This window comes from Marmota monax, unplaced genomic scaffold (genome assembly GCF_021218885.2).
Source record: "Marmota monax isolate L192 unplaced genomic scaffold, Marmota_monax_Labrador192_F-V1.1 WCK01_AAM20220418_F8-fsc00049, whole genome shotgun sequence".
NCBI lineage: Eukaryota > Metazoa > Chordata > Mammalia > Rodentia > Sciuridae > Marmota > Marmota monax.
The window spans coordinates 11,434,540-11,506,628 of record NW_026694221.1 but is presented as its reverse complement, the minus strand read 5'-3'; the positions used below and the strand labels follow the sequence as shown (position 1 = coordinate 11,506,628).

General features: G+C 37.3%; 1 protein-coding gene across 1 annotated transcript; it reads right to left on the bottom strand.

Annotated features, from left to right (window-relative positions):
• Nucleotides 1-19,159: 19,159 nt before the first annotated feature.
• LOC124108131 (katanin p80 WD40 repeat-containing subunit B1-like) lies at nucleotides 19,160-71,438 on the bottom strand. The gene is given in 4 exon segments (XM_046466472.1): nucleotides 19,160-19,523; nucleotides 19,525-19,622; nucleotides 70,219-70,418; nucleotides 71,306-71,438. Coding segments are annotated over 4 exon segments (795 nt in total).
• Nucleotides 71,439-72,089: the final 651 nt, after the last annotated feature.

Below are 72,089 nucleotides of genomic sequence, written 5' to 3'. Positions count from 1 at the left end.
TCTTAACCAAATATTTTACAAAGAAGAAATCAAAAATAAAAATGAAATCCAGCAAAGGAAGGAACTACACTGGGGGTATAGTCAATAAAAAAAAAAGAAAGTAGGGAATAAAAATAATTTCTCAATAATAACTTTGAATGTAAATGGCCTAAATTCATCAATCAAAAGACACAGAGGGGCAGACTTGATTAAAAAACAAGACCCCATAATATGGTATCTCCAAGAGACTCACCTCATAGGCAAAGTCATCCACAGACTGAAGGTAAAAGGATGGCAAAAAACATACCATTCATGTGGAACTCCCAAACAAGCAGGGGTCTCTATCCTCATATCTCATAAAGTGTACTTCAAATCAAAATTGATCAGAAGGGACAAAGAAGGCCATTTTATACTACTCAAGGGAACTATGCATCAACAAGACATAACAATCTTAAATATTCATAACCCAAACCATGGAGCATCTACATACAGAAAACAAACTCTTAATAATCTTAAGAATCAAATAGTTAACAACACAATAATACTGGGTGACTTCAACACACCTCTCTCACCAATCAATAGATCTTCAAATAAATAAAGAAGCCACAGAACTAATAATACCATTAATAATTTAGACTTAACAGACATATGTAGAATATTTCATACATCAATGAATGACTACACTTTCTTTTCAGAAGCACATGGAACATTCTCTAAATGGACCACATCTTTGTCCACAAAGCAAATCTTCACAAATACAAAAAAATGCAAAAGACAATAATTTACATTCTATCAGATCATAATGGAATGAAATTAGAAATTAACTATAATATAAAAAATAGAAGCTACTCCAACACCTGGAGACTAAACAACATGGTATTGAATGACCAATGGATAATTGAAGAAATGAAGGATGAAATAAAACTACTTAGAGGTAAATGAGAATAGTGGAACAATATATCAAAATCTCTGGGATACTGAAGGCAGTTCTAAGAGGAAAGTTTATTGCATTGGGCTCATTTATTAAAAGAAGAGGAAAATCACCAAAGAAATAACCTATTTACATAAATGTACTACATTTGCTTAAGTATAGTATAGCACTTTTAAAATTATTCATTTCTAACATTTGAAAATCAAATTCAGTGTATAAAAGCTAATCCTAATGGAATATTATGAAAATTTTGAGATTTAGTTTTGCACTGGCAATACTATTAAATGGAGACATTTTCTTTCATTATTTAAATTACTGAGAATAATATGCTATTTTAAGAATGTATGAAAGTTTATTTAGATCAAAATATATCATAATATATTGTGATCATTTCAAACTGCATGTAAAAACATCTTTAAATAGTTTCTGGGTAATATGATTTTTCTTTTTTGGTCAATTAAAGTACAGATTATATATATTTTTAGTTTGTTAAATATGTTTAATGTTAGTATTTAATGTTAGACTTTTTATATTAAATCATAGTTACTTGCTACCACCTTTTTAAAAAATGATTTCTGTAAAACAAAACACATCATAGGAAAACACACTAAACAAAGGTAGATCTTAATAACAAAGTAGTCGCCTTAGTGATTCTCATCACCATCATGCCCTCCCTCCTGCCCCCTCATTTTCTTATTTATTTATTTATGGGTTCTTTTTAGTTACACATGACAGTAGAATCTATTTTGATATAATTATACAAGCATGAAATATATCTTATTCTACTTAGGACCCCATTCTTGTGGATGTACATGATAGTGGGCTTCACTATGATGTTTTCATATATTTCTGAAAGTGAAATAACTCTCAAAAATAACACAGCAAGGTATTACCTAAGACATGATTATTTTAATGATATTCTTTATATTTCTTTCTAAATTTAGAGTTCATAAAATTATTTAAATGTTATTAATGTTCTCTATCAGGTTAACATAACAATTTGAAAAATCTACAGCATTTTTTGTTGCAGAATAATACTATGATATTTTACATTTTTTTTTATCACCTAAGTCTTTTTATTAGTGGCATGGACTTATTAATATATTGTATTAATTAATTAGGAACTAAATTCATGATGCTTTACCTTTATACTGAATATTATATAATTTTAATTTTTTCTTTGAAATAATCCTAGTAGGGTTTCATGGGTGAGAGCAACAGCTCAAGGGGAATGGAATTGTTAGGTGCTGTTTTTTTTTCCTTAAATATTTTTGATTCAGTAGACCTAGGGTTGTTTGCTTCCAAATATAAATTTTGTCTTAATTTAACTTAAAGGGACTTTTAAAGCTATACTTTTCAAGTGTGTTGAATTTTACTCTTCCTTTGCAAATTTATGGTGGTCTTGCTAATATGCTTATTGCACAGGGAAAAAGTAGTAAAATAAATGAATCTGAAGGATATTGTTTTATTTCTGTAATCCCAAAGATGTCAATATTGGGCAAATGCCTTGAAAAGATAAATGTCAGTATATTTTAAAGATTTTTATAAATCTCAAGAAGCATCCTTCTTGAATGAAAAAAATCCAATTCAGTTTTAGTATTTGGTGAATTTCTGAGCATTTTTAAAATCTGCATCTAAAATAACAGTAATGTTTAATCCTGTTCAATTGGATCTCCCTCAGTGTGGTTCTCTCTGTACTCTGGATGGTGCACCTTGATGATGATGTCTAAAAGTGGACTTATGATGCCTATTTGATTGCATAACATAATGAGTTATTAGTTACCCATTCTCTTTTTAATCTTATGAAGTCATCTGTGTATCTCTACTTAATGCTTTTTCTCTGTATGCTCAACTTTTTCCATCTTGTGTATTGGTCATTTCTCTCTATATTCACTCTGTTTCATAAATATTACATCTTTTTGACTTTTTTTAAATTTTATTTTTTTAAACCTCTGTAGGTGGTATCGTTTTGTACAAATGGACTACTCTTCCTGCTGATCCTAAGTTTCTAACCTTTACTGGATCTATGCTGTTTATTCTAGAATCATGTATTATTCTCACCTCTGCTACAAACAAACAAACAAACAAATGTGGAGTTTATCCATCTCCTTATGAGAAATACTTTGGTGTTATAGAGCTTCCAGTTCCATTAAACTTGAGAACTACTGGCAAGAGTTTCATACCTAGGCTTGAAATAACTTCCTTAATGACCTGTCATTGGCTGAGAGCTCCATTCAGAAGGGAAAGGATGTCCTACAACTGTGATAACATTTTATTTGCCTTAAAAAATCTCTCATAATTTATTAAGAGTCAACAAAATAAAGAGGTTCTAGTTAAGCAGCTTCAAAATCATAAGAATACTAGTCTTTTTTTTTTTTTTGGTGGGGGATATATTCCTTCACACTTCATCCCTCTAGTTTTTTAAAGTATGTTCTAAGAGCATGAGTTATATTTTATAGTTTAACAAATTTGGAAAATGACTGTTAAACAATTCTATTTTTTGATTACAGGACTTCTTTGGGTCACTAACAAGTTAATAAACATCTTAAATCTCCAGAGACAGGTAGTATATTGTGCTTCATAAACTTATTTTTCACCCTTTGCATAGAAAGTCTAAATGAAGTAGTTGGAAAACATATTAACTATTTTCTTAGCTTGTTAGTTTTCAAATTTCTCATCTGAAGAATGGAGTAAAAATTTATCTCTAAAATATATTCTTACAGATTTTCCAAACCTCTACTAATGTGGTATTTTTATTATAAATGAAGACTATATGTGAATCAATTTCTGCTCAAACAACATTTCAAGACTTATCTTATGTGAATAGAGGACAAAATATATTTTTGAAATTTTATGCCCCTTTTAAATCTTTATGATATTAGTAATAGGATTTTATTGTATAAAATAAAGATTTTGTTTTACATGTAATTATACACGACTCACTGGCATTTTAAATTTATTTTAATCTCATTCTGGAGTGTTAGATATTGCCATTTATGAAGACTCCAGTTGCTGCCTTTTTCTGTAATGCTCACCTAATAATACATGTAATGTTTATGATCAGTAAGGATTTTCATTATTTTTTTGGATTTTTGTATTTGTTATTCTCCAGTCCCCTAGTCTAAGGTAAAATCTAAAGCCCCCTCTTCCAACCTCCTGCATTTTGTTAAGCTGGCATTAGATACTAAGTCAAAAGAAGTGTCAAAGAGGTAATTCCATTGGGTGTGTGGACATTATTAAATGGAGAAGATTCCTAACAGACTGAAACTTCTGCTTTGTTTCCACATTTGTATTATTCTTTTAATAGTGTTCAATGTGTGGGTCTGAGGCCTTGGGATAGGATTGTTTTACATGGCCAAAAGCTTGTTATTCAAAGCCTCCTGGAAAAAAAATACGTCTAACTGCTCTAGACCTCCTGTTGTTCCCCCCTCCTTCCCCAATATGATTTGTTAAATCAGACAAACTGATAATCTTGGATCTAATGGCAGAGTTCACTTGAGAGATCTGGAGGAAAAAATATTCTTATTTCAATAATAAGAATTTATAATTTTCAAGCATTTATAAATCAAGGCATAATTTACTGTCAGATATTAACTTAGATATTCTAAGGAATTATATGCATGATAAGTAGAATACTTACTACTGATACTTAAGAGCATGTATTCTTAAGTACCTTCTATTATAGAGGATGATGGCATAAGAATTTTAAGTTAGTCCATGAATTGGGTTGGTAGCTAAAACAGTGGAAGGAATGCAATAATTATTTGTTGAACAATTGATGGAGTTCTGGTGATCACTTGTATTATTGGAGGGTCTTCCCTAGACTTGAAGCCTGAGCATGACAGGTGAATATGTTTTTTCACCAAATATTCTTTGACTTCTTTTTGTACCAAAACTTCTTGGAAAATTGATCAGCCTGTGTCTGTAAAAGATTAAAAGGAAATAATAGAAGTGGATGATGTGTTTCCTTCCCTTCAGAAACCACCTAAGTAGAATTGAAATAAGGCTACCATCAGACTGAAATGATACTATCTGGGAAACATTGCTGGCATGGTTCCTAATTACAGTTTTGTTAAGCATGTTAAGTGAGAGGGAAATCGTGAAGTAATTTGGGAACCACAGCATTGACTTCTAAAACTCTTATTGACTTCAACAGCACCTTTATTGGCATTTTTATCATGTATAAATATACTTGCTTTCCCCAGATAGTGTAATTAGGAAATTAGGGTCAACACTTTGTCAAGATTAACAAAGAGCTTATTATACAAATCAAGATATTAGAAGTCAATTTGATTCTACTTCAAATTTTAAAATATATGGACATACAATTTGTTAACGTGTTGGTGATTATTTTTCATAACATTTAATTGCTAACTCAGGACGGCACCATGAGATTTTATCTTGAAAAGACATAATAAGGCTAACAATAACTTGAGAAAGTATACTAATGTACTTTTTTTCTCATAAGCTGATCAGATGATTTGACTCTTCTTGTTATAAAAAAAATCCTGAAATTTGTTATCTGTACCCAAAAGAATGTTAGACTTTATCAGATACTTAAAATGTGAAACAAGTCTGAAAGGGAGAAGGAGATATACAAAGAGCTTGAGAGTATTCTTACTTTAAATATCTTATGTCTTCTAGGTGAACATTTTTCCTTTCTAAGAAATTCCCCTCTACCACTCCTCTCACTCCTTATCCAGTTCTTCCTCATCATCTTCTTCCTTTATTTTGTTTTGTTTGTGAATGTTTGCTACTTTATTCATCCTAAAAGTGTCAAATGATTTTTAACTATTAGGTTGGATGTTTTGGAACCCAAATAGGACTGGTGCTCAGGTGAAGAATGGTTAATTAGAATATCCTTTAAAGCTCACAGATAGCTTGATATACCTGGTTGATCTATGTTTGCCCTGACTTGTATAAATGTTTACTTTGCACTTGACCCTACTGATAGTTGTTCTCAGAATGGAAAGACTTTTAGAGGCTGATATGTATTGGGGCTTAGAATAAAAGATCTACAATTGATAAGTAGGTCGTAGTTGTTCACATAATTGCAGCCATCTTCCTTTTCCCACCCCCACTTTATGAATACTGTGCTTATTCCCAAGAAATAGGAACTAGCCCAAGAGAAAACCTACTGGCCTGGAGATGTGCCAGTGTCTGCCTCTTCTCTCATTGAGAAGATAAAAGAACATGCTTGTTTCCCTGTTCCCCCTCTGAGAGATAGGAAAACTGCCTGTCTCTTTTCCCAAGGAACAAACTTGCCTTCTACAAGATCAGGGAATGCTTACTATGTCAGTCAAGACTAAACCCACCCCTAATGCACAACCATGATTCTAGCCTATAAAAGGTAACATTCAAGTGGGAGTAGCTGCTGCTCTCCCTCTCTCTGTGCAGAGTAACCTTGTCAGGCTCCTGACAATTTTTAAACCTGCTTCTTATCCCAGGAATCTGTGTGGTTAGTGCTATACCACTTTTCTTTCAGTAGTCTATTCAAATTGCATTCTTGTATTCTTAGATAATTAGTAAAGGAAATAAATTCTCTCATTGAATGTGTTTAAACTTGTTAAAAATGTAAATGGTTAGGATGAGAAATTAAAATATATAATTCCTTTAAGAAAAATTAAAGAATTAATCTCTAGACTAAAGGCAGGAAAGTCTACATTGTTATAAAAATTAAGAAAGTCTATATTAAAAGCATTTTAGGCATAATTTAGAAAAGAATATAAGATTTATATCTCAAGAAGATGATGCATATACTTTCCTACTTGTTGAAAATACTTATAGTTGATTATGAACAGACCGAAAATGTGTTTTTTTTTCCATTTAAGGATTATAAATGCTTTAGTGATAATAATCATTGAGGGGGAATGATTAAGATAGGTAAGAAGTGGCCACAGAGTAGAATATAAATAGATTGGTGTCCTGGTTCTTCAGCAGTTTTCAAAATAATTTTTATAGTGGTATAGTTAAAACATTCAACTGAAACTGCTAAGCAAAAAAATCTTAAGCAAACTGCTTTAAATAACTTTTAATTATTTAAAAATGTTACTTTCTGACATGAGAATTACTTTGCTTTGATGTTCCAATGAACTGCACATAAATAGCACAGCGTAGCCAAAAATAACTTCTGACATTGATTACCACTTATTGCCATTCTTGGACCCAAGGCTGAAAAACATTTTCAGATTCAGTGTGCTTTATCCTGAAAGGATTTTGTAAAATGAAAAGTCACCGAGAGAGTTAAATGTTTGCTCTGCTTGGCCTTTGAAAGAAAGGGAGAGGACAAGTCTGGTCATGGGCAAATTATTTCCATCTCCCTTTTTGCCTGCTTCAGCTTCAGAGGAGCTAGAAATGCACAGGAGGAATCAGAAGACCTGGGTTCAAGTCCCTGCTCAAACCTATGTGACTTTGAATAAGTTACATAACACGTCCTGATCTCAGTTTCAGTACAGCTGTTGTGAGGATTGAGTAATACTATGTGGGTAAATGTGATTTGTAACCTGTCAACATCTGTAGAAACATAAGTTTTTATTACAGGCTTGGCCTCCTCCCTTTTTCTTCTGTAGTCTAGTGTTCTCAGCTTTGTATTTGTAAAGCACTCCAGGCTGATTTAACTCTTTTTGCTTCCCCCTATACCATCTCCATTTGAGAACTATTATTCCTATCCTCTGCATGCTTCAGAGTTAAGTACTGTAAGAATTTAAAAGCAGGTTGATTAAATTAATCTTCACTATAGAGTGTGGATTACTATTACCCCTTCCCATTCAGCCCCCCTTCTTTAATCTTCCCACTCTGTTACCCTTCTTTAATCTTCCCAGAATTATGTACGTAGAAACATCAAAGAGAGCATTTCTAGTGCATGAGAATTCAGTCAATGTTGGGAAGAAAGATTTTGGCAGAGGGATGTTCTTAAAGTCCTGTTTCCTAACTCACTTTTCTATTTGTTAGTAAGGTTGGCTGGGAAACTAGAATATAAATGTACCTCTAATTCTTTCATTTTTTTTCTGTGAGAAAGGAGAAAGAAATCATTCAGAGTTTAAAGTTCTTCAGAGGTTTCACTGGAAATCTAGATCCTTACTTGAGGAGTAATTGTAGAAGAGATAAGGGGCTTGATGGAGATTTCTTTGTTCAGTTCTTTGAGTAACATCTGACACACCTTCATCTCAGTAAAGTAAGTGCTGACCCACCTTCAGCCAAACTTAATCTACAAAGCTGTCTTTACAAAGTGCTCAGTTTACTGAGGGTGCATGGAGCTGGGGTAGAAGAACTTGCCCCCTGGATCCCATACATCTGGCTTCAGATCAGGGAATCCTTGAGGGTTTAAGAGCCTGTACCTCTCCTTGGTTCGTCCCTTTTCCCTCCCATCTAAGAAAGGCATTGTATTAATCACTGTCAGTGTGTGGGCAAATAATAGTGATAAAAGCCACTTACAAGAACTGCTTGCCATTAATGCCTAATTACTGTGCTGCACAATAACAATTACTCATTAATTTTAATAAAGATTTTATTTTTTTAGATTAAAACCATTGACTTATGCTTAATATGGTTTCTTGCTGAAGTAGCAGTGTTATCTTTAATAACTAAAAGTGAAATACAGAACTCTAGTAATAAAATACATATTAAAATAATTAGTACAGTTTTAAATTTATCCATTAATGGGGAAAAGTTAAATGATGATGCTCATGCTGGCAAGGATGCAGCTAGATTTCCTTTAGATTTCTTTCTTCATAAATGCTTCTTTTTTATGATTAGAAATTATGCTTTATTCACTAAACATCATATCACTAAAAGTTTCTTGTGGGAAGCCAAACTAGCACATGACCAGCGTTTGTCTCCCCTTTTGATCTCTGTGGCATTGGCGGTCACCCTGTGATCTGGTAGCCTAGATAACCCAGACAGTAGCCCCGGTCTTTAGGGTTGAGCAAATATGTCTTCCTGCATGGGTGTGCCTTCCCACATCCCCAGGGATCCAGTTGTGTGTGCCTTCCCACATCCTCATCTGTCCTTGTAACCCTTCCCCACTTGAACTTCATTGGATGGAAATTCCTAAGAATTTAGAGTCCCCCTAATAAAAGTCCACTCCGAAACGTTCTCGCTCTCTCTTGCCAGCTTCTCATGTGATTCCTCGCTCTCCCATTTGGGGAGCTTGAGGCCAAGGGCAGAGGAGCCATCCTGGGGCTTGATTTAAAGGTAAATTGTGTGTCTGTGTTTTATTCTGATGCCATGGGAATTTCCCTCAAGTGACTCTTAGTTCAGTGGTCAGCACGGGTTGTAGACAGCAGTTTCTGTTATCATAAGTGATCTTTGAAAACAGTTTCAGGTTTTATAATATAAGTTCTAGACATATATAAATGTATTCATGGCTTAATTAATCACTTCCCTATTATTATAAATTTAGTTTCTATTCTTTAATTATCATACATTAGAAACAAAGTTTATTTATACTCCAGTTACTTCATGAATACAGAAAATAAACATCATGGGAACAAAAAGCAGTAAAAGTAATAAATGCTCTCATTTTTTATACTATTAATTGAAAGTAGATTATTGCATTTGATTCCATTTGCCATTAAACCTAAAATTAAAGGAAAAATACGCATCTCATTCTTTTATTGGTTCTTCTTTTCATACCTGACAGCAGAATTCATTTTGATAAAATTATACAAGCATGGGATACATCTTATTCTAATTATCATTCCATTCTTGTGGGTGGGTATGATGGTGGGATTCACTTAGGTATTTTCATATGTGGAATATTATAATAGATGTATTCTACTATCTTTCCTATTGCTCTTCTCCCTCCCTTCCTTTGTCTAATCTACTGAACTTCGCTTCTTCCCCTCTCCCCATTTATTGTAATTTAGCTTCCACATATCAACAAAAACATTAGATTTTTGGTTTTGGGGGATTGGCTTATTTCACTTAGCATGAGTCTGCAGATCCATCCATTAACTGGCAAATGTCATAAAGTCATTCTTCTTTAAGGCTGAGTTAAATACCACAATTTCTTTACCCATTCATCCATTGATGGGCATCTAGTATGGTTTCATAGCTTAGCTACTATGAATTGTGCTGCTATAACATTGATGTGGCTGTGTCACTGTAATTTACTATTAAATTCTTTGGATATATGCCAAGGAGTGGGATACCTGGGTCAAATAGTGGTTCCATTCCTAGTTTTTTTTTGTACTGGGGATTGAACCCAGGGGCACTTAACCACTGAGCCACATCCCCAGCCCTTTTAAATATTTTATGTAGAGATAGTGTTTTCTGAGATTTCTAGGGCCTTGCTAAGTTGATGAGTTGGCTTTGAACTTGGGATCCTCTTGCCTCAGTCTCCAAAGCTTCTGGGCTTAAAGATGTGTGTCACTATGCCTGGCTCATTCCTAGGTTTTTGAGGAATCTTCATACTGCTTTCCAGAGGGTTGCACCAATTTGCAATCCCACCAACAGTGTATGAGCATTCACTTTTCCCCACATCCTTGCCAACATTTGTTGTTACTTATATTCTTAATTATTGCCATTATGACTGGAGTGATATGGAATGGGAGAAAATCTTTGCCACCTGCAATTTTTCAGTCAATACTATTAGCACTTGGGTGTTAATTTCCAGATATACAAAGAATTAAATTAAATTAACACTTGGGTGTTAATTTCCAGATATACAAAGAATTCAAAAAATCTTAACACCAAAACAACAAACACCCAAGCAATAAATGGGCAAAGGAACTGAACAGACCCTTCTCAAAAGAAGAAATAAAATTATCAACAAATATATAAAAAAAGGGTTCAACATCACTAGCAATTAGAGAAATGCAAATTAAAACTACACTGAGATTTCATCTCAGCCTTTTATGATTATTAAGTTCAAGCTAACAGGTAACCAATTGGCCAATTTTCAGTGAGGATCTCATTAGGAACATGATGTTTGAGAGTCTATCTAGTAATAATATCATTTCCCTAAAACATCAGCAAAATTCAGTATTGAAAAATGCTCTCTGAACTTCTCAGATCTTACAACTTCTGGTGAGAAATTATTGGCTTTTATCATCTTCATGATATTCATTGACATGTTCCAGATTCTGTAACATTTATTTTGTATTAATCTCATTTCAGTACTCAAGTTTTTTTTTTTGTTTCTCTCTCATAGAAATACCCATCCCCAGATGACATTACAACCTGTTCTTCCCAATCAGACTTGATCTGATCCAGCTTCTAAAATGGAATTCCAATTTTTTTGCCCCATCTCATATTGTCCTCCTCTCAACTTGATGCAGCCAGAGTGGTCATCATTAGAGGGGGGAATAAAGCCAGAATTAGGCAGGCAGGCAGTATAGATAGGTATATTGAGTCAGGTTAGATTAAGAAGGCCAATTTGAGTGAGTCCAAAAAGTTGGAGAGGGATTGAAATGTTAATGCCTTCAGAGTCTTGGTATACCAGAATACCAGGTAGGGCCCCCTTCTCTTTCCCAGGAAAAGTCTATGTTACCCCTTTTTAAATAAACCATGCTTTATATGTTTAAAAACAAAGAAAGAAAGAAAATAGAAAAATGCCCTCTGAAAGAGGTTTAGGTTTTTCCTAGTAATATTAATATAATACCAGGAATGTTAAAGTTTCAGCCCATGTTGAGCTCATCTTTATGCCAGATATGAATACATTCAATAGATGAAATTTTTATTCAGCTACCTAAGCAATGAAAGACACAGTGTGTGTGTGCATGTCATGCACTTAAGATGACGTATGTGAAAGATACTGGGTGTTTAAAAATTGTGAAATTAACTAAATTTATTGGAGGGTTTATCTCAGTAAAGAGAGCAAGAATATAAGGTAGGAAATAGTTTTTTTTTTTTTTTTTAAGTTGCTGTTTAGTCTCATGAGGTTTAACCTAATCCACTGACCTGTCCATCTATTATCAATGCTCATGGAGAGAGATTGTCCTATCATAGAGCACTTTTAAATGAGAAAAATTTTGTAGTGTTCATCATAATTTTTCTATAATAATTATAAGGTTTTGTCCACTATTAGTGATGAAATTATAAAATAGAATCCAAATTAGAAGCTATGTAATCCTATTAAGAACAGGTGATCAAAAAGTAAATTTGTAAACTACCACGGAGTAAACTTGTATCATTGTATGGCACAGCCCCATCATATGAAGACACTTAATTTCTTTCTAATTGCTACCATCCCAAAATGTTGGTAAAATTTCTCAAAAGAATCAAAAACAACTTATGATCTCTGTAACTAGAGAAAGTTTAGAAAAATAAACTGTCTCACAGTTCATGCTATAAATGTTCTCTTTAAACAGAGAAACATATTATTAGGGGGTTTACCAAATTATGAAACTGATGAACACCCCTTATTTTAAGAGTATATTAGTGACAAATTCTTAAGTAAATGTAGCAACTTGCTAATTAAGTATACTAAACAAAATCTATTTGCATTTGTCTAAGCTGCTGAGGATAAATGTCTTGGAATAAACAATAGTTAATGTCAAGAATCTGTTTTGAAAATATTTGGTGAATTTGTTTTTTTGTGGTGCTGAGTATTGAACCCAGTGCCTCACACATGCTAGGTAAGTGCTCTGCCCCCGAACTATATCCCCAGCCCATATTTGGTGAATTTTAATGCTTTATTATACTTTTTTTTTCTTGAGTAGTCATATTTTTGGAAGTGATACTGCTCGACGTTTGTAGATACCAAGGGAGGGAAAAATTTTAACTTGGATGAATTTTATAAAGATGATTACTATATTTTTAAGCTGGTAGGATTTGTCTCATTAAAACGAGAAGACTGCCTCTAGCTTCCTTTCTTCATTGGAAGAAAAATGATCATGTTGCTAATTGACCACATTTTTAGTCTCTCTTTGGTATTACACTGGTTATTAATGCCAATTGTTTTAGTCAACTTTTTTCTGCTGCTGTGACCAAATGACCTGACAGGAACAACCAACCGAGAAGGAAAAGTTTATTTTGGGGCTATGGTTTTAGAGGTCTCAGTCCATAGACGGCCTACTCTGTTGTTCTGGTTCTGAGGTGAGGCAGAACATCATGACAGAAGGGTGTGGTGGAGAAAAGTGGTGGCTCAGGACATGGCACCAGGAAGGAGGGGGGGAGAGAGAGAGAGAGAGCGCGCTTCCCTCACCCACCTCTTTCATCCACATCCTACCTACTACTCAGTTTTCCCATCAGTGAATTAATGCAGTGATTAGGTTGAGGTTCTCATAACACAATCATTTCACCTCTAAACTTTCTTGTATTATCTCACAATGAGCTTTTGGGGGACCCCTCACATGTATACCATAGCACCAATAAATTGTAAAATCATTTTGTAAGTCTAAAGTAGCACATAAGAACTAATTTGGCTTTGTGCACCAGGTTCTTTGCCACTATAACTCACTAGGATAAAATGGTCAAATAGCTCAAATCAAATCAATAAAATAAAACTGTTTATGCTGTTGTCTGGCATTATAAAGAATAGAACTTTACATTTGAGAACTAATTTAAAAGCTCACTTTATTGAACACTGAATTAGCTCTAAGCTCTGTATTTACATCAATTCACTAATTTCATTATGTATTTAAAATGTGAGATAGAAAGCTCTTGGTATTTATTTATATAAACCTTGTAAGAGTTTTAAATGGTCAGTCTATTTTTCTCCTTTAACCTCTGCATCTCCTGTGATATGTGGAGAGAGCATAACCTAGGCATATGTAACGTTTTTTAACCTCAGTTACATTTTCTCCTCTGGAAAATGGTAGTAGAAACATATAACCTCACAGGGTGGTTGTGAGGAATACAAAAACTGCTCAATAAATTGTTAGGTCACTGGATGATTGAAATAGGCACATGGGTTCTGAATCAATGTTGGTTCCATTTCTTTAGTTTTCCTTTAAGGCTCTGGAAGGAGCAGTCTATCTTATTGTTCACCTCACCAAGGTGATGGTTGTTACCCTGAATCGAAGCAGCAGTTACTAATTGAAATTAGGAGTTGGATATCCACCCTCAATTACTTCTCTTGGAAGGGAACTCCAACTGCTTCTTCACACCAACCTTTCTTTCAACTGAATTTTTTCCCTCTATTTTTTTCTGTTGAAATTTTCTTTTTTTTTCCTTTCCTTGCTAGAATGTTACTAGTAAAATGAAGCCTTATATTAAAGGTCTTAAAATGCAGCTCTAATCCACAAATCTTTAAGTAAATTGATTTTTTTTTTCACAAAATAATAGAACGAATCATGCTCCTTTAAGCTAATAGTATTGACTGAAAAATTATAAAGATTTCCATTTTTACTTTATGGAAACCATTTTCTTCTACACCTTTGAAAACCTATGGGCTGTTACAAATAGCCTTCATAAATCAGCAACTTCAGTTTTAGCTCTGACACAAGGTTTTTCAGCCAGTCCTGCAGTCCCTGCACCTACTGCTTGACATTGACAGGATTCTTGTCAAAACCTGGGTTTTGCATAAATTAGTGTTTAACCCTAGACAAACTTCTTCTCCCTTACTTCAGTGCAGTTTGTAAGACTGTCATGTCCTTCAGAAACAACGAAAGTGAAATCTGACTATAGTATCAGACATTTTATACTCTAAAGAAAGAAGTCTATAAACTGTTAGAAAACCATGAACTGTCTTTTTGATTTATCATTGAGTCTTAATAAGCCTCACCTTACAAATTGCTATGCAATATCGGCATTATCACTTATAGTGCACTTTCCCTTTCTTCTAGTTCAGGGGACCTGTTTTGTTTATTTTTAAATACACAACTAACATTTATGAGGTAGTTAAACTGCACAAAGGGGAACAACCTCAATCTTATGGATGAACTTAGAATTTTAAAAATTAATTACTTTACTTAGTATATATATATATATATATATATATATATATACATATTTGAAAAACTCAAGAAAATATTTGGCTCTGTAACACAGAATTTACATGCTTTCCTATCTTGTTCATCTGTCATTGTTCCAACCATGACTGAATGGCACAGGTGAACTAGCTTCATTTTTGGACAAGAAGAACATGGCATTTAATATGATCATACATTTATTATATTGTTCCTTTGTGTAAGATGATGAACAAATTATTCTCCAAAAAGTATATAATCTGTTCCCCCAACCTTCGATGAGCATCTTAAATGTTTCAGGTGTGAAATTACAGGTGATTAAAGCATGATTCCTAGATTTCAGCAAACCTAAAAATAGAATCATGTAGCAAAATATTTAGTTGTCTTAATTGTATCAGGTGATACATACTGTATAATTTTCCTTTACCTAAGTTGATGGAAATAAGTTTATATCTCTTATATTTTTGGAGAAAACCTTTTTGATACCTTTTTCTTTCTTTAGTCATCTAAAGTGATTGTGAAGGATTCCTAAGCTGGGAAAAATATTTTTTGTTTTTTAAAAAAGGAAGTTAAGTAAATCTTCACATACTGAACACTTTTAAATAGAGTGGGAATCCATAAATTTAAGCCGACTTAGTGAAGGCTATATAGATAGTAATGAGATGATATTACTTCTCTGTGAACTTATTGAAGTAAAGCTATAACAATGGTTGAGAATGTGAGGACTGGCGTTCCTTCTGTTCAACAGGGTTACAGTTTGGAACACTTATTGTGTGCCAGGCACCAGGTATATTTCCTGTTATACATTAATATCTACAGGATCCCTATGGAATAAATGCTAGTACCCTCATTTTACATACCAGGAAAACCACAAATGCAGATTCAGAGCTGATAAGTAATTTGCCTAAAATCTTTGAGCTAGGAGGTTCAGAGCTTATGTTTAGGCTTTGTACTTGCTGACACTGTAGATCCTACACTTAACATATAAATAGAAATAAATGAAACAACCTACCTGAGAATTTTTTTGTGTGAGTTTGATGAAATGATATACCTAAGAATGTTCAGCATAGCAGTATGTTTTTTCTTAATATGTGATAGATTGTTCTGATAAAGTGTCTTTCAGCCATTTAGTTTAATCAATCTTAGTTCTCACAATTGAAGATATATATGAATAGAGATCAGCTGATATTTCTCAAGGGGCTAGAAACTATTTTACAAAGGGTAGAAAATAAACCAATCTATGCCTTTACATCTACTATTCCAATATTATTATAGTTTAATCTTAGACTCTTATTACCTTCTAAATTTCACTTGGAAATAGTTCCATGATTAAGGTACTTTTATACTACCCATCTAGATGGTAGCCTTTCAGATGACTGTCCTCTAACTTCTACTCACTCTGCTAAAATAAAGAATAATAAATTATCAAAATAACTTGTGAGAAATATATAATGTTACAAGTTATTCAGGCCTAGTCACGTATGGGGTAGTGCACTTGCCTAGCATGCGTGAGGCACTAGGTTTGATTCTCAGCACCACATACAAATAAGTGAAAATAAAAACTCCATCAACAACTAAAAAATATTTTTAAAAGTTATTCAGATATGCATAAGATGATACTGTGCCAAAGTAATATCTTTCATTAGTGCACAGACTTCAATGGCACTTAAATTTAGAACTTTGTATTTAGGCTGAGAAAATAGTTCTCTACAAATATATAATGAAATAGACCTGGGAATAAGTTGTAGGAATTTTACTTAATGGCAAGCACAATATGAATGAATACTAATTAAAGAACTGATAAAAACATTAAAGCAATTGCCTAATAGATTTGTATATTGCCTAGGGAAGAACCATCCCCGTGAGAAATACATGTTAGTATTATGTTCTAGGCAGGCCATATTTAGAATATTATTCTGAGTTCTAAATTTTGTGGAATAGTAAATACTAAACTGTATAAGAGATGATCAAAATGATATAGGTATTGGGAATAAAGATATTTGATAAATATTCTTATTAATAGAATAAGGAGAGGTATTATATTTGCCTTTAAATAATTTAAATACTTTTATAAAATAGAGGAAATAGACTCAACTGGAAATGTAGGAAGAATTTCTAGAAATGCAGATATATTGTAGTGAAGGATGCAGAGCAGTGGAACTGGCTACCAAGGAAGTTTAAGCTCACTTCAGCACAGTTATTTGAAAAAGGCAGAACTAGCATTTGTATGATACAGTAGAGGAGTCTTGTACTGAAGAGATCAGATCAGATTAGTGACTCCTGGGAGTATCTAAAATGATAATTTTATTAGCTGGCCTAATAATTGATAAAAGTATTTTAACATTTTTAGTGTATCAATAAAGAAAAATAATTAGTTTGTTATACAAGCATTATTAGTATGGGTAGTTGGACATAAATTGGCAATTAAATGTGATAGTGATGTTTCTTATATTGGAGCTTTACCTGCTTTCAAGTTTGAATTTTTCGTTCTTTTTCTGTCAGACTTATATTCTGAATTCTTAATAAAGAAGCAAAACTACCACAAATTATTTTACTTCTGTATAATTTGGTATTTCAATTTTTTTATAAGCATATCAAGCATTTTATCTCAGTTTTCTCCTCTGCATTCCAACCCTCAGTATGTTTTAAAACCAAAGAGCTGGCTTGTATTTTATCAATTTGACATGAATATTTTTCTTCTAATTCAGTTTTTAAAATATGAATTACAGATCACTGTAGCATACCATATCTATCTGTCTCAGTTGGTCAGTGAGATAAAATGCATGGGGCTGACTCTTTTAGAATCAAAGACAGTCTGGCATTATGATATAGTAATTATTACTTTTAGAGAAAGAATTTAGTTAACCCATCTTAAGTTATGTTAGCCAATTTAAGATGTTAAAAATGATAAAGTTAACCACTTGTAATTAGTGCTCATCTATCTTAATCATAAAATATCCTAATGCATATTTACTCAACTAGCATATCGAGGATGCCACTGCTTTTGCAAAGATAAATTATGGACACTGACTTGAAAACATATCAACAGACATAGATAGGTATATATATTTTCCACTATTAATCATTATTGCTATACTTGCACTTTTTTTTAATATTGTTTTTAACCTGTTCCTTTTCACAGCATTTACTAAAATTTTAAGTGTATGGACTGAAGATGTTTAAAGAGATTAATCTTGTTAATTTATTTTAACTTCGCCTTTAAATATTCATCTTTATGTGAATAGTGTCTATAACTTTTTCTGATCATTTTCAGTCATGTTCCTCTGTTAGTTTCCTTATTCCTTTTGTTTTCTTTGTCCTTTTTGCTCTATAATTAAAAAGAAAAAAAGGTTGCCTTACCCCAAAACCAAAAAGAGTGGTAACAGAAGATTGAATTATAATGTGAAATTATTAGCTTTTGTGTGCAATTTTTGGACCTCTAAAGAAATAAAAGACAGGTGGCTAGAACCTTTTCCTTTGCATTGGCTCTTCCATTTTCTCCAAAGACTTTTTCACTTTCTTTTTCTGCACAAAGCAACTGGGGAATGATGTTAACAGGGAGCTAAGTACCTGATATTCAGCAGAATCTTTGAATCTAGATAGTTTAAGTGTAGGAGGCATGTATATTTTATTAACCTTAGGTTATTTAATTTAGAATAATAGCCAACATAGATCGCTTATTTGCTGAACTCTTTATTATCTCATATAATTTTCCTAGTGAATCTCTGAAGTCATGACTGTTTTCTATGTAGAAAAAAATAAGACAGGGAAGAGTAGATAAATACTTAAGTTGTGGTAGACTCTAAACTCAAACATGAATCTGATTTAAGAGACAGAGCTCTTAAATGCCAGTGCCATAATATAGTATCTCTCCAGAAATCTCCCAGCAGATTAATGTCTCTTAGGGGAGGAATATGCTTCCTACTCTGACTTCTGGAATGCTGGTAATCTATTTAACCTTTAGCTAAAACAAGCAGTGTATTTTAGAGAGGTACATATTTTTACAAGTGATATATTGATTCTTTGGTCTGCACTATAGGATTTTTAAAATAGTTGCAAATTTAATAAAATTTGCTTCATAAATCACAGCATCAGTCCCAGGGCTCTGTTTTCTGCCCCAAGAAGCAAGAGTTGGCCAAAGCTGGGCAGCTGTCACTGGAGAGGAATTTGGCTCAGAATTCGGGGCTGTGGAGGTGGCCAGTATGCCTTCAGGATAGCTGTAGCAGCAGGGCCAGGACAGTGGCTCATAGGCCAGAGGGAACACAGGGAATAAGGAGGCGATGCTGAGGCCAGGCCCCAAGGGCTGCATGATGCCCCAACCAATGGGTTCCTCAGTCCAGACTGGCCATGAGCAAATGCAGCTCTCACAAGGCATGGCTGGGAAGGTGCCCAGGCCCTATTTGCATCTAATCGGGTCGCTGAAGCTCGTGAGCTGATTGTAGGAGAGCCTGCACTTGTGTAGTCTCTCCTTATGACTCTTGTCTACACCCATGGAGAGTGGAGCTTCCAGAATGTCAGTGATCAGGGGCAGAAACCTCTGCAAGATCAGCTGGAGGGAGATGCAGCCTGTCTGGACATGGCGTTCATACTTGCTCTGCAGAAGCTTCTCAATTTGCTGCAGCACCGTGTTGCCCCAGTCCAGCTTCCAAAGGGAGGCTTTCTGGTTGAGGATGTTTAGGAGGTCCACTACCACTGACAGGTCACTGATGGCCACTGCAGAGTGTACTGATGTCTTGATATCTCCTGTGGCCCATATGACCTACAGTGTCTAGTTTCTTCTGGCAGCTAGTGAGTACCATACACATGGTCTCATGAGCTTTGTGGATATGGGACATGCCATTCTCATCCACCAGCTCTACCTGCTTGGGGAATCATGGTAAGCAGGAGGTCAGAGGTCTTCAATCCAAAGGGCTTCTTTATTTATTTAAAAAATTTTGTTTGTTTTCTTTTTTCATGACACCACTGTCATGATATGTATGTATTTTGACATATCATACATACAAAGAGTATACCTTCTCATTCTTGTCATTGTTCATGATGTGGAGTTACACTGGTAGAATATTCATATATGAACATAGGAAAGTTATGTCCAATTCATTCTACTGTCTTTCCCATTCCCATTCTCCCTACCTTCCCCCCATTATCCCTGTCCAATTCCATGAATCTCCACCCCCCCACCCACAAACTTATTGTGAGTTAGCATCCAATATCAGAGAAGAGAAAATATTTGGCCTTTGTTGTTTTGGGATTGGCTTATTAAATGCCATAATTTCATTCTTCTTGATGGCTGAGTAATATTGCATTGTGTATATGTATTACATTTTCTTTATCCACTCATCTATTAGAGGGCACCTAGGTTGGTTCCATAGCTTAACTATTGTGACTTGAGCTTCTATGAACATTGATATGGCCATATCCCTATGCTATGCTGATTTAAAGTCCTTTGGGTATATGCTGAGGAGTGGGATAACTGAGTCAAATGGTTGTTCCATTCCAAGTTTTCTAAGGAATCTCCATACTGCTTTCCAGAGAGGATGCACCAATTTGCAGTCCCACCAGAAATGTATGAGTATACCTTTTCCCCCACATCCTTGCCAACATTTATTGTTACTTGTATAATTGATAATTGCCATTCTGATTGGAGTGAGATGAAATATCAGTGTAGTTTTGATTTGCATTTCTCTAATTGCTAATGATGTTGACTATTCATATTTCTTCTTCTGTACAGTGTTCAGTTCAATTGCCCATTTATTGATTGGTATTATTTGATGTTTTTTGAGTTCTTTATATATACATATCCTCAAAATTAATGCTTTATCTGAGATGCAGGTGGCAAAGATTTTTTCCCATTCTGTAGGCTCTCTCTTTATGTTCTTGTTTCCTTTGCTATAAAGTCTTTATAATTTTGATGAAATCTCATTTATTTATTCATGATTTTACTTCTATTGATTTAGGAGTCTTATTGAGGAATTTGATTTCTAAGTTGACATGATAGAATTTTGGGCCTACTTTTTCTTCTAGTAGGTGCAGACTCTCAGGTCTAATGCTAGGTCCTCGATGCACTTAGGGTTGACTTTGTGCAGGGTGAGAGATAGGGGTCTAATTTAATTTTATTACATGTGGATGTCCAGGTTTCCTAGCACCATTTGTTGATGAGGCTGTCTTTTCTCCAATGTACCTTTATGGCACCTTTGTCTAGTATGAGATAACTGTTTATGTGGGTTCATTTCTGGGTCTTCAATTCTGTACCACTTGTTTTCATGTCTGTTTTGGTGCCAATACTATCCTGATTTTGTTATTATAGCTCTGTAGTATAATTTAAAGTCTGGTATTGTGATGCCTGCTGTGTCACTTTTGTCACTAAGGATTTCTTTGGCTATCCTGGGCCTGTTATTTTTCAAAATGAATTTCATGACTGCTTTCTGCTTTTTCTATTTCAATGCAGAATACTGTTGGAATTTTTTTTTTTTTTTGTGTGTGTGTGTGTGTACTGTGTACTAGGGATTGAACTCAGGGGCACTCAGCCACTGAGTTCATTCCCAGCCCTATTTTGAATTTTATTTGGAGACAGGGTCTCCCTAAGTTGCTTTGTGCCTTGCTCTTGCTGTTGCTGAGGCTGACTTTGAACTTATGATCCTCCTGTTTCAGCCTCCTGAGTTGCTGGGATTATAGGCATGTACCACGGCACCTGGATATTGATGGAATTTTAATAGGAATTGCATTAAATCTGTAAAGTATTTTTGGTAGTATGGCCATCAGGACAATATAATTCTGCCTATAAAAGGACATGTGAGATCTTCCATCTTCTAAGGTCTTCTTCAATTTCTTTCTTTAGTATTCTGTAGTTTTCATTGTAGAGTTCTTTCACTTCTTTAGTTAGATTGATTCCCAAATATTTTCTTTGCAGGTATTGTGAATGGGATAGTTTCCTTAATTTTTCTTTCAGTTGATTCACCACTGCTGTATAGCAATGCAATTGATTTATGGATGTTAATTTTGTATCCTGCTACTTTGCTGAATTAATTTATGAATTTTAGAAGTTTTCTAGTGGAGTTTCTTTGGGCTTATAAATATAGAATCATGTTGTCAACAAGTAGGAATAGTTTGAGTTTTTCTTTTCCTATTTGCATCCCTTTAATGTATTCTGTCTAACTGCTCTGGCTGGAGTTTCCATGACTATGTTGAATACAAGGGCTGAAAGAGGGCAGCCCTGTCTTGTTTCAGTTTTTGGAGGGAATGTTTTTATTTTTTCTCCATTTAGAATGATGTTGGCCTTGGATTTAGCATATATAGCTTTTACAATGTTGAGGTGTATTCCTACTATCTCTAGTTTTTCTAGTGTTTTGAACATGAATGGATGCTGTATTTTGTCAAATGCTTTTTCTGCATCTATTGAGGTAATCATGGGATTCTTATCCTTAAGTCTATTGACATTATGAATTACGTTTATTGGTTTCTGTATGTTGAAACAACCTTGCATCACTGGGATAAACCTCACTTGATCATGGTGCACTATCTTTTAAACATGTTTTTGTATGCAATTTTGCAGGATTTTATTAAGAATTTTTGCATCTATGTTCATCAGAGATATTGGTCTGAAATCTTCTTTCCTTAATGTGTCTTTGTCTGGATTTTGTATCATTTTGTAATTTTTTTATATTAGCCTCATATAATGAGTTTGTAAGGGTTCTGACCTTTTCCATTTCATGGAATAATTTGAAGGTCTGGTAGAACTCAATTGAAGTCCTGGGCTTTTCTTTGTTGGTATGCTTTTGATGGTATCTTAAATATCATTACTTGAAAGTGATCTGTAAATTGTGTATGTCTTCCTGATAAATTTGGGTAGGTCATATTTCTCTAGAAGTTTGTCTTCAAGATTTTCTATTTTATTAGAGTATAAATTTTCAAACTAGGTTCTGATCATTATCTGTATTTCAGTAGTGTCTGTTGTGATAGTTGCCTTTTAACTGTAAATTTTAGTAGTTAGGGTTTTTTATATCTCTTCATTAACTTGGTTAAGGGATTATCAATTTTATTTATTTTTTCAAAGAACCAACTTTTTGTTTTGTTGATTTTTTTTGTATTATTTTTGTTTTCATTTCATTGATTTCAGCTCTGATTTTAATTATTTCCTGTCTTCTATTGCTTTTGGAGTTCATTTGTTCTTTTTTTAGGGCTTTGAGATGTAATGTTAGGTTTTGTGTTGTTGACTTTGTATTCTTTTAATGAATAAGCTAAATGCAATGAATGTTCTTCCTGACACAGCCTTCGTACTGTGATTTTGATATGTTGCATTACTATTCTCATTTACTTTTAAGTATTTTTTTAATTTAATTTCTGATTTCTTCTGCTATATATTTGTCAGACATATATACAATAGTGTATTATTTAGTTTCTAGGTGTTAGAGTAGCTTCTGTTTTATTTTATCATTGATTTCAAATTTCATTCCATTATGATCTGATGGGATGGAAGGTATTATCTTTCTTGTTTTGTATTTGCTAGGAGTTGCTTTGTGGCCTAAGATATGGTCTGTTTTAGAGAGGGATCCATGTGCTGCTGAGAAGAAAGTGTATTCAGTCATTGATGAATAAAATATTCTATATTTCTCTGTTAAATCTAAATTATCATTTTTTTTTAGTTCTATAGCTTCTTTAGTTTTTGCTTGGAGGATCTATACAGTAGTGATAAAGGTGTGTTAAAGTCTCTCAGTATTATTCTGTGTGGTCTATTTGCTTTTTGAAATTGAGAAGTTTCTTTTTTTGATATATGTAGATGCTCCATTTTTTAGGGCATAGATATTTAGGATTATTATGTCTTATTAATGTATATTTCCCTTAAGCAATATGAAATTTCCTTCTTTTTCCCTTATTATTAACTTTGGTTTGAAGTCCACTTTATCTGATATGAGGATAGAAACCCCTGCTTGTTTACAAGATCCATGTGAATGACATGTTTTTCCATCCTTTTTTTTCAGTCTATGGATGTCTGCCTATGAGATGAATCTCTTGGAGAAAGCATTGTTTTTTAATTGAATCTGCCAGTCTATGTCTTTTGATTGATGAGTTTAGTCCATTTACATTCAATGTTATTATTGAGATATGATTTTTATTCCCTGTCATTTTGATATGTTACTGGTTTTTAATTTGAATTTATTTCTTCATTGATTCACTCTTCTTTTAGTGTAGTTCCTGATCAAACATTCTAGTCTTCAAAAAAAGAAAGAAAAAGATCCATGAAAAACAACTGTCTTAAAAAATGCTAGAAATGAGAAAAAAACAAATATGAATATGTATAAATGTCCATGTACCATTAAGGTCAGAATTAAACAGAGAAAAGAAAAAGAATCTTGATGAAAAGTTAAAGAATTCTTTCCTTTGGAATTCAAAAATTCTCAGCTTCTCTTCTTAGCAGTTTCAGGTGGGGTCATCTGGAGCATGATGCTCCATTCTCTGGATTACTGGAGTGGGAGAGGTAATCCCATAGATGGAATTCCTGGAGGCAGGGTTTAGGCTTAGGTGGGCTGTAGGCTCTTTGATGAATGCCAATTAGTCTGGAGATTTTAAATCTGGACACCTCCAGGGCCCAGTAATTGCTGGTCCACACTGGAAGACCATAACCTAGGGATCTCCCCTGAGTTCTACTTGTGTGGTGGGGGACCCATTTCTTAGTCCCCTACATCTTCTGTGAACCCCACATTTCCTGGTCTTGGATTCAGTCTCCAACTCAATCTCTCCGGCCTCCACACTTCTGAATTCCTGGCCAGACAAGCCTCTCCCAGCTGTCTTATAAGCAGCTGAATTGGAGGAGGAGGGGTATAGGTGGGTGGGATTCCATGATCATTTGTTCCCCATTAAACCTCTCTTCATGTTTGATTTTCTCCTGGTCACTTAAGCACACTCTATGTCATGCAGTGTGTGCTTACTGGGCCTGTATTTTGGGCTAAACTTGGTTTGCCAGGAATTGGCTCCCTCAAGTGCCAGCCCCTTTGCCAGGGCTGCAAAATGTTTTCTTCCTTTGTCTTCCACAGGCCAACTGGAGAGATGGTGGCTTTTTTCCCACACAAGGATATTATGCAGCTATCCTTTCAGGTTTGTCTGGCAGTGTCCTTGATCTCTAAATGCACTATACTAAGACACACCTCAGGCCACCTAAAGATGCAGGTTCCTTTAATTCCTGTATCCCTCCACTTTGTTCAAGGAAGGACAGCTCTCGGAGTGATTCTAGCCTTGCCCCAACAGCAGCTATGTTGCTATGGATTTTTTTCTTACTTTATTATATCCAACCTCCTGATTCCCTGATCTGTTTTGAATGTCCAGTTTTAAATACCAGTAAAGCCCCCCCCCCCCATTTTTTTTTGTTCACCCACCTTGATAAGAAGCTGCCTTTTTACTTTCGTGGCTTCATACTATGGAGCAGCCAGAAAAGTGACCTCTATTCCACCATCTTGAAAACCCAATTCCAAAGGGCTCCTTCTGTGTGGCAGGGATGAATGGGTGACTCACACTTGGGCATAGGTGGGGAAGTGATGATGAATGGGGAGGGGCCTCAAGATTTAGCTTTGGTAACTGCATGTCCATGGCTGGGTTGGGCTTTGCAGCCTCCTTGGCTGTGGTAGTGTAGTTCTTTGGGGGTGCTGTGAAGGGCTCACTTCAGGATTGTATCCTGCTGATACTGTTCTTGGGCTTGGAGATCTCAGTGTAGTCCTTGGCATTCTGGATCTCTGCCCAGGATTTCACTTGTCCTGGTGGCCCTCATTGCTGGGGCTGTGACAATCACTTGGCCTGCTTCAGTTGTGCTGGGCCATTCTGAAATTAGAGATGTCTGTGCCCCTCACTTTGACTCTTTAGAAAAAGAGTGACAGGCAGTGAGGGCTATGAATTAGACCTGTGTTCTAGCTCAGGTTGGGACACTAGTTACTTGAACAAATAATTTCTTAGTTGAACTAAGTGTTCCTTACAAAAACTTTTGTCTTATAATCTGTGATTCTAGGCTACTATTGGCATGACTCGTTTTGTGGTAGAACTATAAATAATGAAGTGGAACATACTTCTTAAATAAAGATAATTGGAAAATTAAGGTTTATTGTTGATAATACACAACTCTCACAGGCACAGGTGTTGTCCATGATTTTCACAGAAATAAAGAGCAGATCCAAGTAGTTATAGTACCATAAATTCAAGCTAATCAGGCAGGCAAATATGGTATGGAAAATCACAGAGTAAGTGGTTTGTATGTGAATAGCTAAAGGAGACATGTACTCATTAACATTTTAATTGTTCAAAATATCCTAAATTTCAAGGATTATTATAGGAGAGTAATGGAATTTCATCCAATGGCTTATGTTTGTCATTACTATACAATTTGTTAAAAAGAATAAACTTGAAGATATTTTGTTAAGTTATATATAAAATAGCTATTAAAGGACAGGTATTTCCAGGCACAATGTTGTATGCCTGTAATCTCCATAGCTGGGGGTGGTGGTGGAATAAGGCAGATCACAAGTTCAAGGCCAGCCTTGACAACTTGACTAGACCCTGTCTCAAAATAAAAAAAATCAGGGTTGGGGATGTAGCTCAGTGTTAGAGTGCTTGCCCAGCATATACAAGGCCTTGGGTTCAATGCATAGTACTGCAAAATAAGTAAATAAATAAAGACAAATATTAATTTTCTATTTTTTTAATAAGGAGAATTGCTATCCCCACTCCCTTTTCTTATCAAATAATCTTTCATTGTCTCCTCTCAGTTATGACTCTCTAATGTTGAAGGAATAGCAATTTAAGATAAGTTGATTATTAGGTTAAGTAAATAAGAACATGTAGCTGGAGCAGAAGAAAACAGTATGATCAGAAAATAGGTCCCTCCACACACAAAATTTTCCATAGAGAATTAAGAAAGCATTTAGGACTTAGGGGCAGAGGCAGAAAAACCAGTGTTCAAAAAGAAAATGTCAAAAACAGATAAATTGTTAAATAACAGTGTATGTGATTGAAGGAGGTGTACAAACCTAAACTTCCTGAATTTTAGAATTCCTTTTTAAGCTACCCTGGCAAGGGCCTAGGAGTAGGAAGCTTTATTTGTCTAGCTCAGGGTTTATTAGCCTCAGCACTGTTGATATTAGGACTGGATAATTCTTTGTGATGTAGGATGTCCTGTGTATTCTAGATGTTTAGCAGTATCCTTGTCTTCTGTTCATTAGATGCAGTAACAACTCCCTTTGTCCCCTAATGTAGCAACAGCCTAATATCACCTGAGTGACAAAAATACCTTCTAAATGAAAATCACTGCTCCAATAAAAATACTTTTTTTTTTTTTTTCTGGTGGCACTGGGTATCAAACTCAGTACCTCATATGTCCTAGGCAAGTTCTCTACCATTGAGATACACCCCCAGCCCAGAGCAGAATATCTGTTTGTATGTGTAGCTCCACTTTACTTAATATTTGATACCAAGAACTTGACTGTTAAGTATTTCATACCTTCTACTGAAATGTTCCAGATTCCAAGTGACTGATTTACAATGAACTTCTATAACACTCCTCATATGTAAATGGGGAATATATAGTTTGTTTGTGTCCCCATTCTAGTAACTGTGTGCACTAATGAGAGACTAAAGAAGGTATGCAGGAAAGATGTAGTTTTGACCTGTCCTGTATTGATAAATTTGTGTGCCTCGTTTTTGTACCAGTTTCTGTTTTATTTCAAAATACCACCTCATTTATGCTTGATATCAGAAGGATTTTTGTATTTTGTAATCTTTTCATTAAAAAGGATCAGTAGACTACTGAATCTTGTCATGGAAAGAGGGTTTATTTTGAATATTAGTTTGTTTTCTAAAACCAGCTTTAATCTGATAGCTGGCTGAGATGCACCAAAATCTGATTCTTGATGAAATGGTTCTATGTCTCAAAAGCTTTTGTCAAGACAACATTGTATTATCCCATTTTATGAAAATTATCACAAACCTATAAAGACTTTTTGCCTAGGAGTCAGAAACAAAATGGCCCTAGTCTGTACTTTCCCTCTAGTGAGTTCTGAAACTTGGGCAAACCATTTCATCTCTTTGAAGTTACAGATTGGTCTGTCAAATCTAGATGTCCTTCCAGTATTGTCCCAGCTGTCATGTAGTGTCAGATTTTTTCGAATATGCTCATGAAGTACGAAATTATTTTTTTTTTGAGTTTTCAATCTGTTACACATACTGAAATCTAAAGAAGACAGACTAGAAGAACAACAACATATGAATTTCACTCAAAGACAGCTCAAAATAAACTGATCTCTTAAACTGAGCTATGTGCTACATAAAGTGGAAAGAGATACCCATTTAGTGCAAAAAATTACTGGCTATAGACTATAGGAAGTGGTTGTTGCGGGTAACCAGATTGCCCTTGGCTGCTCTGCAGGAGGAATTTAAAAGATTTAAAAAAGAAGCAAAGATTATACTTTGAGAATAATTGAAAACCAAACTATCAGAATCATTTTTTATTTATTTTTTTGTTTTTGGCTTCTACTTTGTATAAAATCATTGCGAAGACATCAAATTATGTGAAAGAAATCTCATGGTCAGTCATCTCTATAAAACTCTTTAATTGCCTCTGGTTAGTACAGTCTGAATCTTTTAAACACAGAATAGATATTTTTTCAAATAGCAATGTCATTTTTATTATAAGAACCCAACTCACTCAGCAAATGCAGTATCCTGCCTCTAATGGTGTATTTTATTGGTGAAGTACAGAGTTTTAGATGTTTTTTAGCAGGCTCTGCAGCTGGGTGTAGAGAAAAATAACATCCCCTTCTAATTCCTGAAATAATTACTTGATCTTCTACAGTACCAAATACACTTTTATCCTTTTCAGTTAATATGCAAAGCTTTAAATGTTGTCATTTATCATAAAATTAAATAGTTCCTTTTCAAATTTAGCTATAATATTTGGCAATCATCATTCAGAACGGTGATAATAATAATAATAATAATAATAATAATAATAATAATACAATTCTTTCTTTTCCATGAATACTTTCATGTTTTTCTTCCTGCATTTTAATTGCTTTGCTAAATTACAGATCAAATATCTGACACTTCTATTCACTTTAAAATTGTTAATGAGAGGGGTATAGGAAAAGGAGAACTCATCTGGAATTTCATCTCTAAAAGGTGGCTGTTGAATTAGATATATTGTCAGATTCTCTTATTTCTGTCATGATAGGCCTTCAAGAATGATCATTAATTTTTGGCTATTGAATTATTTCTTTTATATCCAGACTGAGACTTAAAGATTTAAGTAGCAGTGTTTGAATTCAAAACCAAATTTGTCTTGGAAGTATTAGGGCAAAGTTAGAAAGCTTTCCCAGACTTCAGTATCCTTTATATAAAGTGGACATAATGGTACTTTCTTAAGAATCTTTGTGGAGTATGCTTAATAATGAGAGTTATGTCCATGCTGAATATTAAATATCATTGCTAAATAATAGCATTTGATAAAATTATCTTATCATCTTTCTATTTCCGCTAGGTAAAATTGCAGTAGTTGGATCTGTAAAAATTTAAAGACTAGAATTCAATCTTTCAGATAATTTATTATATTATTAAGAAAGCAAAAAGAAAAAAAAACTCTGTCTTTTGGAAAAGAAGATGCAGAGATATAGTGAGGAGGTGGAAGAAAGAATAAATTTCCAAAATCATGCAAATTATTATGCTCTGATAATTCAGTTGGAATTTAAACTCTCTGCTTAGTAAAATGAATGTTCTCTCTTTTATAAACAAAATTGAGAGCCAATTTTTTTCTATTTCTAATAGGGTGCATATTTCATAGCTGAATTAATTAAAAAACATTAAAATAATGAGGTGACAGCACTCAGTAAGCAACTAATATGTCTTGGCTACATTTTGTTGCTTCTAAGTCTTTTTCAAATATTATAATTAAGTATATTCTCTCTTCTGTTTAATCTGCTTATCCTAATTTCCTCATGCAATTCCTTTAATAGATCTACCCCCTCAGTAAGAAAGAAAATGAGAATAAAATAGTTTGAGTTTCACTGTGGTGATCTCTCTATCTTTCATGAAACTTTCTTTATATATAAATTCTATACCTCCTCATATTCCAATTCATTATTTTTCTCTGTTTCTAGATGTAAGTTTCTTAATGATGGGGATTTCATCAGATGAGGACAGGCAGTCGGTGAACATTCTCTGGCTCTTCAATCCTTTTTCTGTATCTTAACAAGAGTCCTTTCCATTGAAAATATTCAGAAGTCCAAATATTCAAGATAATTGTTATTGTGATATTAGATATTTTATGTTTTCACCACAGTGTATCAAGTCATCTTATAAGACAGTCATGCTATTATTTAGAAATGGTTTTCTTTTCTAGAATTAAATTTGATTCTACTCTTACCACTATGAATTGCATTCTTTTATATAACCAAGCACCAAACAAAATTTTAAGTTTTCCTGCCTTTTTTTTTCCCCCTCGTCTTCCTCTGTTGTCAAAGTAAACAGAGGTGAATCCCAGGGCAGCTTAAGAGGGTACATTAAAATGGGGGGCCATAAAAGATATTTAACTTAGGAAACTTTGAGCTATTTTGAACATGTTGGATCATTACTCTTTGCAAATAGGAAGAAGGCATCTAGGACCATTACCCTGGGCTGGGCAAGGGTGGTGGGGGTCCTTGAGTCCGGGCTTCTTCAGTCTTCTGTGAACCCCAATAGTTCAAGAGAAGGGACCGCCTGGTTGGTCAAACCCCTACATAGAGGCACTGAGGAAGGGCCAGCTATGGGACAGTTGCTCTTCTAATGTCCTGGCTGTTTACAGGTGGGGCACAGCCTGGAAGGGAGGGGACCATGGGTTTGGGCATTGGTGAGCTCAGGACCTTTGTACTTGAGGACAAGCGCAGGGTAATGCTCCAGGTAGCTGGTAAGTCCATAACTTTCCTTATGGACACAGGGGCTACCTATTCTGTCTTGCCTGCCCACTCTGGGCCTCTGTTTCCTTCTCAGGTCTCAGTTATGGGGATTGATGGCAACCCTCCTCACTGAACTGAAGTGTTAAGATGGCCTGTGCCCTGAAGGGACACCTTTTCACACACTATTTTCTGGTCATTCCATCCTGTCTGGTTCCTCTCCTAGGCAGAGATGTTCTCCAATTACTAGAAGCCACCCTCCAACTATACCCCAAGAATACTACAACCCATCTCCTTTTGCCTCTAATCCTTACTCTCTCTAATAACCCAACAGTACCTACTGTGCCATTGCGCCCTGACCTAGTCGATCCTCAGGTCTGTGACATCTCCAAGCCAGTCATAGCCTCCCACCACAAGCCAATCTGTAACTAGCTAAAACCCCAAACTGAATTTCCTTTGCGTCCCCAATTTCCCATTGCCAAAACCCACAAGGAAGGATTTAAACTCATCATAGACCAGTTATTTGCCCAGGGACTCCTAATCCTTACTGACTCCCCCTGCAACACTCCCATATTGCTGGTATGCAAACCCTCAGGAGCCTATCACTTTGTCCAGGATCTCTGTCTAATTAACAAGGCAGTTATTTCCATCCACCAGGTAGTTCCCAACCCTTACACTCTTCTTTCTCATATTCCCCCTTCGACTATTCATTTTACTGTCCTAGATCTTAACGATGCCTTGTTTACAGTGCCCCTCCATCCTAACTCTTATTACCTCTTTGCCTCCACATGGGAAGACCCTACATCCTTTATGTCTCAACAGCTGACATGGACAGACCTACCCCAGGGCTTTAGGGACAGTCCCTACCTCTTTGGGCAAGCCTTGGCACAGGATCTAACTGCTTGTGACTTGGGGGATAGCACTCTCTTACAGTTGGATAGACGCCTTCCCTACCTCCAGGGAAACTGCTGACGCCATTGCCTCCATCCTCATTGAGCAGATTATTTCCAGGTTTGGACTTCCCACCTCCATTCAGTCAGACAGCGGTCCAACCTTCATTTCTCAGGTTGTTCAACTAGTCTCCAAAGGCTTCCACATCACTTGGCAGCTCCACATCCTCCACTAACCCCAATCCTCAGGTAAGGTTGAGAGGTCTAACGGCATTCTCAAAGATTATCACATTAAACTTGCTATTGAACACAGGCTGTCCTGGCCCAATCTCCTACCATTGGCCATCACTCAAATTCAGACAGCCCCTAGAGCCCTCTCAGGCCTTAGCCCCTTTGAGCTACTCTATAGGCGCCCTTTCTTAATCAACCAAAACTTTTCGGTCATTCCTCATCTCCTGTGTTCTATCTGCCCTACCTCACACTTCTACACAAACTCCTAAGGGAACACACAGACTGGTGTCTTCCTACACCATCCACTACCTCAATCCTAGCACAACCAGGAACTGAATCGGACCTTCTTCAGCTGGGTGATGCAGTCTTACTTCAACAGCTGCATCCTCAATTTTTGGAACCTTGCTAGACGGGACCCCATACAGTCATACTTATTACCCCAACAGTGGCCAAGCTCTTGGGCCACTCCCCCTGGTTCCATGTCTCCTACCTTAGAAAAGCATCTGTTCTAAATGTCCAGTCCTGGACTTCCACCACAGTGGGGCCCATCAAACTCAAGCTTTTTCGCCAACCCTCTCCTTCTGTTACTAATCATTAATCTCTCTCAAGCTTCTATCTCAACCTACAGATGGCGTTTCTACATGCAAGTGACATGGCAGTAGGATGGCACCACCCACTCTCAGTTTATGGGTCAAGGAGATTGCCCTTCCACTTGTTGCAATTGGGCAGTCACTCTTAACATTACTGGATTCAATGGAGCTACCTCATCCCACTTATGTTCAGAAATGCTATGCTTCATATCAGACCAGACTGAGGAATCTTTTAAACCCTGGCCTGACACCTATGGCGGGTACCCTTATAATAATGGGCTTCTGAGGTTTTGCCAAACACCCCCTAAGCCTTTATTAGAATATGGACAACTTATATACAAGTGTTCCCTCAAATTCACATAACCATCCAGGAGGAAGAGAAGGAACTCCAACACCAGCTGGATGCAGTTGCCCATCCTAAAGCTGACCCTTTCTCATGGATGGCCCTAATACGTCAGGGATTTTAGCTTCTCAATTTATCCAAAATTAATAACATTTCAGACTATTTCCTCTGCACAGGTTTGGATCATACTCCGTTAATTGTGATTCCCATTGATCTTCCACTCAATACCTCAACTAGACCCCAAGGGCCTCCTCTCTCCAGCCTTTGAGGAAGTACCTCATCAGGGAATTTCCCTTGCTGCTACACTTCCTCTGGTTCAGCACCCTGTGACCAGATCATTGGAATTTCTTCCCCAACCTTTGCTCCACCAGGGTTCTTTTTCTGGTGCAATGGTACCCTAACAAAAAATCTAAGCCTCAACATGCCCCCTTTTTTTGTGTGTTCTTTCCACCTTAGTCCCTCAATTAACTCTGTAGGTGAGGCTGAATTAACATGGCTTGTTACTACCTCCCTTTTCCAGGACAAGATGGGCCATCTTTCTACCAATAGTAGTTGGACTCTCCCTGGCCTCCTTACTCACTGCCTCCGGGCTAGGGGCAAGAGGACTTGGTTATGCAGTAACTGCTACTCAGAAGCTTGAATAACAACTTTGGGAAGTGGTAGAGGCATTGGCCACATCTCTTGCTTATCTACAAAGGCAAATAACATCTATTGCCGAAGTTTCATTGCAGAACTGTCAAGCCCTGGATCTCCTAACAGCAGACAAAGGAGGAACCTGTATATTCCTGAATGAAGAATGCTGCTATTATATCAATGAAACTGGATTGGTCGAAAGAAATGTTGACACCCTTCATCATTTAGGTTTGCTCACAAGTGCATGGGTGAAATTTGTCAGAGTGACCTATAACTAGATGCTCCTACACCCCTACAGTTGCCTTCCCACCGAACCAACATCTGAGCCGCTCCCTTCCCCCCAGCACCCTTAAGCCAGCAGGAAGTAGCCAGATAAAATTCTCAGCCCTGTATCATCAAAAAGGATGGGATGTCAGGTCAGTGGTGGTGACTTAGGAACAAAGCACCAAGCAGCCCTCACATGTGAAAAAAAGCATCAATTAGGCACCGATAGAACTGCCTGTCAATCAGCAGGGTCTCCTGGCCAATTCTGGATCTCAGCCAGTTCCCCCGACCAATTCCATTGGGACAAGGGACTCTAAAAATCCCTTTTTCTGCTCCAAGCCCTTCCCTTTCTGCCCCATAAAATTCCAGTCCTATCAAGCCCCATGTAGTTTTCTCCTCAGACCCTCCTTCTGTCCACAATGTCAGTCTGATCAAGTTCAACCCGGGGGTGACATCTCAATAAAGCCTCATTCAATGGTCTTTTAAAATCTGCCTCTTCTTGGTTGCCGTCTTGCCTAACCTTACAATGGTAACTTGGGTTCCTCTCATCAACATTATTTTTGGCCTGCATTTCTCCTGCAGTTAACAGGTAGTTTGCTAAGGAATGTGACATATTATGTCGACTTAGGCCATTGCTTCTTGGAAAAGAAAGCATGTGGAGATCAGCACAGTGGGCCCATTATATACAAGTATTCTCTTAACCTCATGTTCCCACCATTCTCATCTGTCTGTCCCCTAACAATTAGATGAAGAAAACATGGCTACCTGTTGAAGTGTAATTTTGGGGCCATATGTTGTTGACCTAGAAGCTTTTATGCTAGGATGTTGGAAACAGAATTGCTTTATGTAAATCATCTTTAGTAGGAATGGGGAGAATATAACAAAAACCAAAGCAACAGGAAATTATCGGACTAATCTAAGGCATCACATTCTGATGAACAAAGACCTATTTACTATGCTTTTGGAAGGAAGTATTTTAAACTTCACTGGGAACATTCCTATTTATTTTTCATTTTGCCATACTTTTAAACTTTTAAAAATAATCAGTGTTTTTTCATGAAAGCTTTTTGGCTACTTCAAGCTTAACTATATCATTTTAATTCAGTCTCCTCAGGTAAAAGACCATGGAAGTTTTTAGATATTGTTCTCAATTCCTCATTTCAGTTGTTCATTTTGCTAAGGCTACTATCCATCTTGTACTTTCCCTAAAAGTCATTTGACTCCCAGTTTGTCAGTGTGGTGGTGGTTCTCTTGCCCTTGAGATGAGCTAGTCTGAACTGAGATGTGATCTAAGTGAAAACTACACATCAACTATTATAGACTTAGCAAAAACATTAAAAAAAAGAAGAAAGAAAACCCAGGTAAATGATCTCATTAACAATTTTATATTAATTACATGTTGAAATAATATTTTATATTTATTAAGTTAATATTTTTAAAATCAACTTCACATATTTATTTATACTTATTTTAATCTGGCTACTAGAAAATTAAAAATTATGTGTATGTCTTACATGGTTTCTCTGCTGAACAGCACTGTTCTAAAATCTTATATTTCCTTTAGCTTTCTCAAAGCTCTTTCATGGGCTCAAAATTGGTTTTGTTATCCGAAGTAAAGAAAAAAAAATATATTTTTTTGTTCTCTGTGGTAGTACACCCAGAGTAGAAGTCCAATGATAATTGACTTCTGAATTATCTGAGCAAGCTGAGGTAGCACCTTTTTCCTTTTAACATTGGCTTTTCTTTGTGCTAAATACCAGGTCATCAAGTAAATAGAGTGACCTGTCAATAGTGTCACTGAACCCACACAACTACAGTTATCTTATACTAGACAAAGGTGCCAAAAGCATGCATTTTTAACAAATGGTGCTGAGAAAACCGGAAATCCATATGTAGTAGAATGAAATTTAACCCCTGTCTCTCAGAGACCAAAGACCTAGGAATTAGACCAGAAACCCTGCAACTGCTAGAAGAAAATTAGAGCCAACACTCTAATACATTGGCTCAGAACTGACTTCCTTAACAAGACTCCTAAAGTGCAAGAAGTAAGATAAAAATCAATAACTCAGATGGCATAAAATTAGAAAGCTTCTCTGCAGCAAAGGACATGAGAATGTGAAGAGAGAGCCTAAAGAATGGGGGAAAATCTTTGCTACCTGCACCTCAGATAGGGCATTAATAGCCAGGATATATAAAGAACTTAGAACACTTAACACCAAAATAAAAACAAACAAACAAACAAACAAAACAATCAATAAGTAGGCAATAGAACTAAACAGACACTCCTCAAAAGAAAAAATACAAACAGGCAACAAATATATGAAAAAAATTTTCAACATCTCTAGCAATCAGGGAAATGCAAATTAAAACTACATTGAGATTTTTATCTCACTCCAGTCAGAATGGCAATTATTAAGAATTCAAGTAACAATAAGTATTGGTGAGGATGTGGGGGAAAAGGTATACTCAAACATTGTTTGTGGGACTGCAAATTAGTGGAAACACTCTGGAAACCATTATGGAGATTCCTCAAAAACTAGGAATGAACCACCATTGCACCCAGTTATCCCACTCCTCAGTTTATATCCAAAAGATTTAAAATCAGTATGCCACAGTAACATAGGCACATCAATGTTTATAGCAGCACAATTCACAATAGCCAAACTATGGAGCCAACCTAGGTGTCCTTCAACAGGTGAATGGATAAAGAAAAAGTGTTATATATACACTGTGGAGTATTACTTAGCCATAGAGAAGGATGACTTCATGGCATTTGCTAGTAAATGGATGGGACTAGAGACTGTCATACTAAGTAAAATAAGCCAGTACCCAAAAGTCAAAATCAGATGTTTTCTCTGGTATGTGAAAACTAATCCAAAATAAGGGGGGTGGATAAAAAAAAACAGAAGAAAGATCAGTGAAATAGACGAAAGGGAATGAAGAGAAGAAGGATGGGATAGGGAAAGACAGTGGAATGAATATGACCTAAATTTCCTGTGTACATATGTGAAAATGCCACAGTGAATCTCACCATCATGCACATTCACAAGACACTGGGGAAAAAAAGAACTATATGTAAAAAGCAAAAAAAAAAAAAAAAAAAAGATTCATAGAGTAGAGGGATGGGAACAGGGGAAGGAGGAGGAGAGAGAAAGGGAAGTACTGGGCACTGAAAATAGGACAAATTTTATTCCATGCTTTTATAATTATGACAAAATGAATCCTAATGTTATACATAACTAAAAAGAACCAATAAAAAATTTTAAACAAGTAAAAAGACAAAAGCAAGGTCACTGAAGAGCTATCTTTTGACTCTGGATATTTTTCTGTAGCATGCAAGAAGTGGTTATTTGGTTACTACCCATGACTATTTTTAAGCAGGACTTAAATCAAAGGACTTTAGGAATTTTGCATTGTAGAAGATTGAATATACACTTTTAAAATAATTGAATGTCTTTTAAAAGTAAAGGAAAGCTGAATGTTTCCTCTTAGTTTCTGAGGCCTTCTAAACTTCTTAGAAGAAGCTTTTAAAATGAGACAAAGTTTATAATTCCCCTGATTGTACCCCTAGGATGGTGGACTGTAGGACTCTAGGTTTTTCAGGGTGGCTTTGAGGCTATTAAAGGAGGGTAGGGTCTAGCAGGGCCAGAAGTAGAGAAGGCAGGGAGAGTGAGTGCAGGTGCAGCCTCATGCAGGGAACTCACTCTCTGAAACTTTCTGTAGTTTCTTTTATATATTTTATATATTAGGCTTCCATGGAAATTTTCCTTTAAAAAAGAATATGATATTTATAATTTGAAAAAGAATGACACTTATAAACCATTCCCTTGAGGTATCTGTAGATTATTCTTATCAATAGTTCCTAATCAACTTCAATATCTTACTTTCTATGTTCTTTGAAGAGCTTTTATCTTGGAGGATGGTGGTATGGTTCAGTGGTAGAGCACATGCTTAATATGTGCCAGGGCCCAACACCAAAACAAAACAAAATGAACAAAATTTTCATTTTGATCATGTGCTCACTTTGGATTGTATTGTTCACAGGGGAAGTAAGTAGCACAGAAAATTTGAATTCCTAGCATCAATAAGAAAATTAATTGTGGGAAACAGTCTCAACATGGACTTCTCACTACAAAATTCACCATAAAAATAAATAAGCAACGTATGTGATTTTGGCTAATAAAATTAATTTTTGTATTTTAATTCAAAAGTTTGTTATGGAAGACTATGAAGTAGAACAAATTATTTCTTTGAAATAATATCTTTGGGAAGTTTAACAACAAGAAAATACACTTTTTGCTAGTATTACATAAATGAATATATTATTTTCTTGAGAGAAAAGATACTTTCTTTTTTATTTCCTCATTTCTAGTTTCCATTAACTTAAATATCTGAAAAGAAGATACACAGGGTCCCCAGCCATTTGACTTTCAGTAAATATAAACATGAATTCTAATGTATGCTGAAATTTTCTTAACTATTTTTTAACCTAAAATTATTCATGATATGAGAAACATGTAAGGTACCTTCTATTATCATTTTAAAAAATATAATTTCACAGTCATGGTCTTTCTTTTCATTTTTTGGTTACTTTGCTAGATGATAAATGACAATGTTTATTTAATCAGGATGTTCCCATAAAGTTTTAGGTATATAATTATATATAATATAATCTTTGATTGTCTTAAAAAGTTGTTTCCAAGGTCTCTCCACCACTGGGGACCTCTTCGATGGAGAGAGAACTACATTCCACTGAACCCTGGTACAAGACCAATATTAGTGACTCACAAAATGGGAACCCCTGGGAATCAGGCAAGAAGGAGGTCTAGCAAAGTGGAAAGAAGGCCCTAGTCTGAGAATAAGCGGTGGCACATGAGATGAGACTTCAAGGGACACTGTCATAGTTGCTACAAACAAATTGGAAATATGAACAGAGAACAGAAAAATTACATGCAGCTTTTTAGTCAGTAAAACTGATGCAAATTTTGTGTATTTGGAGAGGTTTCTGACATGACTGGAGTTCTAGGAACTGTGTAGCAATTAATAGGACCAGCACTTAGAAGGGAATTGGGAGCTCCACATTAGTGGTGGAGTGGAGTCCTCTGAAGATAGAAAAGGCAGAGGAAAGGGCAAGAAGCGAAAATCCATAGCAAGTGGCTCTCAGTGGCTACTGTAGAGTGTGTGAACAAAATGTAGGTATTAACAATATTTATTGGTACTGACAGAACAGTATGGCTGCTAATACAGATTGGCACTAGGGAGCCTCTTGGTGATTTGCCTTACAAACTCTTCCTACACAGGTCTACTACATCCGTATTCTCACAGCCCCAAAAGCAACTCTAACCACTCTTTGAGTGGACCAGTGCAACAGCTTTTTAGATTCTTTCCTTTCTGGTGCTGTAATCCACCCTAAAACCAACAGCAGTATTTCTTAAGTGTAATTTTGATCTTACTACTCTCTCATTCAGAAGTTCATGATTCTTAAGTGTAATTTTGATCTTACTACTCTCTCATTCAGAAGTTCATGACTGTAACAAATACAACAAATTTAAAATCCAATTTGTAACAAAAGCCGTAGTAAAGCAGTTTAACTTTTTTGTTTGACTTTCAACTTTGTTTCTAGTTTCTTACTTACTTGATGGAAGAATGACCTTCACACTTTAGCCAGGAACTTTGAAATCAATACATAATCAAGCAAAGATATTATGTAAGAAATATGATTGTTTATTTTCAAAGGTCAAATGTTTTATTCTGTGAATTTATTATAGAGTTGTTTTTCCATACATATAGAAAGATGATATATACTGGATTATGTAGATGTCTGTATGGGTGTATGACCCAATTTTTTTTTTACACAAGTTGTCTATTATATGAAAACTTATATACAAAAAAAAAAAACACTTCTTTTTTCTTCTTTAAATTAGTAAATAGTGGTCTTTCTTAGTCCTTTTAACAGATGCCCAGTATTGCAATTTATTTCACCAAGTCTCCTGTGGACTGCTCATATTGTGGGCTTGCACATTGTTTTCAGTGTTTTTTTTTTTTTTAACTCCAAAACAATGCTTTGACAATTATTATTGTATATTCATAATTCAGTCATCCTCAGTATCTAAGAGGGTTTGGTTCCAGGACCACCTTATGGATACCAAAATCTGTGTCTACCAAATATCTAAGGTGGCTCATGTCAAAGATTTAGTTTTCAGCCATTTTGCACAAGTAATTGATGTGTTTTTAAAATATTTATTTATTTGATGATCTGGTCCAGCATCGCTTTGCTGAATTTTTCAATCAGGTCAGGAAAATGATCACTTTAAAGACAGCTATTACAGAATCTTCCCATGTCAACAGGAGTGGCATCATGTGTGGATAATAGTGCTCAAAGTTGTGCTTTCTGGTCAGGGGACTGTTTACTTCAGAGGACTTCAGAGCTATTTGGGTGCAGCTGTGCTCATCCCTGCCCATCCCTTTCCAAGCACTCTTTTATGCACAAAGTTGAACAGACTGGTCTGCAGCAAACGAGTCTCTCACCATGTATTTTCCATTGTCACCACCTATTTTTGTGGTTTGAAATACAGTAGTACCTAATGCAGGTGTGGAGCAGACAGTAGGAGCTGACACACCAAAATAAATTACCCCTATGGACAAACCCAGTTCAGAGGTGTTTAAAGAGAAAGCAGATGTGGGCAGGATGGAGTAGCTCCTCGTTGGCAGACTGCATTTCAGGATTTCCTTTGTTGGAAACTCTTGAGTTAATGCAAATTCCTGAAAACTGCATACTATCAATTAAGAACCTAACAGCACCAGGATGTACTTCAACAGGTTCTAAAAGAAAATATTAGTTTTAAAACTTTTATTTTTCTCTCTCTATTGCTTTATAGAGATGAAGTTTACAAATTAAACAGCAGGGTCCAACTTATTCTACTTTAAGATCTATTGATATTTATATAAACACTTCATGTATACAAGCAACTTTGACAAAGTGTGGGAAAGTTAATTTAAGGATGCAATTTCATTTTCTTCTTTTCCTTTTTAAATAGAGTCTTTGTGAAGAGAGAAGCCATGGACTAAAACGTCCTGGTCAAAACCTGTTGATAGATTGTCTACTTTCCTTCAGAGTAAGATGCAACCATGGTGGATATTATTATTTGAAGAAAGAAAAAGCAGATTTTAGGGGGAAAAATTCAACCCATAGAAAGAATGGGGAAAAATACTGAGTTAAATGAAGCAAACACCCTTTACAAGTGAAAGGCAAAATTTCTTCTTCTACCATCAATAAAACCATTGTGCTATTTTATATTTATATATGAAGAGCTGGTGGCTCATTATAGTTATAGAGTATGTGTTATTTGCCTGATGTTTTCTTCCTTGTTCATCTGGTACTAACCCCATACCAATTGTCTTCTATATAATAGCAGTTATAGAATAGGAAGCCTTTTCCTATAATTACAGCATACTAACTGACATATAACTTGTTACATCTCTTACAAAAACAACCTGAAAGACAATAACATTTCTTAATGTGGTAATAGCTACTACATATGACAAAAAAGTATTGAAGTATTGAAAATTGAATGTGTTATCTATTGCACTATGATAGCCTTTTCAGATGTAATTCTATTTAAAAAGCAGGTGTTCCCCTCCTTATAAAATGTTCAGTGGATCTCCAGGATGCATCTGGTTGCAAGTAACAGAAAACCCATCTCAAATCTCTTAAACGTTAAATAGAATTTACTGATGTACTTACTTCATTTCCAGAAATGCAGTTTCAGGGTTGGCTTAATTTTATGACCCATCCTTCAGGGATGTCAGGAAAGACTGATTGTTTTGCATCTCTCATTTTCTCTGGGATCATTCCTTCTGTAGCAGGCTGCCTCATATGGCCAGAGGTGCATCCAGCAACACCCAGAGCTATTCTCATGGTGGACTGAGGGCTGCTTCCAGAAGGCTGCTCAGAAGAAACTTTTCTCCTTGGGCCAGATTTACCTGTGTTGGGCTACTTGTCTTCCTGTGGACCAGTAACTCCAGCAGGGTCTGTGGATTATTTTAGGTCTGATCCAAGTGCTCCAGCCTTAGACATGAGGATGGTCAGTGGAGGGTAGACTGGAGGTGGAGGGTATGCATCTGCAAGTTAGGATACTTGCTGAGAGGGAAGAGGTGTTGGTGAAGCAATTGGAGTGAGTCAGTTGTCTGAGCTATAAATTCTTCTTTCAGTGGACATTCTTCCTGTTGTCTGTTTTCTGAAGACAAAAATGAACAACTAAAAAGCATGAGAAGGAAGGGAAAGAGAGGGAGAGAAAGAGGAAGAAAAGAAAGAAGAGAGGGATGAAGGGAAAGGAAAGATAATACTCTGGCTCAAATAATTTTAACACATAGTGCTTTGCCTTTAAGATCTTAGAGGGCCTTGGGAATTCTCTCAAGGCCTACAAACTTCTTAGTTTTGTTGTTTAGTTACTATTACAGTTGATAGTAGAAGGCCCTAGTGGTATTTTAGTTTTTACCCATCATAATCAGCCAGGAATGGGGTAGGACTGGGCATCATTTTTTAAAAAGATCTCCAAGTGATTCTAACTTGTGTCCTTGGTTGTCTATGGCTGTTTTGACAAATTCAACAGCTAAATCAACAAAGCAAGAGGCAGAAGAACTTAAAATTAAGGCCAAGGGCAGTTTAAAATACTTGGTTCTCTGCACTTGTTAGATGGGGACAATAATGCCTTGAATAGCCTCTCAGTTAATGGCACTAGTGCTGGCTAGTAGTTATTATTTTTCCTCAGCAATCCCTAAAAATAGTTTTGTAGAGAAATATGTGATATATAATTTGGCCTAAAGAAACCAAGGAAGGCTGGGGCTGTGGCTCAGACATAGAGCGCTCGCCTACTATGCATGAGGCACTGGCTTCGATCCTCAGCACCACATAAAAATAAAATAAAGATATTGTGTCCACTTATAACTAAAAATAAATATTAAAAAAAAAGAAATCAAGGAAAGTTTAAATTGGACGACAAGTGAAGCCAGCCTCTCTGTCTTACTGTTTGCTGGTGGCTGCTTGGTCCACTGAAGAGTAAAGTTAATTTTTGACACAGAAAGACATACCCTGATAAATATATCAAAAACTAAGTTTCAGTACAACTTCATGTTATGAATGGCAGCTGCAGGCCTGGATGTGTGGATGGGGTGTCTAATAATAAAATAATCACTAGTATTTGCCAATATTTCCCACGTGGCCAGCACTGTGTAAACATTTTTCATTTATTATTTCTTCTAATCCTTACCACAGTTCTGTGTATTATGTATCGCCATCTCTGTTCTACAGATAAAGTAGCTTATGTCTTTTGGAAATGTGAAGTCACTTACCCTAGGTCACAGAGTGGAAGATTTAGAACCAAGATCCAAAGCAGACATGAAACAGGAAGTACTCCAAAGGAAGACGACCCTGGATGTCTGGAAAGCCAACAGGACGCCTTTTCTCTTCCTCTGTCTCCCCTCCTTTTTTGCTTTGGTTTGGTTCTGTCATGTTGCTTAGCACCTTAGATTTGTTTTAGGTTTCTCTTTGCCCTGAAGTGTGATGCTCATCTTTGTGTTGTCCTCCTAGCTTCACAGTAGATACATCTCTTCTCCTGGCCTCTTCCTCTTTCCCACTCACCCTTCCTTTCTTTCCTCTATCCTTTTACAAAATTCTGCTTTTATTTTGAATTTATATATTCATATTCTCAGCTTCAGTTCTTTTTTTCCCTTTTAAAGAAAAAAATAATTTTATTACAGTTAAAATTTTTTATTTAATAAATACTGAGTCTTAACTTTTCTAGGTACTAGGCTACAGACAAAATCAACTTCATCTTAGGTTTCAAAGGGCTCTTGATTAGACTTCCTTTATCAATTTATTTTAGCAGTCTGCATGGTATTTTTTCTGATTCCTTTTATATCTTTATTAGAAACTTCTTTAATGTAGATTCATTGGCTTTTATTTTTGCTGAACTATTAAAAATTTTTTAGTTGTATCATTTTTTGTTCTGTTCTCTATTTTTGAAAACTCTTTTAATCTTAATTTTTTTTTTTTTTTACCTCTGGGCCATTAGCACCTGAGGTTGAGTCTCCAGATTTTTGCCACTTCCCCATAGTAGAATCGGAGTTGAAGGATGGTTGGAATTGCTGTTTATTTACCACTTATCCATACACTGTAGCAACAAATATAAAATTATAAATAAAACTAAGAGTTAATCAGGAAATAGGTTCTGAGAGATGCCTGAAGCCCTCTCAAAGTACCAAGTTTTGTCTATGGTTTTGGCCAAAGGATTCTCACTTATTCTCACCTCCTCTCTCCTACCCTCCCCTTTTTTTTTCTCTTTTTTTTCTTTCTTCTTTCCTTCCCTATCTCTTTTTTAAAAATTGCTCACTCTAGCTCCATAGGATAAGACTATGTGAAGGTGCCTGTGAACTATTAAATGAAGAATTTGTAGTTTACTTGACTCCCAGGCTAAAGGCCCAATGACAACACTCCAGCCTCATGCAAGTCTCCATGTCCTATATAGTTACATCTCTCATGGAACTTTCTTGGTGACTCTTAGAATCTAAGACATCATGGCTAACCCTGTGCTGAGTTTGGCTGATTACAAGGAATAAACATGGAAGTAACAAGAAGGAAAACATGACTGACAGTGGTAAAAGTTATAGATGCTCTAGGGTGACTGGCACATGCAGGAACCTGACATTTAGTCCTCTGTATGTATGACATCTAATTAGGATGTCAGTGCAGGAGTTGGGGAATCTTTTTAGCCTGTTCATTGTCCCTTCTGGGGAGGGTAGATACTATAAATGTATCTTTGGTTTGTTTATTGTTCATTAAGAGTAAAAAATGTGCTGGGATATTTATCATTCTTCCTTATCTCCCATTCTAGTAATATCTTGAGGTAAGATACTGAAGACAAATACATACATTAGGATAATAAATGTTTGCATAAATAAAATGACAAGGCCACAATATTAAATATGGTTTTATATAAGTAGGAAAGATACAGGGCTAGCTCGATTTTTGCTAAATGCAGAAAGAAAACCTTAGTTCTGTGTCTTAGTTTACATACAATAGGAAGGAGAAAGTGCAACAAGGGTAGTAGGTGTTCAGCCAGAGGTGGAAAGTCAACATGCCCCAGAAGTGGTGGCCTCAGGATCCTCTGTGCTCAGTGCCAGTGACTGACAGACAGCCCTGGGCAGCAGCACCAGCCGGGCTCTGGCTCTGGGAGAGAACACAGGCAGCCCCCTGCCCAGGCAGAGTCCAACACAAAAAATGCAAGCTTTCCTGGAGCCAAAGCAGCTTCACTTTAAGGTGGGCACAGCTTCAGCCCTTTTGATTTCTTTTTCTTTTGCTTCCAGTGTTGAGGGAGGGCCTGGTATGTCACTTAAAAGAAAATAGGGTCACAATCAATTGCTTTGGTCAAAGCCGTCTCTAAAAGGAGTTTTTAGGTCCTCCTTTAGGAAGCAAAGCTAATTCATACTTAAATGTTTCAAAATCTGAGGAATAACAACGTGACAAAAGATGTATTTGACAGATACTTATTTTCCTCTCATCCTTGGAGAACATACGTGTGAAACATGCTGGTGGCACAGTGCCTGCTACAAAAGGCTCAGGATCCTCCGGGGCTAGAGAAACAGAGAAGCTGGGTTTGCTAGGTGGAGAGTTTGGAGCTTAAAAAGGTGTTTTTATAAATACTAGAGATTCTCGCACTAGAAGGTGGAACTGTTTCTCTTGCCAGAGTCTAGTGGGTGCCAGGAATCCAGTAGCCAAAAGGAAAATGGAAAGTTAAACTAAGGAACATCAAACAAGGGAAGAGCCCTCAGGGAATACCCCAAAACAAAGAGACATTGCATCTGCATGAGGGAGACTTCCACCACCTAGGATGTGGAAATCTCTGCTGATCCTCTCAAGAGATCTCTAGTCACCATAGATGGTCTCTAGACAGTAGAACAGCATTTCTGGTATCACTGTCTTTTTTTTTTCCTCATCTTTCCAAGTAACACTGTCTTTATTACCATGGTGAGACCAATGTTAAGTCAAAATCTCAAAACATTGCTTGCTGATATTGACAAGTGAATATTATATAATTGAAGACAGAGAACATTGGAACTTCAACATTATGATGACATATTCAGTTTGAGGTTGGGATGCCCCTAATTTAGGTAACAATATACTGAATCAATTCAGAGACTGCTTGGGTTCAACCTCTATAAGACACTTATAAAAGGTCATTTGAAGCTCACTGTCTACCTCACAGGATCTAGGGTGTGTGTGTGTTTGTGTGTGTGTGTGTGTGTGTTTCAAGTAGTAAATTTAGAAGAGCTATAGTAAGGAGACATACCCTCATGAAAGGACAGGTAGAAATATTATTTTCTCTGTGCTACTCGGGATCAAACCTAAGGCTTTGCACATGCCAGGCAAGTGCTCTATCACTGAGCAACGCCCCTAGCCCAGAAATACTGTTTTAAATGCCTGTTTTTGTGTCAGTTGGTTTCAAGAGTACAGAAATATCCATAATTATTACAGATTGTTAAATGCATTGGGATCTATAAGGAACAATATTTAGAAAAATGGGATGACATTTTACCTACAGGTAGCAACTTTTAACCATTCACTACTAAAGATAGGCAATTTTTCTTAAGTCCAAAAGTTCACAAGATTTCTACTTATGGTTGGGGTAGAGCAACAGGGGTGGATTTACCTTCTTGCTGGAAACAGTTGAAGAACTGGACAAAATATATGAGGTGTTGGAACTCAAGATAGCAGATGACAGGTAACTAAGAACAGTGACTCTTGGGAGATGGCAGGCCAGGTAGATGTAGGTAAGTTCTACAGAGAGTCCAAATTACTGCCTGGACAAAGTTTTGTGGCTGAGGTATAGGAAAGAGAAACACAGGCAGTGCCTGTCAGCCTTGGAATTAAGAGTGGAGGTGGGAGTTTTGGGAAGACAGGGCAAGTGGATTTGCAAGGCAGAATATCAGAGGAATGGCTCATAGACTTAAATGTAATATCTGAAATTAGAAAATGTCTGAAAGAAAAAAAAAAAAACAGGAGTTCTCTGTGATCCCTAGGCAGGGTTCAGTTCTTAGCTATAACACAAACATGTGATCTCTAAAAGAACAAATTGACAAATTGTACTTAATCAAAATTAAGAACTTCTCAGAGACACTGTTAAGAGAATGAAAAGATAAACTACATATTTGGGAAAAAAATGGAGTTATTTGCATATCTGATGAAGGACTTATATGGGAATATATAAAGAACCCTAAAAACTCAATAAGAAAAACAATCCAATAGAAAATAGGCAAAACATTAAATAGTTAACAAATGATGATTTAAGAATGTCAGATAAGCTCATGAAATGATCTTAATATCAGTCACTAAGGAAATGCAAACCAGCACCATAAAGAGGTAACTAGTACCCAACTGTTATCATGATCATAATTGAAAAGATCCATGTACCAAGCTTTGGCAAGGATGTGGAAAAACCAGAACTCATACACTCCAGTGGGATTTAAGATGGTTCCTAAAAAGTTAAACATATGCCTATCTTATGACTCACTCATCCCATGCCTAGTTCTTTCCCTATAATAAATGAAAGCAGATGTTCTTACTTATATTCCTATATGAATACTTATAATAGTTTTATTTGTAATAGTCCCAAACTACTAACAATCCAATATCCATCACCATGTGAACGCTTAGACACATTGTAGTGTTCCCTAAATGAAATGCTACTTAGCAAGGAAAAGGAATGAATGACTGATACATGCAACAACGTGGATGGGAACTTTATGGAGCATGGGTATGTTTATTGTCTTGATTGCGGTGATGGTTTCATGAGTATATAGAAGCCCAAATGTATCAAATTATACCTTTTAAATGTGCACTGCTCTATATGACAATTACACCTCAATAACACTACTTTTATAAAAGTAATTGTGAATCCCATGAAGGCATTTCCTTGCTCTTTACTTAATTTCTTGAAATAATGTCAGACATTGCTGCTGCATTCAGTGAAAATGTTACAACTTTCCCCTCTTCTATGGGTTATGGTAACAATATAATAATGATTACAATTGTCTTTTTTAAAATAAAAAATATTAATAGCTTTATGGTCACTTCAGAGGTACAGAGCCTTTAAATTGTTGTTATTTGTAAAGCTCTTGATTCTTGGAGGATATATAAATTGTTATTGTCATCTTGGTTGTGTTACTAAAACTTAGGCTTTTATAATAACCCTTCTTGAGGTTTGGGATTTTATATGTGTGTATATATGTGCACCTAAATTTTCTATTGTTAAACTTAAGTCTATCAGTAGTCCCAAGCATTTACTAAGAAGGACTAAGGCTTTTGATAGGAAGGAGTTTCCCATCTGAACTCTTTCCATTTATTTCTTTGTATTTACTGTTTAGTTTTCAAGTACTGACAGAAATAACTCTAGTACCTAATTTGCTACTTAATAGGCACTTGTTTTAATTTCATAAATCTTTTTGATCTCTTGGGATAATATGGCTCATAGATTAATAGCTTTGGCATTTTTACCATATGCTGAATTCTTCTAAATTTTCCCTGGCATTTTTCAAACATGAACTAATTTCTTCCCCACCTATTTCACATTAGATCTATAAAACATAAAAATGCTTAAGTAAACATGACATAGAAATATTTACTTACTATTGGAACTCTTCTGTGTATTCAGGTTTATTTATATTGAATAAATGTCCATTTTGTCCTAACCTGTTGCTTTAGGTTTAATATGCTAAAACTTGTAAGTTCAATAGAGAATCCAAATACATATAATAATCACAAGGTTGAAGATTTCCATAACATTTTGTATGAAACACTTCATTTTGACATGAAGTTAAGTATTTTTTTCTGTGTCTTTATAGTATTAACAAAGTAATAAATACCCTGCACATTCAATTTCTTACATCCAAATATTTTGTATCCTTTCAAAAGTTTAAGAAAGTCCTTTCTGTGTCCTGCTGAATAACAAGTTTCAGGAAAGTCAGGGCACTTGCTATTTTCTTGTCCAAGGACAGTGTGATTAGGGTGTTAGTCAGCTTTGTGTTGCTGTGATCAAACAAGAATAACTTAGAGGAGGAAATGTGTATTTTGGCTCACAGGTTCAGAGATTCAGTCCATAGTCATTGTTGGTCCCAAGGTGAAGCAGTATATTATGGAAGAAGGGCTCAATAGAAGGAAAGCTGCCAAGGTCATGAGGGAATCAGAAGGCAGAGAAAGGGGAGCAGTGCTAAAGAGGCTGTAGGAAAGTTGAATCCTTCCAAGGAATGCCTCAAGTGACCCACCTCCTCCAGCCACGTTCCACCTGCCTACAGTTACCACCTAGTTAGTCCGTTAGAACTAGGATGGATTGATTAGGTTTCATCTTTTATAATCCAATCATCTCACTCCTGAATATTCCTGCACTAACAGGAGCTTTGGAGAGATACCTCATATCCAAATCATAAGAGGTAGAAATAGATCCTGGGCTGGCTAAATGGCAGTTAAGTCATCTCCTAAAATAATTTTTCCATGAATTAATCAATTCAGTACAAAAAATGTGCCATATGTTGCAAATAAGCTGCCTCTATGAAGAAAGCAGCTTATTCTAACAGGAATTGTTCCTTTCAAGTACCATTTATAACCTTCTTGGAACCTAATTCTTGGAATCCTCAGGACAAGTAGTTCCTACTTAAGTTATCAAGGTCATGTCCAATTGCTCAAATTTGATTTCCTGGGTTCAGTATTTTATTTTAACCCCTGAATATGATTTTTAGACTTTATACACCAAAAAAGAAAATAAAACTATTTGTATTACTGAATAACACACAAACCATGAACAAGTGGAATTACTTACTAAATCACCTGACCACACTTGTAGTGTAGTGAAAATCTTTTGAATTGGTTCCATAGCCTCTCTCCCTTTTCTCAACATTGCCTTTCCCCTGTCTTCAACCCTATGGTTTCCCAGAAAGAACCACCATGGTCTCACAGTGTTCTCAGCAGGGAGGAAGTAGAATGGGGGCTTTTCCACTTCTTGGCTGTGACCTAGTAGGTTGGTCTTTTAAAACCTATTTTCACACTTGGGAAACAGGATATTAGTAGTAGTACTTATCCTCTAGGATTATTTGGAAAGGGATTAATAACCAGGCTCTGATGTTCTGAGGCTGGCTTGGCACTCAACTCTCATGTTGCCCATTAACAATATTATGGACACCAACATCAGACAAGGTCACTGTGACCATGATTAAAGAGGAAAAAGCAAAACCACTCATAATTGTATCTAAGGACCAAACAAACAAACAAAAACAGAAGCCAAAACCAAAACAAGAACATTATCCAAACCACGATAATGATCAAATTTCTTCCTTTTCTGGTTAATTTTTTTTCAGGCTAATTTGAATGACTTACTTCTTTAAATTTTTGTCAGTATAGCTGATAAAAATTACATGTTCCCTTTCATAGAATTATCCTGCTTTTTGACAACATTCAGTGCTGGGCAAAGCCCACTTTCCTTCAACCATGCCCAAAGTTCCCTAATAAAGGTCAAATCCTAATGTATTAACCATGTCTTAGTCTCTGTATCTGATAATTTGGCATCTGAGACCTTGCTGACTAGGAAAATCTGATTATTTCTGGGTTAACAAGGGACTTTCTAGAGTTTGCCTGTCACCAGAACAGCTAATCTGGGGCTCATTTAGCCCTTGTGAGACACTAACCCTCTTCCCTAATTGACCCAGAGCCAGGTATCACACAACTGCAGGCAGCCTCTACACCCCAGAGCTTCCTGAATTCATGCAAACTGGCCCATCCTAACTTGGTCAGCCTGCTTACCCTGCCTTGCCCATTCCTTCCTGGGGGAACCACAATAAAGGCTTTTTCCAGGTCTGCTGCTCTAGCTCCATCTGAAACCAACCTGATTATCCTCTCCCCCTGGCATGGCAGGCCCTCCTTCTTTTGGATGCTATGAGTAATGAGCTGTGTTTCCCATGGCAATCTTCACACAACTTGAATGAAACCCAAATCTCAAATACATTTTAAAACACTTATAAGTCTTTTCCATCCTTTTACACACATGCCCCACAGTTGTCTGCAAGAAGTCAACAAGCCCAAGTTTATCCAACAACAGGTGTTTTCTAGTCATCTTTACCTGGATGGCACTGTTATGAGATTGAAGAAGGAAATGAAAGTCAAGTCCAGTGACTGAAAATATTGAAAACCTCAATGATATCATCTAAAACCTGATCTAAATTCTTTGCCCATGGTACATTCCCTCAGGAGAGGGAATGGGTGGGTCAATCTGTGTTTGTCTTCAGAAAAATAGATTAACAGGTAAATTTGCAAGATACTGGAAACATTTTGCCACATGGCCTTGGAAACAGAGAACTCTTCTATGATGATAGAGAAGAAAAGAACTTAATGCTCACATAAAAGAAGAGGTGTTGAGAGCCACAACCAAGTCAAGATGGTGCCTGGCATTTTGCCAGAAGGAGTGGTTGAGAAGTAACACAAGCAAGCCATTAATATGATGATAATTAAGTTAAGCTGTGTATAATTATTAAGATAATGACTGATTGCTGTAATTGGATGATGCTAAATTGAAACAAGCTGTGTATTCAGTTGTGTATGTGGACCCCTGCTGTCCGGCAGTGGGGTGGCTCCTGCTGCCTCGGGTGCCCGCTACTTTTGAGTTCTCGCGGAGTTCCTGTTGAGTTCCCGTTGGCTCTCGCGGAGTTTCCGGGGAGTTCTAGAGAGTTCCCCTTGGGTTCGGAAAATAAAGTAGTTCCTGTTTGAACCTACAAGTGGCATGTGACCTCCCGGTTATTTGTGCCCAGCCAGACTGCGGCAAAGAGGAGAGACAAAGATAATTTCCTGGGTTCCTCACCTATACCTGATCTCAACTAAAGTCATGGATACCTCTAGTCTAGAGCTCTTCCTTCCCTTGGATCCTGTGAGGTACCTTAGTGTCCTGGTAAAGCACAGTATACTTTAAGGGAGCCTCGGGTTATTTTATGTAACCCAGAGACATCCTAATAGATGTATGTAACTAATAAACAAAATACTAAGTGGGTCAGGTCTTAAACACATTCTTTCTAAGGAATTGGTAAAATTTTCTAGCTATGGGAAAATTTTATTTGATGTTTTCTTCTTTCTGTATTGACCTACTGTTTTCCCTTCATGGGCTTCTATTTAGATCACATGGACTTTCTATCACTCATTTTCTCATGGCTTCATTAGGACCCTTGAAAAGCTTGTTATCTTTACTACAAATACAGAGTTGCTGCTGCTATGGTGCCATGGATCGGGTTCTTTGGGTCTCATTTATGAGCTGAGTTGCTCAATTTTTTTCTAAGGTCTGAAGTCTCTAATTTATTTGTGGCTATGCCTTTAAAATATTTTTGTCTAATGCCAGGCATGGTGGTACATACCTATAATCCCAACAATTTGGGAAGCTGAGGCAGGAAGATCACCAATTTGAGGCCAGCCTCAGCAGCTTTGTGAGGCCCTCAGCAACTTAGAGAGGTCCTGTATCAAAATAAACAGAAAAAAAAAGTTTTGGGAATTTAGCTCAGTGGGAAAGCACCCCCTATACCTAAAAAATAAATACAACAAAATTTCTAAACAATAAAACTCCTAGCATATACTTAATTTGATATAGAACAATTTTATCCTAAGTTTTTATGTTTCAAAGAATATAATCTCTGTCATGTTGGATTTGTGCATTTTATATATTTTTTTTCAAAGCCTGGGAGCTGCAGATTTGACTTATTTTTTTTTATCAATGTTTGCCAGTTCTGTAGGTTAGTGAAAGCCAATTCTCTTTGTCAGACCAGTTGGCCAAAAGATGTATGGTTGCTTGCATTGAGAAATATCTAAATTTATTTCACCCTCCCAATCAAACAGACATAATAAACTTGTCTCTTGAGCAATTATTTCACTTCTAGACTCTGAGATAGATGGACTCTTGTCATATGGTTGTTATCATGGTGAAGGAGGATATCTTTGGGACTACTTGGCCACGTTCTCTTTGCTAGTTGCTCCAGGACTCTCCCTTCAGTTATTTCTTCTTGAATTGTCTGTACTGCACACACTGCCCCATGCCAATGTGGAAGAAAGCATCATTTTAAGATTCATGGTAGTGAAGAGGGATGCCTTTCTCTTGCTTTTTAAAAATGTCCATATTCTTAATGAGTTTATTGGATTGGGGTGAGGATGTGGGCCAACAGTGAAAAGATAGCCCTCCTTTTTTGCCTTTCCTTTTTATCAAGAGGGAGGAAGAGAAAGAAGTGGCAGAGAAGACACTAGTAGTGTTCTCAGGCAGATCCAATCTTAGAAAAATAGAAATGAAATTTGAGGATCTAGGAAATGATGTCTTTAAACTGCTCATATTTGTGTGGTCTTTAGAAAATCTTCAAGTCTCCTTAGGTGAACAGCTCTTTCCTTGTGGAAATCAATGCATTAGCTTAAGCAGTGTTTCTTCCACCTCAGAGAGAAGCAGAACCCTCCCAAGGGCTTTCTCTCCATGCACCTGCCAGATCCACCCTGGAAATTCTAATTCTATAGTTCAGGTCCCAGAAACAAGCATTCTAGTTAGTGTCCTCATGTGACTGTGATGCTCGTGCTGGATGCAGAATCAGTGTTCTGAACTGACTATTACAATCTCAGGGAGAGTTTAAAAAATACAGATCAAGAATCCAAGTACCTAGCAGTGAGATGTGGGAGGACAAATGAAAATTAAAAATAAGAGGCTTACTTCTCCTTGTCAAAAATAAGGGAAGAGATTCCCCTTCCCTCCTTTTCCCCTAGAATCCTGTAATTTAAGTACTCTCTTTTATTGAAATGGCTGTATATCCTTTTGAATGCCAGATAGGTCTTTATCAACTTGATGTCAGGAATGTCTTTCTCAAGCGCTTGAACTCCCTTTGTATAAATGTAACCATCAAGGGAGACAGTGTCTGGTTCCTGTCTGGAAGTTTCTATGAGACAGGTAGAGCCTAACTTTTACAGGTACCTATTCCAAATTGCAGAACCACTTCCTTCTTTTTAAAGCAAATAGCTTATACTGAGTTGCCAGGATGAAGGATGAGCTGCTGGTGACAAATAATACTGTCAAGTCCCATTATTGGGAGACTACTTATTGTAGTAGTAATAAGTAACCTTCAGAATGTGTGTGCATAATAAGATGTACCTGGCTCTCTGAAAGGATATGTCTTTCTGTTGCTATCTCTAAGCAGATTGCCTATGATGTGCAAATATAAACTTTATTTTGGTTCAATGCCTATTTAATAATAAAACTTGTTTCTGTCCCTACTGTCTTTGTGGAGAGGCTTTTCTGGATTGAGGGAATATTTTGTCTTATTTCCATAACAGGTGTCAGGTTTTTAAAAAAATTCTTTGTTTCTGAGGATTGAACACAGGGCTTCATGCATGCCAGGCAAGAACCCTACTGCTAAGCTACATCCTCAGTGCCCAACCAGTGTCAAAATTTCTTACCACAGCTTCCCCAGGAGAAGCAGTGATCCTGTCCCTGATGTAGAGACTGCAGTTCTGGGGAAACTTTATTCCACTGCCTCTGGGGTCATGGGGTCAGCCTGTGAGGGTTCCTATAGGACCAGAAGGTCACAGCTGACCTGTGCCTATGTCTTTGGCTGTACTGTCCAGGGGCCAGATCGTGAATCAGTGAGTGTGTGTCATCAGAAGGGGCACATGGTCAGGTTGCATGTACTCTCAGACTGCCCCCCAGATGCCCCTCTTCAGCATCTCAGTTTGGTGGCTGAGTAGGGCTGCCTTCTTGTTATTGAGGGTGCTGCTTTGTGCTGGCTCTGGAATTAAGTCTGTGAAGAAGTGGCATCTCAGAAGAACGCTGCAAAGGTCACCATCCATTATGAAGGACCACTTTTTCCTCTGATATTTCTGTTTTCCCTTTTCAGATCTTGCCTTAGCCTTGTTAGCTGACATGCTTTCGAGTCTTATCTCAGTGGGCACTGTGTTAGGCAGCTTTTCATCGCTATGACAAAATACTTGAGAAAAAGAACTTTAAGGGGAAAGATTTATTTTGCCTCATGGTTTCAAATGTTTCAGTCCATAGTTGCTGGTTTCATCTCTGTGGGCTTCTGGTGAGGCAGAACATGATGACAGGGAGGGTATGGTGGGGCAAAGCTGCTCAATTCAAGGTAGTCAAGAAGAGGTAGGAGAGAGGGAGAAGGCCAGGGACAAAATAGAGTCCCTGAGGTTATGCCCCCAAGGATCAATGCCATTCAACTAGCATCCCACTTGCCTTCAGTTTCCACCATAGTCCTTTCCAGTTATGAATCCATCAATGGATTAGTCCACCAATGAGGTAAGAGTCCTCATGATCTAATCATTTCCTAAAAATCCCCACTTCTCAACGTTGCTGCACTGTGGACAAAGTGTTCAAAACAAGAGTCTTTACAGGACATTCTACACCCAGAGCATAAGAAGGCAGTACCACTGGAAAAAACACTCCCTGCACTGCAAACTTTCTTTTCCTTTTTTGTGTCCCTCTCCCTGCCTGGCTCCTTGCCTATGGACTGGATTTCTATTCTGGACTGTTTTCCTGTAAAGTAGAGTGAATCTTGGGTATTGGCAGGTGGCGGGGTGGGGGTGGGGCAAAAAAGTGCGATTTGAGGGATGCTGAAAGATACCATCCCTACCACCATACCTTACTCTCTGTATGATACGCTAAGTCATTTACCTTTTAGCACAAGGAGGATTTGGGATGGAAAGTAGATTAGAGGAAAGGGAGAAGTGGGGCTTAGATCTGGGCCACACTTAATGCCACCAGTTGTGATTTTTTTTTTTTTAATTTAGTTCCTTCATTTCTAAAGTGGAGAAAAGTTACCCATGTTTCTTGTTGTTAGGTCCTATTTGGTGCTTTTGGAGTACCTAGGATAGTGCGAAGGCTCAGATCAGATGATCCGAATTAGCCTCTTTTTAAGCAAATAGCGCACATCTGATGGTGCTGAATTAAATGATGGTGGCTGGTGGGCTCTGTGACAGCTAAGACATCACCAACGGGGAAACCTGGGGTCAGCATGAAGGGGAAATATGTCTCCAATGGAGGAGACAGAAACACAACTTCCCAGCCTCATCATTTTGCCAGCCCCAAATCATAAATATTGCTATCAAGAGATCTAAGTGGCTCATTTTCTGTAAATTGTTACACTTGTTGAATTAAGAACAAACAAATGGATGGATGGATGGATGGATGGATGGAGGGAAGGATCAATGTTTACTTGTTCTAAGATGCAGTTTGAGATGTTAACTTTTTTTGTGAAGACTTAAGTTTTAATAATGCATATGAAATAGTTTTTCAAGAAAATACCAGTCCAAAAGTTATATTTGCCATTCTGCAATTTAAAAAAAATCTCTAAAAATTCAGTCTTTTGATAAATTTGTTGCAAACTCATTTAGCAGCAAAACCTCAAATGATATAAAACTTGATGTAGAAATCATTTCTCCCAGTTAGTGTGAGTATTCATGTTTTGTGGATGAAACCTTAATGTCTGACTATGAGTGCTGCTCCAGATAGCACTTGAGGGTGTCATGTGATACAGCACTGTGTTACTTTACTGAGATTCCCCAAATTCTGAATTCAAAACACATATCTAGCCCATGATATTTCAAATGTGGGGTTAGAGATCTATGTTACTTCATAGCTATTTTTGAATGTGTAAACTATTTCATGTAGTTTGGAAGACAAATGACATATATGTGTGTCCTTTTACAAGTAAACGTAAACATTTTTCCTACGATTTTGCAAAACATTAGGAGCAATTTCTTTTGCATGCTCTCCTGTCATTTGAGATACAGATATATTATTCATCAAATGTTTCAGACTCATAATTCCTCTACCCAAATTGCTGCACTCAAGTATTACAGAAAAAGAATCAAAGAAATCAGAATATATATGTAGTGTGTGTTCTTCAGCAGGTCTTTATCCTGGGAAAGTTTGCTTTACTTCCATTCCTCTTCCATCAAACCATTTGGGCAAATAAGAACACCCAAAATATTGCATTAGTAGTAGAGCAGATGTTTGTGGAAGATAATTTGTGACATGGTGGAACCAGGTGAAGTGTAATTTTTTATGTACTTTGTAGAATGCATCATAGTGGTAGAGTACAGCTTTGGAGATAGCATTTGGAGATCTGAATCTCATGTCCATCATGGCTGATGTGACATGTGACCTTTATTATTTACTTCTCCTCTGTGAGTTTCAACTCCCTGAGCACAGACCTGCCTGAGAGAGTGGTTTTGATTTAAGTGAGACAGTGCACGTGAAGTATCTAGTCTGGACTCTGCATATAGATGATGGTATCTGCTCTTGGAAGCATCCAGATTAGTCATCCATTGCCTGGCATTAGGAACTCTAAACTAGGCATTCCATGTGTCTAATATCAATGGTGCCGTATATGTGACAACTGTCTCACACTCAAGGATCACAGGGATCACCATCCCCACTAAAACTTGTTGACTGTCATACTTTATACCTCAAGGAATCAAACTTTGCTGTGTACTCCCAGCCCTCTGCTATCTGAGTGATCAACTTGTTTTCCATCGTTCATGACACTTTCTCTGCTCTGCATCTTTCCCACTGAGTCTTTATTTTCTCCCTGGTGGGTATCAAATGAAGCGCTAATAAGACCTACTGAACATATTACGGGAGAAAAATATTAATACTGCTTTACAAGCTAAGATGAAAATTCTCAAAAGTGTACTATATATTCTAAACTGTAATTTAATGAATATCAGTGCAGAAGTTGCCAGATTTTTTGAGTACTAACTAGAAACATTGTCTGTTGGAATCCACTTAATATGGCACTCTTTAAACAATACATAAAAATTTTGTTTTTTATTATTAAACTCAGTTGCAGTTTTGTTTAAAATTAGGGTGTTTTAAACAAACTGTTTAAAAATAGCTAAATGTGCACTTTAAATGTCTTGTAAACTCTAATTACATTTTAAAGTATATAGAGACAAAAGTAAATTTTATTTCCATGCTTACTGCATAATCAATTAAATAAAATTTAAAAATGCTTTTGAAACTCTTGCACTTTAGCAATTACAGAGGACAGCATTCATGCTGTACAAATGTTTAATCCCTCAATGTTTAATCCCTAGTCTTCCCACTAACATTGGAAAATGTTGTGTTAATAAGGAGAATAGAATTCACCCATGAATTTATCCATCAATTCCATCTATCAATTCTTCCTTTTATTCATTCAGACACTAATTTAACTTTTTATCACTGTGCTAGTCAGCTTGACAAAATTCCTGAGATGTCAACTTAAAAGGAGGAGCAGTTTATTTTGGCTCATGATTTCAGAGATTTTAGTTCATGGTCAATTGGCTCCATTGCTTTTGGACCTGTGGTTAGGCAGTACATCATGGTGGGAACATGTGGCAAAGAAAACTGCTAATCCATGGAGCCAGGAGGGAAAGAGACAAAGAGAAAGGGGCTGGGTCCCAATGTCTCCAGTTGACCTAACTTTCTCCCACTAGGTACCACCTCTTAAGGGTTTCATCATCTCTCAATAGCACCATAGACTGTGACAAAGCCTTTAACTCATGGGCCTTTGGAGAACACTCCAGATCTGTATTAGTCAGCGTTCTCTAAAGGAATATAGACTCAGGAGATTTATTAGGTTGGTTTATGCAATCAGAAGCTAGATAGTCCACAATGGCCGTCTGCAGACTGAAGAGCTGGAAGAATCAGTAGCCGAGCAATCCAGGATGCTGAAGCCCCAGAACAAGAGGGATCAATGGTTCTATCCTAGTTGGAGACCGAAGGCTTCTGGAAACTTGTGAGACAAATGGTGTAAGAGGCCCAGAAAAGGACACATTGCCTCTGCCCTGGAAGGTAGAGGTAGGGAGAGTACAGATTTTTGGTCAATATGTCAACTAGCAATTTATATACATATGCTATGACAGTTTTTCAACAAAGTAATCTCAGAGATCATTTAAAAAATCTTACCATTTATTAGACAGCAGTGAGAAGTGGTAAGGAAGTCCAAGTATTTGACAACATAGAGAGGCAGAATTGCAAAATCCAAGTACTTCCGTCCCAATCTGTTTTCCTCTTTTGCTGTGTGCCCTTGGGCAAGTTATTCAGTTTCTGGGTTTCAGTTTCCCCTGAGAATAATAATTGTCCCTATTGCTTTGGAGTTTTACGATTCTTAAATGAAAAAAAAAAAGATGTAAATCACTGAATTCCATGGTTGCACATAATAAATATTTAGCAAATACTGGCTATTATTGCTTCTAGAATAATTCTTGTAGATACTAAAATTTACTTCAGGAGGAAATACTGTATTTATGATAGCAAATGCTAAAAGGTTCATTCATTCCTATTGCCCACATCTTCTTCCAGTCACCCTCTTTCTCTCTTATCTAACACACTGCACTTTGGGAAGGTGCATCAGTTACAACAGTGAGTGGAATCAATGGGTGAGGCTACAGTTGTCTCTCTCATCTTGTCACTCATGCTGCAGCATGGGTCCCCTGACAGCTACCGCTTATTCAGGGAGGAAACTGGTTATACTCAGGGATGCTCTAAAGCAGTTGTGGTATCTCTATAGAAGTGCCTCTCTGAAGAAGACAGTTGTGTTTCCATTCAAAGTTTAATCATGACCATTCTGACGTGGTGAACACAATTCCTTAAGTTATTTACTTGTTATCCTTCCCTACCACCAGGCACAGTGACTGATATGATGCTCCCAAATGATAGTTAACTCTAAAGCTAAACCTACATATACCAAATGCAACCTGCATAGAAGCTGTGTTTGTGAATAATTTGCCTATTTTTAAAAAATAAGTTACTTTTTGGGTTGAAGCATTTAAATGCAGATGACTTGGTCTTTGGTGACTTGGTTGCTGCTGGGTGTTTAGCTTTATGGCTTCTTCATGTTTATATTTTCTGTTACCTAGACACCAATGTAGGCACAGCATTTGCTCTGTTATTGGAACAGCACCTAGAGCTCAAGGTTGAGGTTCAGCTTTGGTTTTCTGTGTCACAGGGTCCTCTTCTGGGTTGCAGTATGACTCTGAGCTCAGAAGCAACAGGGACAGCTGCCAAAAGCTAAACCCCCTTGTGGTTGTGGCTTCCTCTTCAGGAGCACACATAATTCATGGATTTAGAGAGGCTGCCACACCTAGCGGCTGTGCTATTAGGCTATAACTCATCTTCAGAGGCAGGGGATTCCAAATGTAAAGGTCAAAGCACTCGGAAGCCTCCTTGACAGCTCACAGAATGAGTCTGTGTCCTAGGGCATCTACTAAGCCCTCCAGGTGAGGCTGAGCAAGCTGGATAAAATTTATCCTCGGCTTCCTTAAATTTTAGTGAATAGTATTATATATTCGTACATCAAACGCAGATAGGGCTCGACTCCACTTTCTGAGAAGAGGAAAAGCTTCGAGTCGGTATAATTATTGCATCTCGCCAACACCGCCACCCACCCCGCTGGAGCCCTCTGGGCTGCGCACCCAGGTCGGTCCTTGACTGCACAGGCTTTTCTTGGCATGGACAGCAAATGCTTCAGGGGCTTTCCATTTGTCACTTGCCAAAGGCTGCCACGGATGTGCGAAGTGCCTGGCTTGAAAGCGTTCCAGCCAGCGTTCTGTGGGTTTGAGGTTTGTTCTCACTCGCTCTCACTGTGTGTGGGAAGTTCCCTGGGGCCTGAGGCACTGGCTCTGCTCCTTGGGCTGAGCAGTGATCTTCCGCTGTGTGTCTGAGGCTTCCCAGCAATGGAAAGCATCCAGGTTTTGAGGAGGCTTTAGATTTGCCAATTATTTTCAAATGCGCGGTGGTGTGTTACTTTCCTCCAGTTCTCAAGTCAGAAGACTGAACTTGTTTTCTTTTCATTTTGGTGTGTTTCAGGCCACCGAATTTTAAGTCCCAATTTTGCGTTTCCTGGTTATATCCCCTTTGTAAGTTTTGCAACATAACCTTTCAGATCTGGCAACACAACCTGTTCGAAATCTCCTATTAACTGACTCTACACCCCACTCCCCTCCCTTTCCAGGATTTTATTTCCGCTTAGCATCTAGCCTGTAATGTCTTTTATTAAGATCAGAAATTTAATTATGTACATATTTGAAACCTGAACCCATTAAGTCTATAGATCCCTTGGAAATGCCATTTGCCAGGTGTGCAATCACTGTAAATGTGCAAAAATGTCGCACAACAATTAGGCTGTAAAGCTTAACTTAAAACAGGCTGAGGGACTAACGTTTTAGATAGAGAAAAATAGCTCTGTAGACATGAGAAGAAATAAGAAAACTGTGTGAGATAAGTGAGAAGAGAATTAAGAGGACTGTATCCACACAGATGGTATTGGAGGAGAGACACTGGAGGAAAGAAGGACTGAAGGTGGTAAACTGCCAAGCCCTGCAGAATCCTCTTGCTAAAAGACACAGCCTGCTCAGCTCTCCTCCCCACTGTCTCCCTGGGTCCCCCTCAAGCTAGGGAGCCGCTCCCTTCTCTGAGTGAGTGGATATAATCACACCCTCCTGTGTGTCTGTTTACCTTTGGGTGTCTAATTTTGCACTTCACATCATCATCAGGGTTTATTAACCATCTCTCCTACTAGACTTTAAGCTACTCCAGGGTGAAGATCATAACAAATGTCCAAGATGGTACATCCCATGTAGTAGGCTGTCAGTGAGTGTTAGCTGTGTGTGTATGTGTGTAAATAGTGTCTGTGATGGACATGTGAGGTACCACCCAGATGTTCCCCCTTCAAGGAAGGACTTGTTACTGGGGACTGTTAGTGGACAGTCATTAGCTCTCAGCCCATCCAGAGATGACTTGGGCTGGGGAGAGCTGCCTGATTAGCCTCAGATCATGTCCTTCTGGGGCTTGGCCGTACCTACTGCCTGGGGCCAGCCATCTGTGCCTTGGTAGGGGCAGCTCTGAAGGGCCATTCTAACTCCAGGATTCTCTGTGGGCTTATTCAAGGCTCCTGGGGCTCTCACAGATTGGCCTTTCTCTCTGTCCACTCCTATTTTTGCCCTTCACTGCCACAGGCATTTCTTCCTAGGGTGTTCAGTATGCCAAGTCCCAGCTCAGGGTCCATTTCCAGAACTCTTCCTGTAACACCTTTTAGCTGAGTTTAAACAATAGTAATGACCTGGAGGAAGAGAACTGAAGCAGAAATATTTTTATATATTAAGTAGTTTGGGGTTCTAGAGGAAAATAAGCAAATATGAAAACTGAGAAAGCCAAGTAGTCTGGTGGAGAGGAGTAGCTCAGGAGCCCCAGAGCAGGTGATCTTGCTGGCTTTGTGGGAGCACATGCAGTGCATGAGCTGGGGCAATCACACTGTCCCCTAGAGCCTCCCCTCTGTCCTACAAAAAAGAAGGAGTTGGGAAAAAAAATATCTCCACATTCTTCTCCTCTCTAACCTTCTGTCAGGAATGGAAACTCTAGGAATGTTTAGTGAGACTCAGCTATTAACAGGTTTCTAAATATTACCTCAAAACTGTAAATCCAAGAGACAAACCTGAAGGAAAAGAAAATGTACCTTTCAGAGCTGCAGACGTTGATATAACATCCCTGAGATGTCATCCTGGCAACTCTTGAGGATGTTTGTGAGAAATTCTTTGATAGCTGCTGTCTACAGACAACTGCCACATTTCAGGTGAAATAAGGCAAAAGGTCGGTGAAGGCCTGGGCTCTGTGGACAGGCGACATTAGGATGGAAACATGTTGAGAGATGAAATCAGATCTAAAAATCATCATCACTGACATTCTCTTTACAAACGTAAAGAGAATGGCAAGGAGGAATATTTGGTAGCATCAGAAGTAAAATTTACAGAATTCAAGAAATTGGGCCCAGATGGAACTGTGACCATCCACAGAACAGGCCCAGTGGCCTGCGGAGGGGCAGAGCTGCCAACCACTCCTGCAAGGTAGGCGGGCCTGCGACCCACCGGCAGAACAGGAGCAGCGGCCTGCTGAGAGGCAGAGCCACACCCCCCCCCCGTGCCTGCAAGGTAGGCGGAACTGTGACCGCCAACAGAACAGGCCAGACCTGCAACCGACAAACAGAACAGGCCCAGTGGCCTACGGAAGGGTAGAGCCGCCCCCCCCACCCCGAGCCTGCAAGGTAGGCGGACCTGCGACCACCGACAGAACAAGCCTAGCGGCCCGCAGAGGGACAGAGCCGCCGCCTGCGCCTGCAAGGTAGGCAGACCTGCTACCGACCGGAAGAACAGGCCCAGCGGCCTGCCGGTGTGGTAGGCACATTGCCCCAATTGGAGGAGGGGCAGAGCCGCGCCCGCGCCTGCGAGGGAGACTTTGCAACTATACAAGACCAATATAAATATATAGGAGGAAAATTCAATAGCACAACAGTTTCACCAAGCAGAAAGAAACGCGAATAGTATGAAGAGACAAGGAAAGAAAGGACCACAAGCAATGCAGGTCAACTCAACGTTAGAAGAGGTAATAGCTGCAGCAGATGGAATGTCAGATAAAGAATTCAGGATATACATGCTTCAGATGATCTGGAGTATCAAGGAAGACATCAGACAGCAAAATCAGACAATGAAAGATCACTTCAACAATGAATTACATAAACAAATCCAAGAAGCAAAAGATCGACTATACAGGGAGATAGAGGTTATAAAAAACAAACAAACAGAAATCCTAGAAATGCAGGAAGCAATAAACCAACTTAAAAACTCAATTGAGAATACTACCAGCAGAGTAGAACACTTAGAAGATAGAACATCAGACAATGAAGATAAAGTATTTCAACTTGAAAAGAACATAGACAGCTCAGCAAGACTGTTAAGAAACCATGAGCAGAACATCCAAGAAATATGGGATAACATCAAGAGACCAAATTTAAGAGTCATTGGGATGCAGGAAGGGACAGAGTTTCAAACCAAAGGAATGAGCAATCTATTCAATGAAATAATACGAGAAAACTTCCCAGACTTGAAGAATGAGACAGAATCCCAAATCCTAGAAGCCTACAGGACGCCGAATGTGCAAAATCATAAGAGATCCAAACCTAGACACATTATAATGAAGATGCCCAACATACAGAATAAGGAGAGAATTTTAAAAGCTACAAGAGAAAGGAAGCAGATTACATTTCGGGGTAAGCCAATCAGGATAACAGCTGATCTTTCAACACAGACTCTGAAAGCTAGAAGATCCTGGAATAACATATTTCAAACACTGAAAGAAAATGGGTTCCAACCAAGAATTGTGTATCCAGCGAAATTAAGCTTCAGGATGGAAGATGAAATTAAAACCTTCCATGATAAACAAAAGTTAAAAGAATTTGCAGCTAGAAAACCATCTCTTCAAAACATCCTCGGCAAAACATTACAGGAGGAGGAAATGGAAAATAACAATGAAAACCAACAGTGGGAGGTAGGACAGTAAAGGGGGGAAAATAATCAAAGAGGAAAACAAACCATGTTTAGTAACAGAAATAAACAAATATGGCTAGAAGAACAACCCATATCTCAATAATAACCCTAAATGTTAATGGCTTAAACTCACCAATTAAGAGACACAGGCTAGTAGAATGGATCACAAAACAAGACCCAACAATATGCTGCCTACAGGAGACACATTTGATAGGAAAAGACATACATAGGCTGAAGGTGAAAGGTTGGGAAAAATCATGTCACTCATGGACTTCGGAAACAAGCAGGTGTGTCCATACTCATATCAAATAAAATAGATTTCAAGCCAAAGTTAATCAAAAGGGATAAAGAGGGACACTATATACTGCTCAAGGGAACCATACACCAACAAGACATAACAATCATAAATATATATGCCCCTAACAATGGTGCAGCTATGTTCATCAAACAAACTCTTCTCAAGTTCAAGAGTCTAATAGACCACCATACAATAATCATGGGAGACTTCAACACACCTCTCTCACCAATGGACAGATCTTCCGAACAAAAGTTGAATAAGGAAACTATAGAACTCAATAACACAATCAATAACCTAGACTTAATTGACATATATAGAATATACTACCCAACATCAAGCAGTTCACTTTTTTCTCAGCAGCACATGGATCCTTATCAAAAATAGATCACATATTATGTCACAGTGCAACTCTTAGACAATATAAAGGAGTAGAGATAATACCATGCATCTTATCTGATCATAATGGAATGAAACTGAAAATCAACGATAAAAGAAGGAAGGAAAAAGCATACATCACTTGGAGAATGAACAATAGGTTACTGAATGATCAATGGGTTATAGAAGACATCAAGGAGGAAATTAAAAAATTCTTAGAGATAAATGAAAACACAGACACAACATATCGGAATCTATGGGACACATTGAAAGCTGTTCTAAGAGGAAAATTCATTGCGTGGAGTTCATTCCTTAAAAAAAGAAAAAAAACAACAAATAAATGATCTCATACTTCATCTCAAAATCCTAGAAAAAGAAGAGAAAAACAACAGCAAAAGAAGTAGAAGGCAAGAAATAATTAAAATCAGAGCTGAAATTAATGTAATCGAAACAAAAGAAACAATTGAAAAAATTGACAAAACTAAAAGTTGGTTCTTTGAAAAAATAAACAAAATCAACAGACCCTTAGCCATGCTAGCAAAGAAGAGAGAGAACTCAAATTACTAGCATACTGGATGAAAAAGGCAATATCACAACAGACACTTCAGAAATACAGAAGATAATCAAAAATTATTTTGAATCCTTATACTCCAATAAATTAGAAGATAGTGAAGGCATAGATAAATTTCTTAAGTCATATGATCTGCCCAGATTGAGTCAGGAAGATATAGACAACCTAAACAGACCAATATCAATTGAGGAAATAGAAGAAACCATCAAAAGACTACCAACTAAGAAAAGCCCAGGACCATATGGGTATACAGCAGAGTTTTACAAAACCTTTAAAGAGGAACTAATACCAATACTTTTCAAGCTACTTCAGGAAATAGAAAAAGAGGGAGAGCTTCCAAATTCATTCTACGCGGCCAACATCACCCTGATACCTAAACCAGACAAAGACACTTCAAAGAAAGAAAACTACAGACCAATATCTCTAATGAATCTAGATGCAAAAATCCTCAATAAAATTCTGGCGAATCGGATACAAAAACATATCAAAAAAATTGTGCACCATGATCAAGTAGGATTCATTCCTGTGATGCAAGGCTGGTTCAATATACGGAAATCAATAAATGTTATTCACCACATCAATAGACTTAAAAATAAGAACCATATGATCATCTCGATAGATGCGGAAAAAGCATTCTATATGTTCAAAACAGAAAGCATTCTATATGTTCATCCTTTATGTTCAAAACTCTAGAAAAACTAGGGATAACAGGAACATACCTCAATATTGTAAAAGCAATCTATGCTAAGCCTCAGGCTAGCATCATTCTGAATGGAGAAAAATTGAAGGCATTCCCTCTAAAATCTGGAACAAGACAGGGATGCCCTCTCTCACCACTTCTGTTCAACATATAGTTCTCGAAACACTGGCCAGAGCAATTAGACAGATGAAAGAAATTAAAGGCATAAAAATAGGAAAAGAAGAACTTATATTATCACTATTTGCAGATGATATGATTCTATACCTAGCAGACCCAAAAGGCTCTACAAAGAAACTATTAGAGCTAATAAATGAATTCAGCAAAGTGGCAGGATATAAAATCAACACGCATAAATCAAAGGCATTCCTGTATATCAGCGACAAATCCTCTGAAATGGAAATGAGGACAACCACTCCATTCCCAATATCCTCAAAAAAAATAAAATACTTGGGAATCAACCTAACAAAAGAGGTGAAAGACTTATACAATGAAAACTACAGAACCCTAAAGAGAGAAATAGAAGAAGATCTTAGAAGATGGAAAAATATACCCTGTTCATGGATAGGCAGAACTAACATCATCAAAATGGCGATATTACCAAAAGTTCTCTATAGGTTTAATGCAATGCCAATCAAAATCCCAACGGCATTTCTTGTGGAAATAGAGAAAGCAATCATGAAATTCATATGGAAAAATAAACGACCCAGAATAGCAAAAACAATGCTAAGCAGGAAGTGTGAATCAGGCGGTATAGCGATACCAGACTTCAAACTATACTACAGAGCAATAGTAACAAAAACAGCATGGTACTGGTACCAAAACAGGCGGGTGGACCAATGGTACAGAATAGAGGACACAGAAACCAATCCACAAAACTACAACTATCTTATATTTGATAAAGGGGCTAAAAGCATGCAATGGAGGAAGGATAGCATCTTCAACAAATGGTGCTGGGAAAACTGGAAATCCATATGCAACAAAATGAAACTGAATCCCTTTCTCTCGCCATGCACAAAAGTTAATTCAAAATGGATCAAGGAGCTTGATATCAAATCAGAGACACGCCGTCTGATAGAAGAAAAAGTTGGCTACGATCTACATACTGTGGGGTCGGGCTCCAAATTCCTCAATAGGACACCCATAGCACAAATGTTAATAACTAGAATCAACAAATGGGACTTACTCAAACTAAAAAGGTTTTTCTCAACAAAAGAAACAATAAGAGAGGTAAATAGGGAGCCTACATCCTGGGAACAAATCTTTACTCCTCACACTTCAGATAGAGCCCTAATATCCAGAGTATACAAAGAACTCAAAAAATTAGACAATAAGAGAACAAACAACCCAATCAAAAAATGGGCCAAGGACCTGAACAGACACTTCTCAGAGGAGGACATACAATCAATCAACAAATACATGAAAAAATGCTCACCATCTCTAGCAGTCAGAGAAATGCAAATCAAAACCACCCTAAGATACCATCTCACTCCAGTAAGATTGGCAGCCATTATGAAGTCAAACAACAACAAGTGCTGGTGAGGATGTGGGGAAAAGGGTACACTTGTACATTGCTGGTGGGACTGCAAATTGGTGCAGCCAATTTGGAAAGCAGTATGGAGATTTCTTGGAAAGCTAGGAATGGAACCACCATTTGACCCAGCTATTCCCCTTCTCGGTCTATTCCCTAAAGACCTAAAAAGAGCATGCTACAGGGACACTGCTACATGGATGTTCATAGCAGCACAATTCACAATAGCAAGACTGTGGAACCAACCTAGATGCCCTTCATATAGACGAATGGATTAAAAAAAATGTGGCATTTATACACAATGGAGTATTACTCTGCATTAAAAAATGACAAAATCATAGAATTTGCAGGGAAATGGATGGCATTAGAGCAGATTATGCTAAGTGAAGCTAGCCAATCCCTAAAAAACAAATGCCAAATGTCTTCTTTGATATAAGGAGAGTAACTAAGAACAGAGTAGGGTTGAAGAGCATGAGAAGAAGATTAACATTAAACAGGGATGAGAGGTGGGAGGGAAAGGGAGAGAGAAGGGAAATTGCATGGAAATGGAAGTAGACCCTCAGGGTTATACAAAAGTACATACAAGAGGAAGTGAGGGGAAAGGGAAAAATAATACAAGGGGGACAAATGAATGACAGTAGAGGGGGCAGAGAGAGAAGAGGGGAGGGGAGGGGAGGGGGATAGTAGAGGATAGGAAAGGCAGTGGAGCACAACAGACACTAATATGGCAATATGTAAATCAATGGATGTGTAACTGATGTGATTCTGCAATCTGTATATGGGGTAAAAATGGGAGCTCATAACCCACTTGAATCAAAGGGTGAAATATGATATATCAAGAACTATGTAATGTTTTGAATAACCAACAATAAAAAATTAAAAAAATAAAATAAAATAAAATAAAAAGAAATTGGGCCCAAAAATGAAAGTTGAGATCTTATTTCATTTTGGCTTCAGGACCCTCTGGCTTATATTTTATATTTAGTTAAGACACAGGTCTTTCAACACATAATTATTAAATGATTATTTTTATCAGTTAAGTTTCTTTGGTGCAGTCAACCAGGAACAAAATAATAAAAAAAGAACTAATGATAATGGTACAACAACAAAATAGAAAGAAAAGTGGAAGCAGGCAGGTTCCCGAGATGAGAAGCACTTACATTCTGAGAATCTAGCAGTGGAAAGGACAACCCTTCCTGGCTCCTGACATGCTTTATCCTGCCACCTGCTTCTTAATTTTCAGTTTCCCAGGAAACAAGGGATTGGACTCACTGGAGTTATTTCCCAAGCTGTGACAGGAAACAGGGGAAAATTTACTGACAGTCCTACAACGATTTCATGCACTGGGCAGGGGCCAGACACCAAAGAAAGATCAAGGATCTCTTACCAACAGAAGGGAGAAGCATGGATGTTGGGCCATCAAAAGTTTCAGATGCCTCCCACTCCTCCTTCGAATCAGGTGGATGCGTATGTATTGGTGACAGGCACAGACATGCCCCTGCTCTCAGGGAGCATACAGTCTAGTTAGTGAGAAAGCATAGCAGGGTATGGTAGGTGGGAGAGAGGAATGGGGAGTGACTGCCGGTGGTATAAGGTTCCTTTTGGGATGGTGAAAATATTATGGAATTAGTGGTAATAAATGAATGACTTTTTGAATGTATAATCACTGAATTATAAATTTTGGAGGGTAAACTTTATGGAAGGTGAATAGTATCTTAATAAAGTAGTTAATTAAGAATGAAAACAAACGTAACAACCATCACAATAGAAAGGAGGGTATGACAAATACTGTCAGTTGGCTACTTACGCCCATTTTCAGTCTCATTTTTCCTTGACTATTTTTATTACACAGTCTGTCAAACTGAAGCATTCATTTTCCACACTCTCTTACAGCTAGAAATGGTGAAGCAACATATTTTTGTCCAGCGTGTACAAGCAGAAGTCTGCTAGAGGTTTCAGAAAAATAACTTGCTTTTTCTGATAAAGGGGACAGATGTACCTGGCACTATAATTTCCCCTTTCTTCCTGCTTGGGGCATGATGTCTGGAGGTACAATATCCATGTTGTTGTGACTATGAGAACAAAACAGCAAATAAAAATAGTGGAGGAGAAGGAATGAGCCAGGCTCAGGACTTCACATCTTTGAAGGATCCTTGTTATTTGTAAGCAACTGTTAGTGAGGTTTTTAGCTACTTGCAGCTGGATACATTTCTAACTGATACACAGGGAAATGTGTTTAAACTATGGAGTCTGGGGGTGTCTGGGGTGGACGCTGAGGAAGCAAGTGCAGTATAAATAGGAATTATCTAAATGGCACATGGGGGTTGGAGGAAAGGACGATCACTCCAGATGGTCAAAGAGTCAGAATATCTGTGCCAATTTCCTTCATGATGTATATGACCTGGGCCAGGCTAAAATATCTGAGGCTTCATGTTCTTTAAACTTTGGGAAACTGTGTGTGTGTGTGTGTGTGTGTGTGTGTGTTTAATAATATCTATTCAAAGAAAATCCCTCCATTACGGCCTGATAGAATTCAATTCCTCTCCAACTCTTCCAGGAATCCTATTATTCTTCCTGTTTTTTAATCTCCTTCTCTACCTTCACCCAGTCTACTTGCAATCTCAAGTTCCTCTCTTTTTAAAAAGAAAAATCCTCTGCCAGCAGCTGCATTGTTTTTTGTTCCCCCTTGGAAACTGCACTCCACCTTTTTGTATTTACATCATCTCCCAGTAAGTCTATCAGTTCTGGCTGTTGGACAGTTACTCCATCAGGTACTACCACTGGTCTGATGAGGTCCATGGAGAGGTAGAAGATGGCTTCAACCAGGGTAGGAATTTTGACCATTTTGTTCACCACTGTGTGTCCAGTACCCACAGTGGTACAAGCATATGACTTTTGTAGAGGAAACATGTTAATGCCTTCTTAAAAAAAAAAAACAAATGAACTTTTCCTTCTTATTTGATTTTTTAGTAGCTATATAATTTTTGATAACTTCCTTCTTGAAACTCACTGATCTTTTGTGTTTTATTGCATAATCATTTTCTTCTTCTCTTTTTATCTTTTTACTACAGAGAATTATATGTCATTGTAGGAAAACATAATAATAGTACAGGCCCCATTATGAGTGAAACTCATGAACTCATGGCCAATTTGATTTCATCTGAATCTCCACTCAGTCCCTGATCAGGCTAATTTGAAGATATCAGAGGCATGAGGTCATTTCACCCACAAGCATTTTAGTGTGTGTTGCTAAAAGGAAATACATCTTTTTTTTTAAAAAAAAGCATAAACGTAATGCTATCATTAGACATAAAAATGAATAACAAGCCTTGAATATCTCCAAATTCATTCTTAACTTGTTTTTATTCTTGACCCCTTTGTTTAATGGGGGCGAGGGATGGATAACTTCCTGGATGGGCAAACTAAATTCTTAGGAAACTCTTTTACTTTGGCCAATAATCAAACTGATACTTTGATCTTTAGTTGTCTGACACCCATGCCTACCTCTCGATCAATTTTGAGAGTAAGAGTGCTGCTCAGCCCCATCAGCAGAATGTAAATATTATTTAGGAACACTCAGGAAAATGCCAGATCGATGAGTTGAAGAGTTGAAAGAGATCACTCTGGGGAGGGGAGAAGGCTTAGTGGGTGGGGGAGAAAAGCAACAATTTTTTCTTTGATTTAAGCCTATTAATGATATATGACTCTTTAAGATCTATACATATTATATGTTGATGAAAAAACTTTAAGAAAATAATGAAAATATATCATATCAAAACACACTAACACTTAACCCAAAAGTTACCCCTGCAACCTGTTGCACCCTGCTGAGGAGTACCCCATTCCACAAGACATCTGGGAGTCCTGCTCCCCTCTTCTTGCCCTTCCCTCGCAGATCCAGTGATGCACATGTCCTCTGCAACATGTCCCGTGGGCATCGCCACCCTGCATCCCCATTGCTCCTTGACTGCTTCCTGTCCTCCATCATCTCTCACCTGGATCATGACCTGTCATGATGGGCTGTTTTGTGTCCCTAAATTCCTATGGTGAATTCCTAATCCCCTGTACCTCTGAGTGTGACAGTGTTTGGAATAGGGCTTCAAAGGATGAATTAAGGTAAAATGAGGTCATAAGATTGGACCCTAATCCAAATGACAGGTGTCTTTAGCGTGGGCTCTCTCTCCTCCAGCAAGGAGGTCCACAGAACAGGGTAGAGGAGAGTGTGGCTGCAGAGTCGCTAATCAAGACCTCCGGAGACCAAGCAGGAAGCAGGTCTGATTTTATTGAGCAGTTACCATCTATATACACTCAGGCAGTAGCTAAGCAGATTACAGGCAGCCACCAATGCAATTTCTGCTAATTTTCCTTGCAGCGACCAATCGAGGAGTGGGCAGTGGAGCAAGCACAGGGACTGCAACACATGGCCTCATGCCCAGGGCTGTGCCTATTGGGTAAGCAGCCTGCTGCTCGTGTGCCTGGCTTGAGGGGAGTGGCCTGCCACTCAGACTTCCTTAACGTATACCATGTATGCAATACTCCATGCACTTGTTCCCACAGTCTTTGAAAGAAGAGGCAATGATACAGACATG